At 44.5% G+C, this 72,089-nt stretch overlaps 1 protein-coding gene across 2 annotated transcripts; it reads right to left on the bottom strand.

Moving 5' to 3' along the window:
- Nucleotides 1-14,155: 14,155 nt before the first annotated feature.
- Nucleotides 14,156-58,291, bottom strand: Etnk1 (ethanolamine kinase 1). 2 transcript variants are annotated; one of them, NM_001107894.2, is made up of 8 exons: nt 57,909-58,291; nt 44,322-44,581; nt 37,963-38,103; nt 36,108-36,250; nt 26,960-27,043; nt 24,838-24,998; nt 19,522-19,595; nt 14,156-19,299 (listed from the first exon to the last, which is right to left on the bottom strand). In NM_001107894.2, exons 1-8 carry the CDS (start codon nt 58,062-58,064, stop codon nt 19,227-19,229), a joined length of 1,092 nt encoding a protein of 363 aa, NP_001101364.1. In that variant the 5' UTR covers nt 58,065-58,291; the 3' UTR covers nt 14,156-19,226. The 2 variants fall into 2 exon arrangements, with proteins under 2 accessions (NP_001101364.1, XP_087513908.1); XM_087657782.1 differs by lacking the exons at nt 14,156-19,299; nt 19,522-19,595; nt 24,838-24,998; nt 26,960-27,043 and adding an exon at nt 29,338-29,438 and having other exon boundaries at nt 57,909-58,288.
- Between the last annotated feature and the right edge of the window lie 13,798 nt (nt 58,292-72,089).

The following is a 72,089-nucleotide window of genomic DNA, read 5'->3' as shown; positions in this document are numbered from 1 at the left end:
TGCTTCCGTTTTCTCTCAGTGGATGGAAGCCTTGCAGCCAGGTCAGGCCCTCTTTGGATAATCTGCCTTTAGATGAACACAAATCAACTGACCCAGGGCCTTCGTGACAGCCAGAAATCCTGTGATCCAACATGTTTGAGGCACACAGTCGACAGGTGATACTGAGTGGGAGAGGGCTGGGGAGATAAGGCCCTGTCATGGGACTCAAGACTTGTAGAATGTAGCCTTTATCCCATCATCAGAAGCCGTCGAAGGATCGAAAGATTCTTTGGGTTTTTTTGTTTGTTTGTTTTGTTTTTTTTTAAGGAAAATGTTGGACTCAAATGTACTGAGCCTGCATTTTTGAAACGTACGGCATACACATGGGACTTCTCTCTTCCTGGATTCGTTTTGTTTCTGTTGAGACACGAGGGTCTCACGTAGCTCAAGCTGGCTCTGAACTCACTAGGTAGCCAAAGATGATCCTGAACCCCTAATTCCCCCTGACTCTGCCTCCTGAATGGTGGGGTCACCGGCGTGTGCTCTGACACCCAGCTACACACAGGCAAAATAGTTACGACACGGCAGTAATCAAAATGCAAAACAGGCTAAACTTCAGGGGAAACCCACACCATGCCTTCAAACTGCGGCTTCCCATTAAGACCTGGGCTTCCTTCCTCTAAAATCCACGTGATGGGGTTTACTTGTGTCTAAGGGATTGTTATTCAAGAGAACTAGGGTTCCTGCCAGTGAGACTGAGAGACACTTTACCATGGATTCCCCGTGTTCTCTGAAGCAGAACCAGGGAGATTAGAACTCTGAGTCTTCGCACGCTGCTGCCTTTGCCCATAAAAGTTCCTGGATCAAAGCTGGGAGAGATCAATTTCCCTCTAGCTGGGACACCTGACTACTGATCGCTGCTCATTCAGTTTGTCAAAGGGCTTCGGGGCGACTAGAGCAGCCCACGAGTATAATAAATTACTACCTTCATCTCGTGACTGACTTGTAAATCTTCAACTTTTCCTGGGACTAACCACTTGCTAAATTCATTTATCAAAATTAAAGCTAGGTTTTCAGAATACTGCCTTACAAATCCCTTGGAACTCTAGAAGATTAACCTTTCGAAGATCCTGCTAGGCCAAACACCAGTGGGTGACAGCAACTGCCGTGATTAATGGCCGGTGCCTGAGGTCTGGGGAGGACGCTGTCAGACGCTTCCCCTGCATGGTGGCATAAGTCAGCCACTGATCAAAGTAAGAGAATGCACCCCACCCCTCACCCCCCTGTGCTCTCTGTACAGAAGGAACATCCCCAGTGAACACTGAGGGCATCCCATAGGGATTTTTTTTCCCCAGGGAAGTGTGTCAGAGCTCTTCTGTGGTGAGGCAGAACTCACAGGCTTGGCTCTTTGTTTGGGTATGTGTGGTCCATGTACGTGTAACCACGCATGTTGCAAGTGCATTCCTGCAGAGCCCATCGACTGAGAGTCTTCCTTTATTTTTTTTTTTTCTTGTTAGAGTCTTTCACTTAACCTGCAGCTCACTGACTGATAGGTCGCCTGGTGAGCAAGCTCCAGCGATCTGCCCGTCCCTGCCTCCGCAGACCTGGGGTCGCATGCACACACTGCCGTGCTCTGCCTTCTACATGGGTGCCTGGGATTCGAACTCGGGTCCTGACGCTTGTAAAGCACGTGCTTTACAGTGCTGAGCCGTCTTCCTCATCCCGCTCCACATTTTTTAAAGGCATTTATTTCTAAGGGGAAATCTGTGGCGGCCACAGAATAAGACCTGAAATCCGGAATAAATCGGTCGTAGCTTTTCCGTGACGCTGCTCTGGGGAAGAGAAGGACTTCGGTTAGCATTTTCATCCCGAGCCCCCTGTACTGTTTTCATTGCACCGCGTCTAGACACCCATCAGCAAGGCTGTTCTGCCTCCTCTCTCCCTTCTCTATTTATAGCCTCTGGTGCTATCTTAGGGCCTCCGAGGCATTTCATCCAAATAGCCACTTTCACACAGAATGTTCCAGAACCTCCCCAGTACAACCCTTGACATTTCCCCTTCCCTTCCTGGGAGATGCATGCTGTGAACCTGCTTCTCCGTGCGTCGGAAACAGCAGCTGGGTGAGCTAATGGTCCCCTTGGATCTTCTGCCCCACCACCACCTCCACCAAAACAAATTGTTCCTGGGCTCGGAGCGGGTGCAGTGACACGCTCAGCAAACTACCTTGACTCACTACCCACTCAAAGGCACAGGTTCGACCCAGACGGAGGAATAAGACAGTGTGTGCCCTATCGCGGTGCTCCAGATTCCCCTTAATTACTCGGTGAAATCGTCCCTTCGAGTTCTTCAAACTGATGGAGAAACAGCCCTATCTATTGGGGTCTACTAGCTTATGTTGTAACCACTAAATGGGGGTCACACCTGCGGGCCGCACGGATCCTGGTAATTTTGTCAGCCTCTAGGAAAGCTTGTGTCTTTACCTGATTACTATGTGAAGTGATTAACCCCCCTATTTCTCCTCAATATTGACAACTGGGAGATGCACCCAGTTACTGGTATTCATTGATTGAAACCTGAAAAACTGAGACACTGCAAAGGCAACTTGCCCCAGACCAGCGAGTAACAAGGTCGTCCGCACACTCTGGTCTCCCACAGGCTGGGCTGGGCGCCTTCAGGGACCGCCCTCTCCTTCACCACCAATGAAGCCTCGGATGAGCCCCAGGGGCAGGTGACGTCATTCCACGGTACCTTCCCTTCTAGCCACGTCTGGGCTTCCGTTCCAAGTCAGAAATACTGAAAGGCCTTGCAAGGCTAGCAGCTGAGCGCTGGGCCTACATGGAAGTTGTGAAGCTAAGTGCGCGAGCGGATTGAAGAAAGTGTCACTGGACTAGGGACACCAAGTAGAGAGGACGCTCAGGCCATGTCCTGAAATGCAGTGGGCAGGGGGGCATGAAATGTGGGAAGTCAAAGCAAACAGCCGGGAGGCGGCTCAATAACCAAACCAAATCACTTGCTGCCCAAGCCCGGGGAGCCGAGTTCAAATCCCCAGTCCCCCTGAGAAGCCAGGTGTAGTGGTGCTTCCGGTAATGGGAGGTGCCGGCCGAGAATATCCTGAAGCTCGCAGGCCAGCAGGCCTGATGCGGGCTGCTGTGAACATGAGCGTGCCCACCTCAAGTTAGGTGGGCAGCAACGACTAATCAGTCCTCAAGGTGGTCTGCCCTCTGAACTCCTGTTCTTTGGAACACATGTACCAGCACAACACACGTTGTACACATACACAGAACGAACGAGCGGATGAGTCAAGGAGGAGACAGAGGAGGGCATGAGGGAGAAAGACCAGGAATTTGGCATGCTAGCAGCCAGGCTGAGAGGGAACAGGAGGGGAGGGGAGGGGAGGGAAGGGGAGGGGAGGGGACGGGACGGGACCGGAGGGAAGCGGGGAGAGGAGGGGAGGGGAGAGCAAGGAGGCAGAAAAGGTTAAAGGCTCAGAAGTCTAGGCATTGTTGTTGATGTAAGGGAGCCATTACTTTTGCACTGTACTGTTAAAGCTGGTTTTGGGAGGGGCGGTTGGGGTGGAGGTAGGGGGTTGTGAGGGGCTTTAAGAATACTAGCCAAGTGAAAGTGTGAGCGACAGACTAGATGGGCAGAACACAGCAGAAGTACCTGCTTGGAGGCCAGAAGAAGAGGGACAGTTTACACGGAGACCCCAGTCTGAGCCAACAACTGGGACGGGAGGTGGGGGGGAGGGGGCGGGGCGGGGAGGGTAACGCAAAGCCAACATGATAAACAGCAAATGTTCCCCCTAAGTCCTTCGTATTAGCTTTGGCGCTGCAGCCCATGTTCCTGAGAGAAAAACCTCCACAGCCTCAAGCCTCAGGTGGGGCTGCCATGCAGGATTCTAGCAGCTTCGGCAACCTTAGCAGCTCACTTCCTGGACAGGAAGCAGAGACCAAGGGGAACCGGAAACAGGGCCAGCCCTCAGTGACGCACTTCCTCTTAAGGACCAGGCCCCAAAAAACTGAAAGATGGTTCAGTGGTTAAGAGCACTGACTGCTCTTCCAGAGGTCCTGAGTTCAAATCTCAGCAACCACATGGTGGCTCACAACCATCTGTAATGAGATCTAGTGTGTCTGAGGACAGCTGCAGTGTGCTCATATATAATAAGTAAATAAATCTTTAAAAAAGAAAAAGAAAGGAAGCATTCAACAAAGAGCCTACAGGGACATTGCATATTCAAACCTTAGTGACAATTACTTTGTAATTTATTTACCGTCACCACAACAGAAGCTCCTTGAGGGTATGGTTTTGTTTGTTTTTATTTTCTGAGACAGCATCTTGTGGCATAGCCAGGCTGGCTTGGACCACTTGGGCTTCCTGTAACATCCCCTAGTGTGACCAAGCACCGATGTGTGCACTGCCTCGCCCGGGCTTCTGCTGAATACCCAGTTCCCAGGACACTGCCCCACAGAACACATGGAGCAAACCTAAGAGAGCAGAGAGGGGGCCGCCTGAAAGAACAGCTAATATGTCTAACTTAGCTCAGGTGTACAAGGCAAAAGGGTTCTGAAGTTTTGGCTGGATTCTAGAGAGACCGGCATGAGATCCGGGCTTAAGGAGCAGGGGGCGCATTGGAAACAAGGAAAAATAAGATGTGTTAGAACGTCTGAAGTTCTGATCTGCAGTGCCGGCCGACTTCACACGGAGCCTGATGTGACTGGCGGTAAAAGGTATCGGATTTTTTTTTTCCTGGAATGTTCAGAAGCCCAGCAACAGGAACAAAGAAAAGCAAGTGCTTAGTTTCATGTTAAACTTTATTTAGAAAATTACCAAATGTTTCACTACCCATTTTAAGAGTTGACAGCAATCAGGAAAAAAAAAAATCTAGACTATGGAAAACTACAGAAAAATAACTTAGTTCTCTCAACAAATAAACCGCAAACAGAAAGACAGACAGACGGACAGAGGGAGGGAAGAAGAGAGGCAGAGGAGTTATGGGAGCTCTACTGAGGCAAGTCCCAGCACAGCAGGGAGGCAGTGGGCGGTCGAGAAGTTCCACCCCTAGCCAAGGAGCTATTCGATAGTTTGAGGGCTTTAGCCTTGTTTAAGTGTGTGTTCCCTGGCAGACTCCTCACTCCAGTGGGTGACTAAACACCCAAGAGTGTGTGGTCAGTAGCAATTGTACTCAGTGCATTAAAAGAAAAAATAAGGATGCAAAACTGGGGATGGGGGATCTAGGAGGGATCGGGGAGGGAAGTGAGCGAAGTACAAAGTATGAAATTCTAAGAGCATTATTAAATAAATATAAATAAAGCCTAAAAATAATTTTTAAAAAGGAGTTGGTGTGATCATAGTACACATTTGTAACCCCAGTCCTCAGGAAGCTGAGGCAGGAGGATCATTATGACTTCGAGGCCATCTGGGCTATGTAGTGAAACCTCATCTCACAAATATAATAATAATAATAATAATAATAATAATAATAATAATAATAAATAATAATAATAATAAAAAAATAATAATAGAGAAAATTGTCCAACCACAATATATAGGCTTTATTTAGATGCTAATTTCAAAGATCAAATTACAAATTTTTTTTTTAACTTATGAGCCACTGGAACATTGGACGTTGAGTTTGTAATATTACGGAACTGACAATATTTTAGGAATAATGCTGGCATTGTAGTTGTGCTGAAGCATCTTCATGAATAAGAGATGCTTCCAACATGGTACTGAGGAGTGCGAGGGCAGGGACGCAGAGCTGCCTGGAGCTGGGGACTCTGAGGCTGAGTGGTGGGCTTCCAAAGGTTCTTTTTGCTAATCTCTGCGCTTTCATACAGGTCTCCATACTCTGTAATAAATTCTACTGGATTTAAAATTTTAATGAATTCCTATTTAGTGAGTAGTGTAAAAAAAATCGTGATAGTTTTAATAGACAGCTAAAGAGAAATTTAAAAGGAGAAAACATTTTAAAAGGCACCAAAAAAATTTTTTTAAGGACTACCGAGTCAGAAAGACTCAGAGGACGCATCCAGAATGAAGCCCGAGATTCCAAGACAGTTTTGTGACATTATACCACCACCTTGTGGTCTGTTCGTGTATTGCCCCTGAGTACTCGGGGAAGATTTTACCTATAGCTGGCTGGGCCTGTGTGTGTCCTGGACACCTGGATCTGGAGCACCGCTGAGCTTCAGTCTCGCGGGGAAAGGGGGTGGGGGGTCTAATCTGTGTCATAAAAATCTCTTGACTCTCCCAATCAGACTTCATCTCTGCATATTGTCGTGAGTGTCAATGTTTATGAATCTTTTTGATCCCAAGTTCCAACTTTATTAGTTCCTAACTTGACATTTCGGGATTCCGTGAACAAACCCTTGCTCGCTTTGTATGAACTTTGATGACACTTGGTTGTGTCAGGTCCTTTTGTCACTACAAGCCTGAATAGCCGTCAGCTCCTTTCCCTCCTTGAGAATTCCTCTATACTGAAATTCTAAGAAGAAAAATAGCTGCATCAAGCCCTACAAGGCAAGGATTAGAACTTCTGTGGTTGGAAATACACACACTCTCACACAATCTCACACACACACTCACACTCACATATACACACACACACTCACACTCACATATACACACACACACTCACACTCACACATACATACACTCACACACTCATATATACACACACTCTCACACACACTCTCACACATACATACACACACACTCACATATACACACACTACACACACACACACACACACACACACACACACACACAAAAAAAATATGCCATATCTGTGCTTAATGAAAACTTGAAATTCACGTATATGGTATTTGCATTGGGCTACAATTTAACCTTTGATTTCTCTATAGTCTTATTTTCTGTGGTGAACATATAAATACGTTATTAAGAAAGGAGGTTGGGTCCTAGAGCCATTAAAGAGAATTCAAGAAGCCTGCCTGGGTTTTAAAAGTGCAGCCTCTTAACAGAAAGGCCTGTGGGGCTGTGCAAAGGTCAAACCAATCGCTCAGAAGTGCCTGAGCGTTGTGCTCTCGGATCAATGTGTATTTGAGGTCAATGTCCGCGAATGGAAATGGCTCAGAGAAGAGAGAGGTGGGAGGGAAAGATGCTATATGTACACATCTTGGGTGAGGCTATTCACATAACCTTTGTCCCTGCCCAGGACACCTGACTGCAGTAACCTGGAGAATCCTGAAAGACACCCATGCAAAAAGCACAGGGAATCCTTGTTGCGGGTCCCCTCCGGTCCGCACTTCCTGCCTGGAACATGAGCTTAGATTTCAGCAAACGGTTCTACCATGGGTTACAAGGAAAATTCCTAAGTAAAAAGAATGTCTGGGGGTTGAGGTGATGGTGTCATCAGCAAATTGCTTCCTGGGAACTCCAACTGGGAGCCGGTTTGCCACCTTTCCTGGCCCCTTACGAGGAAAGCATGTCCTGAAAGGATCTTCCTGGCAATAAACCTATGTGTTTCCGAGCGCAGACACTCTTTACTTCGTTTTCATTTCCTTTCTACTTGTCTGAAACAGGATACTAATTAGTTATCTGATACAGGATCTCGGGTACCTCAGGCCGACTTACCGTGCAATCAAGAATAAAGGTTTCATTTTATTTCTATTTTAAATTATTTATTTAGCACAGAGGGGGGAGGGGACACATGCCATGATGCCCATGTGTCCATCAAAGGGCAACTCGAGGAGGCCAGTTCTTTCCCTCTACCTTGTGGGTTCCAGGGATTGAACTCGGATCCTCAGGCTTGGCCACAAGCGCCTTGCACCTGCTGGACCATCTTACAGCCCAACCTTGAAGTCCTGGCTCAACGAACTCGACTTTGTTATTAGCCTCCTGGCTTCACACAAGAGGTGCTAGGATTGCAGACATGTGCCACAATGCCACAATGTCCAATATATATTCAGCGTTAGGAACTGAATCCGGGGCTTGGTACATGCTAGACAAGCATTCTACCAGCTGAGCTACATATATAGTACTATACAAATCAATCTTTAAAATATCATGCTTAGAGGCCGGGGGCGGGGAGAGAGAGAGAGAGAGAGAGAGAGAGAGAGAGAGAGAGAGAGAGAGAGAGAGAGAGAGAGAGAGAGAGAGAGAGAGAGAGAGAGAGAGAGAGAGATATGAATATGTCAGGCAAACTAAAAAGAGAGCGAGGGGACAGAGAGAGAGAGGGCTCAACTGTTGAAAAGCTGCTGCAGAGGACCTGGGTCAGGAACATCTGTAACTCCAGTTCTGGCCTCAAGGGGCGCTGCATGTCCACGGTGCGTACGTGGTACACAGGCACGCATGCAGGCGAAACCCCTACACGCATTGTTTTTGTCAGTGTTCTATTGCTGAGCAGAGAGACTGTGATCAAGTCAGCTCTCACAAGAGAGATCATTTAACTGGGTGCTTGCTTACAGTTTCAGAGGTTTGGTCCATCATGGTCATGGTGGGGAACTTGACAGCGCGCACGCAGGCAGACCTGTGGCTGAGGAAGTAGCTGAGAGCTCTCTACGTTCAGATACGTAGACAGAAGGAAGAGAGACACTGAGTCTGGCTCAGGGTTTTGAAACCTCAAAGCACACCTACCCAGTGACACACTTCCTCCAACAAGGCTACACCTACTCCAAGACCACACCTCCTAACAGAGCCACTCCCTGATGACCAAGCATTCAAATATATAAGCATATGGGGGCCAGCCTTATCCAAAACACCATATTTCCATCTCCTGTAATAGGCTTATAGTCATATTATAATGCAAAATGTATTAGGTCCAATTTCAGAAATCTCCATGGTCAGTCAGTCTCAACACTGTTTAAAAGTCCAAAACCTGAGATGTAACTGTAAACCCCTATAGAATCAAAATCAAAAAGCAGATCACACTGGGTGGTGGTGGCGCACACCTTTACACACTTTACACACTTGGGAGGTAGAGGCAGATCTCTGTAACTTTGAAGCCAGCCTGTTCTACAGAGCTAGTTCCTAGGCAGCCAAAGCTATACAAAGAAACACTGAGTCCGGTTTTGGGGGCTTGGGGGGGAGCAGATCACATACAGTGGTACAGGATATACAAGACCATTCCAAAAGGGAGGAAAGGCTGGACCAAAGCAAGAGCTAAAACCAGCAGAGCAAACTCCAAACTCCATGCCGTATGCATGTCTCTTTGCTTTGCAGCTCCTTTCAGTTTGTTGACTGCAACATACTTCTCTCTCTTGGGGTGATTCCACACCCCCTTAAGCTCTCTCTCATCAGCATGTATCTGTTGAGGCTCCAACATCTTGAAGTCTCCAATATAATCCAAGCTTCACCTTCTCGGCTTCCTGCTTGCAATGGCCTCTCTTGGCCTCCATGAAGGGGCACTGAAGGAACTGGTATTTGACACAAGACACCCTAAGACCAAGTTCTCAGGGAAAAAAAGTTGTATTTATCCCAGCAGTACAAAAGGCAAGGAACAAGATACAAAGCAGGAGACCATGAGCTATAAAGAATGGGAAGGGTACAGGGAGAGCACGGAATAGGGTTATCTGTCCAAGATAGGAGGGCCTCTGGCTAGAGAGGAGACAGACGTGGCCTATAGGCAAACCGCAGCTTATAAAGGTAGAAGGGGAAATCCCACATTAGGATGAGGTGTTTAATTTAAATCAAGCATGTTAACAAGGCAAGCTAAAGGAGGCTTTTCATTGCTGGACTTTGATACTTTGTAGCTGGCTGGACCTTAGTAGTCATCCTCCGGTGGGAAGGAAGTGGCCAGATAAGGGAATGGAACTTGATGGCTGGCTTTAGGAATGCAGTCTATGGTTCAGCAAGGCAGAGGGGGATGAAAGGCATACCAGAGCCATATTTACCGTGCTCGAGCCAGCTTGAACCCCTTCAGACACCCCTGACACACGCCTGGCCTCAGTGGTTTTCCTTAGCCACAGAGGGGAGGAGATTCCACAAACCCTTTCTTGCATCCCTGACTCTAAAGCCCAGAACCATGTAGCTGAAGCCACCAAGTTCTGCTTGCTGGGGCTGGAACATGGCTCCCTCGTTCAAATACATTCTCATCAGCTTTCTGTCTCCATGGTTCCCTTCACTCCTTAAGCTTTTCTGACTGGTCATGAGTTGGAAGTTAAGCTGATGGGGGTTTGCCCTGAGGTCACCACTCCCTTTAATCCCATTTAGCATCAGCAATATTCAATATCTTTAAATATTTTATCTCCTAGAGCACAGAATTTTGCTCTTCCTGGTGCTCCTTTCCTCCTCAAGCCATACATTTTGTGTTTTTCCTTGCCCAGTTACTCCTTTAATTATAGAGCTGCAGAAGACTGGCCACACCTACTTCAACAAAAGCCACACCTCCTAATCCTTCTCAAGAAGTGCCACTCCCTAGTGATGAATCTATGTGGGCCATTCTTATTCAAACTCATAAATCTTTGAGGGAAAGAATAAATTACCACATTCCCTAGCTACTCATCTGTAAGTACATACCTTTCATGCATAAGACCTTTTTGGTTTTGCATTTATAAAACCACACTAAACACTGTAAAATGGTTGCTCATGAGGAATGGTAAAAAGAGGAGATGGGTGAAAAAAGAATGAGTTGGCCGGGATAAAGCTTGGTGGTAGAGCATTTGCATAGCATGTACATGCTACTATTTTTGACCCCCAGCACTGTGTCAATAGATAATAGCCAATCATGATGGTGTAGGCTTTTAATCCCAACACTTGGAAGGCAGAGGCAGATTTCTGTGAGTTTGAAGCCAGCCTAGACAGGTCTACATAGAGAGCTCCAGGATAGTCAAAACTACATAATGAGACTCTTGTCTCCAAGAAAGAAGGAAAGGCAGGGAGGGAGGGAAGGAGGGAGGGAGGGAAGGAGGGAGGGAGGGAAAAAACATGTCATTAGCAGGTCAGCTGCCCTCAGACACTGGGTACAACCAAAACCTGTTTTCTAGATGGTGGTGAGAAAAACATTGGTGAGAGGTCACTTGTTACAGATGCTGGCAGGAGAGCCCCAGGTGACACATGGGCGTCCAGGATTCCTACTGAAGGTCAGAGGCAAGAAACAGAAGCAAAGGGGTCTCCAGTCAGGAGATCTTAGAGTCCTTAGTGAGGTGGGAGGGCCGCTACGGCCAGAGCTTGATAAACCCGGATGTGTAGGCAGATTGCCATAGCAATGGCTTCAGACTTTGGAGATTTGCCCAACACCCTGCCCTAACGTTTCATTTTTATTCTGAAAGATAAATGAAATAGTGCCTTCAACACTTGGGACAACTGAAGACAACAGGATTCTGTTCTGATAAGGAAGTGAGCGCCCACAAACACTGTCAAGTCCTTAGCATTTTCCTTCTTCTTCAGTTCCGACAGATTTCAAAGTTGGAATTCACAAGTCTTTGAGTGGGACAGCTTTTGGCTTTTGTTAGGGACATCAGCAAGACAGCCTTTTTCAAGGCACCTACACAGCCTTCTGCCGCCATGCAAGAAGAAACATGCAAGAAGCACAATAACATTTCAAATCCTCTCCTCGTGTTACAGAATGAGGAAAAGAGAGCAGTTTGAATTAGCATCTTCAGCGTGGTGTGAAGACCGAAATAGTAGTCATCAACCAACTACTAAATATAGTATTTTTGTAAAAAGGATTAATTTTTCAGCCATTAAGATTCACTGTACAAATAGTTGCGAAAACCAACTACAGAGATCTTAGTGGAGACGGGTGCGTGATACTGATTCATAGCCTTATGCAAAATTTAAATTATTCAAGAAACATACCCACTGTGTCAAAAGCAATTGTAGGCTGTAAGTTAACCCCAATGTCAACTCGGTGAGATCTGGAATCACCTGTGGGTCTATCTATGGGGCGTTATCTCCATTAGGTTACGTTGGGAAGACTCAATCGCTATGGATGGCACCATGCCCTAGGGTGGAATCCTGGGTACGAAGAGGAAATGAGTCGATTGCTTCTAGACAATGGGTGCCGTGCTACCAGCTGCCTTAGCTGCTTCCACTTTGGTGGCATTGCCATCAACCGTACCCTCCAACCGTACTAAGAAATACACCCTTTCTTAAGTTGCTCTTGTCAGAGTACTTTATCAGAGTACTCCAGTGCAAGTGCCAAGTCTTTGGAAAAGATTCTAGCCTACCCAGGCATTACTAACAGCTACCATCATCGTTCACACAGGGTTCTAGAGTAAGTCAGTAATACCCGCTTGGGTTCTCCTGAGTCCTATAAACTATTACAAGAAAACTAATTGCAGATTTCAGCTGCAACTCCTCTCGAGAAGGTGGAGAAGGTGGAAAAGATCACCTGCTGCTTCTTTCTCTGTTACACACACACCTTTAAATCCAGTGTTTGGGGGGCAGAGACAGTGGAGCTCTGTGAGTTGAATGCCAGGTCTACATGAGTGTGTAGGACAGCCAGGGCTCCACAGAGACCTTCCCAGAGCTGGGATGGTTAGGGCGGCCGTTACTGTGGAGGTCTAGTGGCCTTGATCTGTACAGTTCATTGCTGGGATGAAGCGCCCTGACCAGACAACTTTATTCGGAAAAAATTTATTCGGGTGCCAGCAGGAAAGGAGGCGTGGCTTCTGAAGCAGAAATCCAAGGAGTTGACATCTCGAACTAAGAACAAAAGAGCATAGAGTAAGCACGGAGGATAATGTGCTTACTCAAACATCAAAGCCCACTTCCAGTGACACACTTCATCCAGCAAGGCCACAGCTCCTAAACATACCCAAACAATACCACAAGCAAGGACCGATTATTCAAGCATCCAAAGGGTGGGACATTCTCATTTAAATATACTATGTAAAGAACTCACTCTACACAACTGTCTCCTACACACACACACACACACACACACACACACACACACACACACACACACACACACACACACCAGAATCTAAGAATACTGAATTCTGGTCACCTCTGAGAAATTAACCGCAGTTAAAAAATACATTTCTCTCAATTGAGGCTTAAACAGTAGCAAAGCAAATCAAGACGGGAGAGCAGAGCATGGTCGACTTGGATTAATGTCACCTTTAGGTTTCCTCCTTGTAGGCAGCACACTGACTCAGACAAGTTAACCTCAACATTATTGCCCAAGGGTTTAGCTCCCCTGAAATAAAAACATCCTACCTTCCTAGTGTTTTCTTGGAAAGGGTTTCTCTGCTTTCTGACACGTGTGTGGGAAATGGGAGTTCATCGTAGTACTACAGTGTTGTGAGACTGGAGAGATAACTGTTGCCTTGCTAGGGAGCATGGGCACACAAGGAGACAGACTTTAGGGGTGTCCATGGGGCAGAGTGGTGAGGTGAGGGAAAGGCCACGGAGGCACAGCTGGCTAAGCAGAAAGACTTTCCTGAAGAGTTTGGGAATTAGCCTGATAGGGGTGCTGAGAAGCCTGAGAAGCAGAGATCTAGAGTCTCGGAGGTGTGGCTCAGTCGGTAGAACAGAGATTTTCAAAATGTTTCTACAGCATACTGCAAAAACAGATGAATGTGGCAGTTTGAATGAGCTGTGTTCCCCGACAGGCTCATGTATCTGAACACTATGATCCACCGACGGCTATCTGGAGAGGTTTAAGAGGGTTTGACCTTGCTGGAAGCATGTCATCACGTGAACTTTGAAAATGTATAGAGCCTTACCTCACTTCCTGTGCTCTCTGTGGTTGAAATGCGATCAGCCTACTGGGATAGAGGATGTCTTTAATCCTAGCACTCAGGGGGCAGAGGCAGGTGGATCCCTTATTCAAGGCCAGCCTGATCTAGAAATGAAGTTCCAGGATAGGCAAGGCTGGCCCAATCCATCAATAACATCATAAACATGTGGATACACAGGAGCAAGACAGGTTTGGTGTCCTACATGCTCCAACCTGGGCTGGTACTCTCTTGGTTGGGCTGAGAGCCAGTGAGCACCGATGATAATCTGTTGGGGTTACGGGTTGGGGCAAGGAAGGTGGGGGCCGGCTCACTATGTGGATGCCGGGATACAAATTTCAGTCCTCATGATTCCTCATTACTAACTCTGGAAAATCTTTGTTTCTTCTCGTGTTTTAGGGAACAAACCTAAGACACTGACTGCCCTTGCTAGGCAAACAGTCTGTAACTCAGCTCCAACCCTTTCAAGTCCTGTATTTCCATATTCTACAAGAGACAGTCTTCACTGAGTATGAACAACATGGACACATTAGTTAGAACTCAACTTTATTGTTACAACCAATGTTTATTTACAGAATATAAATCTCTTCAAAAAGATACATTCCTTCATTTAATCAATGGTAGAAAGCCTTATTAAACAGAAATAAAGCCTAAGCCGCACTTTATCTCAGAAGAAGATTGCGGCTTCATTGCAAGTTCATGAACACAGAACACAAATGTACTTCACTCAGCAGCTACGTCAATGAGGCTGTTGATTCTCACTGGCAATGCCATTTTATACATGGAACAAATCTTACTTAAATTAACAGTAGTAAAAATTAAACTTCAAACATAAAAATATGTAACAACGAAGGAAAGAGCAGGAAGTACGTCTGCTAGCAAACAGGATACGCAAGTTCTCCGCACTCAGACACTCGGTGAGGCGTAGGGAAACCTAGGACAGAGGCTGCGCTCGTTCACTCGTTCATCTGCGAGGTATCGGTGCATATTCAGTGCTGAGACTATCCCTAGCACATACAGTCTACACAGAGCAGCATCAGACTACAATTCACATTTGAGAAACACAAATTTGAGACCCTGTGCCATCACTTCCCAATTCAACAGACAGCTAACGCAATGACAGTTCCTCATTTCAGCTTTTTCCCTTGCATATGGGTAATACCATGTCTTCTTTCGATCAGGACACGTGACCTTGCTGTACAAAAGCTCCTAAATGTGGAAAAGTTCTTTCAGGTTCCATTAGTTTACAGCTACTTCAGTACATGTAAACACAGAGGGTGACTTGGGATTACTAACGAGGACACTCAGAATGTCACTCCCTACAAGCAGCCGGAGCCACAGTGCAGGATGGAGAAGAGGTGCTCTGCACCCTCACAGCTCGCTCTGCAGGTGTCACTGGGTTTCAACCTAGCTCTGAGTCTCTGGCCAGGAAGCCTGTAGTTCCAATCGGATGGGCTTTCCTGCTCCACTTTCACAAACGGCTCAAGAGACAATGTGGTGTTTTCAGTTCTATAACTACCTAGTGTTTTATTAAAACTTACTGAAGGGATCTAAAGGACCTCCATGGGTAAGACAACCAAAAGATAAAATTATAACTATTTTAAAGGGTATTTTTGCAAGTACATACGCCATATAATGCACAACGGACAAAGATGTGTTGGTGGTACCATCATGCACAGTCCAGGAGAGAAGCTGCCGCCAGCACAGGAGTTTAAAGTGCTCTTCAGCCAAGCACCGTTATTTGTTTCTAATCCAAACACTTTGGGGTTTCTTCCCATAGCAAACTGAGTCAAAAATGAAAATTTCCAGCATAAAAACTGTTACAAACCAATCTAATTCATTTTGTAAAGTGCCACTGAATTTAGCCTTCAAGAATTCAAAGTAATACAAAACTTCCAATATTTTTGTTTACAGAAATATGAAATTCCAAAAATGGGATTGTTTTGTCTAGAGCAGCTGATAGCATTTGTCAAAGCCAAGACCGCACACTGCTGCCACTGTGGGTAAGGCAGGCTGCTCAGCACCGTCCACGCTGCTTCTCAGAACAGGCCCAGGCCGGGGGCACAGCTCAGCTTCACGGTAAAGGCCAGCCTATGATCTGACAGGAAAACCAACTGCGACTGAAGCAAAGACACTCAAGAGGCTCTCCACCTGATGCACCTTCCCTGTGAGGTAGCACACGCTGCTGCCACTAGGACAGAGCGCTGTGACTGGGTGACAGATTAACAGGGGAACACTTGAGTCCACAGCACTCTGGAATGCAGTATAAGACGCTTCAAAGCAAGTTAGAGAGGAAAAAAGTAAAACTCCACCTGACACCACCCTTTACACGCCAGCCAGTGAGCTCAGCGAGAGATCCAGGGGCTTCTGCGGAACCCGGAACACAGCTGAGTACTTTTCAACCACACTAACTTTTCTTTCGAGTGTTTGGAGGAATTCTTCTTGTAAGTCTATTTAATGTTAGCAACACAAAGTTAAAATAAACATTTGGGGGTCAAGTCAGGGAAGGAGAACTTGTTGGCCCATACTGAACCCCTGCAGAGAAGGTCCTGACAGACTTAAGACACGTCGTTTGTCCTGTGTCTCTCGTATGGATGAGATTTACATTCACATTGAATTTCAAGTTTTTATAGAAAGTTGTCACAAACTCTGAAAATAGAAAAGGGGACCACACTTCAGTTTACAAACAAATTACATGTTTAGTTTCCTTAGCTTCAAATTGTGAGTCAAAGATGAGCTCTATAAGTGTACTGCTTCCCAGAATCTAACCTACAAGAAAATTAACAGCCAAGTAAAAAATGGAGAAAAGTCTTATTAGGCACTGAGAGGCTAAATAAATAAATCCTAACATTAACTAAACCATTAAACCTTCGTTCCAGTTCGTGCTATCTCACTGCACTGTTCCCAGCCTAATGCCAACAGGCTGGATCATTTAGTGACAGAAAAACCTGTACAAAGGAAAAGGCAAAGCTCGTGCTCTACACAAGGCAGCACTCGCACTCAGCACAGTGGCTTTATTTACAGACGCCATCCTATTTACACCGCAGCAGAGCAGCTGACGGGGCTTGTGCTCATGGGACCTCAGGCAGATCACGTCAACAGCAAAACACGGCCACCACATCTCAGTCCCAGACATGGTGGTAGCACAGGGGAGAGGGAGGGCATCAAATATCACTGGTCAGGTTCAAGATCACACAGTGTGCCGGGGACACAGGATGGGGTGGAGGGCAGAAATGCAGAATTTTGCTTGTTAAAGCATCCAGGCCACTACGGTCTATTGATTACATTGAACATCCATGAATGCCACTTCTAACATCCACTTTCACATTTACAAAACGAGCTTACTACCAGTTGAGTGATTGGGTAAGGCATTCAAGTTCCTCAGCTGAACAAAAGAAGGCAACTGATATCTAGCAAGCCACAGGACACGTTTTAGAGGGATGTTCTTCAGAACAGTCCCAATATACCCTCTTCAGAATCCCTTCCATGGTCGATACAAAGAAAGACATTTTGAATCCTGTTGATAGTCTACACTATGATCCCCAAAAGCTGTATGAGAAGCAGGTGCAGCAGAGCACCCAAATCTGGCCAAGGAATGGGGGCAAGAGCTTCCACATGCTAGTGTCTTTCCAACATCTCTTACTTGCTAGCAGAGTGAACAAGGAAGCCTCATTGTCATGGCACTCACTGCCACGGCAGTCTGTCACATTTCAGCGGGCTGCTTGCAGTCCACCAGCACCAGCGCAGCAGCAGCAGCAGCAGCAGCACAGTGAGCCTCCATTGAAAGCACTCTCAAAACAGGAACAGACTAGCAAACACTGTCTTCTTCTCCAGGGCTTGCACAGGACACACACTCTTGGATGGACGTTCAGGAGGTAAGCAGTCAGGAGGCCTGCACCTGTCTCATCGCATAACAATGCTCTCACCAAGAGCGGATCCCACTAAGCCAGGCTTTGGCCTGTTTGCGTTGTAAAGAGCTTGTCGTTCTTTTCCATTCAAGGAAGTCGGCAGAATTGTGATGATCTTACAGTAATGTGGTTCATGAAAACAGACGTGAACATTACAGCATTGGGGAGGTAGAAACCGAATCCAGGTCTAACACTGTTAGAGACACGTATTGAAGAGTCTATGCATGTGGCTAGAATTTACCATCTCAAATGGCCTGTCTACTTAGTAGGTTTGAACACCTTGAGGCAACCCAAGTATTTTAAAGCACTTGGCTGAGACCTAAGTCATGTGAACATCGGACAAACCTAGAACAGATCTGCACTGCATATTTAACTACGCAGATCCACGGAGCCAACTTTGTACAGAAGCACTTATGTGACCAAAGTGCAGAGCCTGTGTGACTAACCCAAGTAAAGTTACCCCGACTGCTCAAGCCCACAGAGCAGTCTTCAAGATTAAAGCCTTGTCTACCTCAAAGACCTAACCTCCTTCCATGAAGTAGGTGCCTCCCTCTTCACCTACACAAAATAAAAACCAGACTGATAAAACCAAGAGAAACCAAAACAAGTCCTCCTACCACAACTACTGTGTAATTCACATTTCCTTATTTGTTAGACTTTAAGTATTCAAAGCTCAATGACCTAGCGAATGTTCCTTACTGATTCTGTAACTGCACCAACAACACTATTCTGGAGTTACATGTATGATTAATATCTGCTGACTGTACAGACACAAAACCAACTTAAGGAATGAATTGGAATAGAAAGCATCTAAATGACATTCCTTGCTTCCAAGTATGATGAACTCTGTATGTTTGTTTCAAATACTAACAATGCCAACTATCATTTAATAAACAAAAACAGAGTATCTCAAGTAAAACAAAACTTCTGGTTAGAAACAAGTGGATAGGTAAATTCTAAAAATTGAGACTATTACCTTAAATGACCATATCTAGTATTTGAAAACATGACTTAATAACAGTTTTTAACATTAAATTGTTATATTCCAGGCTTATACAGTAAATATATTTTATATTGTCAGGCTATGTAAAGAGACAATTTAATTCTAAGTTGTACTCCCCAAAAAGAAATGATTTCCAATTTCCAATTGAAAAAAGTATTATACCCCAGGAGACAGTACCTGCCTCGCCCCCTCCTCAATGAGCACTTCTCTAAAATACCCTAGCTTACTACTGAGGGACTGACTGCCAAAGGTTGAGAGTAAATGATTCAGTTTACAAAGGTTACACTCAACAACAAGAATGTTTTTCTCAAATCAAATCTATCGAAAGAACCATTTAAAGATGTCCACAATATTCTCATTACATACACTGAACCAGCAAATGAAAGATCTAAGTAGTCAGTCATGTCAATCTGTAATAAATAATTCACACGTAGCATGGGCTGCACTGCCACAGGCTAAAGCCTGACTCTACTCTCTCTGCTGATGGTCACATCTTCAGCCCACCACAGACTGACAGCAGTAAGCATACTCTTAACATCATTCTATTTAAAAATAGGTTGGTTGTTTAGAGGCATAATTTTTAAAGCAAGATAACCAAATTAAATGACTTTTAACAAATATTGGCTTTTGGAATTTCTCAGAAACATCCACAAGCGTCGCTCAGCTCCTGGAGAACAGCGACCTCTTCTTTACTCTGGCATTTTTAGTGCTGTGACCTCAGGCTTCATTTTAAAGTACTGGTTAAAACGGACAATCGCATACCTAGTGGGAAAGAACAGGGCAGAGTCAGAGCTGACCTCAGTCCCACCGCTGCTTCCTCCTGCCCTACACTGACTGCTCAAAGGTTCACACTGCCGAAGAGCAGCTTGGCGTTGCCACTGACTCTCCCCACACTGCGCAGTGGGCGGATGAGGCCTTCAGTGACTGATGATGCCCTTGTCATGTCTACACTACTTCAACCTCGAACAGACAGCACCATCTTACCCCAGGAAGTCGAACTCGATCGTGGAGTACTTAGCTTGTATCAAAGCCCAGAGTCCCCAGAAGAAGTGAGAAGCCTTAAAGAGAAGAAAAATCAAAAATTACAGAGACATATTTTTGTATATGATACAAAATTGCTCATTCTATACTTTTCATCAACTACATGTATGGTACTTCCCCTTCTCTCTACGCTCGTGGTAAAGACTGCACCTGGATCTCCTGAGTCACAGTCTCTAGGCCCCAAAGTGTTTTTGTTCTTCTGTTCATTTTTACACAACATGGCCATACCAAAGCATATGAGTAATTACAGTGTCAGCACTGATGACTCTGTCTACACTGACAAGTGACAAAGTCGAAGTGACTCGGAAACTGGTCTAGTAGTTTCTGTAACCTGTGTCCAAAGCAGAATTCAGCATTCCACATAACACACAGACACAAGACCTGGTTCACACCCTCCATCTATTCTAACAGCTCCATTATACACACTAATTACAACAGTGATGAACAGTGTATCAGTGAAAACTGCATCCTAGAACTTAAAATTCACATGATTTATTTTACATTGTTTGAATTATCTCTATCTATGTGTATCTATCACACGCATGCCCATGCCCAGAGTCCAGCAGAGTGTTCTGTATCATCCGGAATTGGAGCTGTAAAGTACTGTGTGCCACAGAATTCCAGATCCCTCTCTGAACGCTCTTAACCAAGAAGCCATCTCTCTAGACCCCATTTCCTTTTTGAATTACATTTATTTATATGGAGAGAGGGATGGAGGAAGGGAGGGAGAGAGGGAGAGGGAGAGACAGAGACAGAGCCAGAGAGAAAGACAGAGAGACAGAGACTGACTGTAAGCACATTTGAAAGAAAGAGGACTTAGTTTCTCCTTCCCCATACAAATGTCCAGAATTTCACTCTGGCCACTAAGCCATTTCACTGGCCCACAATTAGTTTTTACTTAGACACGTTATTTTAAGATTTAGCTAACACAGGTCAGTAGCAAGACAGTTCAACGAAGAAAAGAGCTCTGAGTTTGACCCCAGGAACTGGAAAGAAGAACATACTCTCAAAAGTTGTCCTGACTTCTGATACACATATGCACGTATGTGTACACACACATACTAACGATAAATCAAAATTTTAAGTACTTTTTTTCCTAAGTGCTGGTAACATGGGTCTGCTCTTCCAGAGGACTCAGATACGATTCCCAGAACCTATGTGGGACCCTCTGTAACTCAGTCCCAGGAGACCTGACCACTTCACCTGCCTCTGTGGGCACCAGGCATACAAGCAAACACACATTCAGGCAAAACATTCATACACATAATTTTTTAATGCTGGTATCAAAATTAGAATTCTACTTCTCCAGAAATACACTACTTTTACTAGAGACGCTTTAGACAAAGAATTAATGTTAAAAACACAGTTTTATTTCTGGTATATCCAAGGCAAAAGCAATACAAGTGCCAGTGGGATTGCTCAGAGCATAACTGAAGTGGCTTCCACCAATCGAGCCTGATAACCCTTGAATGTGCAGAGCCCACATGGCAGAAGAAGAGAAATGATTCTAGTAGGCCATCCTCTGACTCCACAAATCCTGTGGCATGAGCATGCTCACACCCACACAGTAAATACATGTAAAAGTTGGTTCAGTGGGGTGTTGGCAAGGCATGGTGCAATGTCAATGAAGGTCTCTCCTCAAATTTCAGTGCCTGTCCCATCAACAGCCACAGAGAAATGCAAATAAACACAAGAGAGACTCCCAGCAGTGTGAGGATGCGATTATCAAGACACAATGTCAGCAAATGCTGAGAGAGTGCAGACGGATGGAATCCCTCCCACGCTACTGATGGACTGCAAACTCACCATCTACCATAATATGCCATGTCCCATACAACAAGGACATTTACTGCTTACTGCTGTACGACTCAGAGCAGTCAAGGAAAACAAGCCAGCTGTCCAACAAGAGGAATGGACAAGTATCAGTGGATCTCTGCGGCCATAAAGGATGGCGTCACGTCCGCCATCAGAGAACTGATTCAGTAAAGATCATCAAGGTAAGTGCATTCATTAAGCCAATCTCACAAAGACAAACAACTGTGTCTGCCTCATCTGTCGACTCCTAGGTTTCTACATACACAGGGCAAAGAGCAACACTGTTACAGAACAAAGGGACTGATGGGAGGATGGTGGAGACAGCAGGAGCATGGGGTAAACTCTAGGGACACTGCACACACATGGATGGCCTTAGGGAACCCCACACAGTAACAACATCGTCTTAATTGGGGCTAGGAAAATGGTTTGATGTTAAGAAAATTTGTTATGGCTGAGGTGCATCTCTGAGTTCAAGGCCACCTGGTCTACAGAGCAAGTCGAAGGACAGTCAGAGGTACAGAGAGACTCTGCCTAGAAAAACAAAACAAAAACCAACAAAACCCTCAAACTACTAGTTGTTCTTGCACAGGACAAGTTCAGTTCCACGCACCCACAGGGTAGCTTACATTATAGTTCCAGGTGTTCTGATGTCCTCTTCTGGAGGGCAAGACACACACGCATGTTTGCAGGCGAAATACACATGCACATAAAATAAATAAATCTAAACTAAAGAAAACTAAATTCAAATGAAAACTTAAGAGGTTGAGGCAAGAGGACTCCTACAAAGTCCAACTGAGCCTGGACAAACAGGACAGCTGAGTCACAGGCTTCAGACTCTGTCTAGAACGCAAGCAAAGCAAAGTAAGGAGAGGTCCTATGGCCCTGCATGAAGTGCTGGTGTGGATCTCCACTTCCCTCATCCTTGGGATAAAAAATCTTATACTCTCCAGCTGAATTACTAACTTTAAGTACAGTACTTCAAATACATATAAAATCCTAAGAAGGCTGTCTGCAGTCTGATCTGAAAGTCAGCCATATTCTTGTGTGTGGCCACTGTGGTGGCTTGAATAGGCTTGGCTCCCACAGACTCATGTGTCTGAATGTCTATCCCACAGGGAGTGGCACTATTAGGAAGTGTGGCCTTGACAAAAATGCTGGGCAAAGAAAGACCTTAATATAAAAAGAATGGGGGAGTTACACATCCATTCAAACACCCCAGTGGTCCGCAGGAGGAAATCAGTGTTGCTAGAAGCAGAGCAAACTAGTTAGACTGCAGCTAGCAGAAGAGTCTTAAAGTGAAGTGGAGCACGGAGCTGCACACGCCTGTGCACACCTGTGTAAACATCCTACCACACTCTGCATTCTCAAGCCCCCACGCAACAAGACATTTCCAGAAAGGAAATGGACAGAAGTCACATAATAGAGGTCAGCAGAATAAGACAAGAGAAATTCAACAACTAACGAGTTTTAATTTATGAATGACCACAACTTGGTATCAGACCAGGATTTAGTGATTTACTATATACTCGAAAACCACAAATAAACTTATAGAGAATGCTAAAGGACTGATATTAATAGGAAAGTTCTTGAGCTAGCAAGATGGCTCAGTGAATAAAGGTTTTGCCATGAGGCCTAAGGACAGAGGTTCAATGCTTGATCCTCACAGGGTGATGAGAAAACGCACACCTGCAAGTTGTTCTCTGAATTCCACACATACTTGTGCATGCGTGCGTGCGTGTGTGTGTGCGCGCGTGTGTGCACACACACACACTTGCTTAGTTTGCTGTCCTTTGATCTTTTTCTATCAGATATCAGAGCACATAAATGAAGCAGGGCAGTGTGCAGCTGTGTGCACATCAAACACGATCACTTTCACCTCCCATGTTTGCATGTGTGTCCATGTGAATGCATATGTGTGGGGACATGTATTCAAGGTTCGTGTGTATGGAAGCCTCTGTCTCTGGGTAGCTTCTGTGAGCTCCTTCCTTCTATCTTATACATTGAGGCAGGGTCTCTCTCTTGAAGCCAGACAGCAGGACAGCTCCGGGATCCCGGTACTGAAATGAGAGGAGGCTAGCATACCTACCCAGGTCTGATACTCTACACTGGGGGCTGGGGATCCAACTCTGGACATGATGCTTACACAGCTAGCACTTTACCTGCTGAGCCACTTCTTGACACAGGAGCTGACCAACTCAATGGTCTGGGTGACCAAAAGACAACAAAGATTCATCTGTCCACCCATCTCCCTAGCACTGGAACTACAGGTGTGCGTCATGCCCACACCTCTACATGGATGCTGGGGACCTAACACAGGTCCTCGTGCTTGCCATACAAGCAGTTTGCTTGCTGGGCCATCTCTGCTGTTCTCATGTAAGTGACATCTGTGACATCTGCTAGAGCCAGCACGGCCACCTGCACCTCTAACCCCAGCATCAGGGGCCTGGACAAGGCTAGATGACACACGGGTCCAAGTAATACATTTAAGGTACCGTACACGTGTTTTTAGTTTAAGCTTGGTTTGGTTTCTTTAAATAAGGTCTCATATAGTGCAGGCTGGACTTCCTTGCTGTGTGGCCAGACAGACTGATGTTAAACTCCAGATCCTGCTGTGTCTGCTTCCCAACAGCTAGTGCTAAGGCACTGCCACACCATGATGGTGTCCCCTGAGATCACACTTAAGTTTATTTCCAATTATATTTCACTAAAAATTCTAAAGATGGGTATTAAGTTTTACAAAAAAAAAAAAAAAGCATCTTATTCTAAATTATAAGCATTTTGAAGAATTTCCCTCCAACACTCCTAACCTAGAGTGGCGGTAAGTCCCTAGCGTCTGAGGATGGACTGTCTGTCTGAGGATGGACTGTGCTCACACACAGCCCTAGTATCTGAGGCACGTGAGCATGGACCGGCGTCTGTGGGGTCCACTTGTCTTCTGGGAGTGAGTGCTGTGCCCAGCAGCTCGACCACAGGACACCAGACAACGGCTGTCACATCTACACAGCCCCTCTCTAGCGCTGTGCTGCAGGGTCTCTAGAGAATCAGTGCCTGCACCTAAGAGCAGAAACAGTCTAGCTGTGGCCATCACTGCCATCTATTTGAAAAGACAAGATGGCCAATTCCATAAAATCATATTCAAAAATTAAGAAGTAGCTGAGAGAACCAATCTAATATTCAGTAATGTCTTAACACATCAGCTGCAAGCTGTGCTAATGGACTACAATTATCTCAGAAGATAATGAAATATTTCAAACTGAACTCAGGTAAAGATACGTAAGTGGGTAAAGCAACAAATTGTGTCCTTAAAGCAAGGTAATTAATGAGGCAAACTGTAAGCAAGCACATTTTTAATTATTTTAAGCAAATCCACAAGACTCAAACTCGGTTTATGTGATGAACCTTAGTTATTCCCCTCACCATGTCTCACTGAGCTATTTCACTTACCAGTGCAAACTGATTGACTTGAATGAAGAGTGTCTCTACTTCCTTTTCAGTGACATCACTGCCAAAGCCCTTATACTCCTTGTAGGCTTCAAGGTAAGAGCGCAGCCACTGGCCCTGGAGTTCTCTGTCTGGGTAGAGACTATAGTCTACATCGCTGACACCTGAGGAGAAGCAGACCACTGAGAAACACCCCTCACCATGCCTCTGCACTGCAACCAAGTTTCTAACGGAAAAGTGATGCAGACTCTCCCTTCTGCTGGCAATCCCTCCTACTACACAATGGACTCACACTCTGAATCCTAGCGTAGCTCTGAGGCGCAGAGCTGCTGCTCGTCTTACGAGGCTGATGACGTCACTGCTCGCACTGAGCATACTTCAGCAAAGGCCCAGTTTACACCAGAGTAAGCGCCTGAGGATTTTTAAGCAGTAAAGGGAGAGCAGGCTCAAGCCCCACTTCCTAACAGTTTTTGATAATACTCAGGGTAAACATTTTTCCTCCCAATATATTTTTATTGACTATTTGGCAATTTCACACAGTGCACCCCATCGCTCTCAATTCCCAGTCCTCCTAGGTCCACCACCAACCCTTGTGCCCTCCTCACCCCAACCCACAAAGGAAAAAAACCCAAGTCCAATTTGTATTGCCCGTATACTCCAGCTCAGCTATTTTTTATTTCTATCTTTTCCAAAGGGGGGAAGGACAGATGAAGAAAAGAAGAAAGAAAGGTGGGTCATGACCATAGTCTGATGGCAACCCTAAATGTTTCTGCTGTTCTTGCCTGGCACTTGGGGTTCTTCACAAATATTCCAAACCTGGCTCTCTGATGTGCTGACTTCTGCTTCTCCATCCAGAGACTTCTATCCACAGACAGCAATCTCATCTTAATGCTTCCTTCTTCCTTTCTATTCCTACGTTCAGGTGTCTACAGACAGCAATCTCATCTGAATGCTTCCAGAGACTTCTACCTACAGACAGCAGTCGCATCTGAATGCTTCCTTCCTCCTTTCTATTCCAACGTTCAGGTGGTAATTCCGCTTTTCCCACAGAAGGTCAAAGACTACTGTGGCATGTAGCTAGAGGATGACCTTATTCTACACAGACTCGTTCCTGCCTGTGGGAGACCATATGAGAGCATGTGCAGCACATGCATAGGGTTGTTGGCTATGTATGTGTGTGTTTATGTTTGTAACTGTAGTGGGTATGTATATGTATGTGTGAGAGTGTGTGCGTGTTTATAGCGCACACATGGGACTATGGTGTATACGGAGAGAGAGAGAGAGAGAGAGAGAGAGTGTGTGTGAGCAACACACGTATGGGGCTGTGGTGTGTATGTATAAAGTGTGTGTGTGTGTGTATGTGTGTGTGTTGTGTGTGTGCAGCAGCACACTCATGGGGTTATGGTGTGTGTATACATATACGCACACACACACGTGCGCACACACACGTGCGCACACACACGTGTATGGTAAATTTGGTAGAACTAAGAAACTATAAACAAAACTTTTCATTTATTAGCCTAGACCCAAATTGTATAAATATAAAAAGATAGGAATCTGCTACAAGTCTAAGTTCAGTGATGTAATATCCTCACTAGGAATAAAACACCCAAAGTGTAAGTATTTTCTAATCTTTACTTTTAGGAAAATCCTAAATATAGTGTTAATTATATATTCCACTTTTATAAAAAAAAAATCTGAAGTTTTAAAAGTAATTGTAAAATAAAATTCAAGAGGTTAAAATACTCAACCTTTTAACACCTGGGTGTTAGGTAGTATTTGGATGTGCAAATGGAACAGAAAGGAGGGGTGCAGCGTTGCGATGATTTTGGAGCAATCAACAGAGAGCATTCAGGAATCACGTCACCTTGTGTGCTGGAGATGGAAGCCAAGATCTTGCACATGTGAGGGGCACGTGGAGGAAAGGCCTGCACATGATCAAAACCTGGGCCGTGAACGCCATGACTCTCCCACTCAGTGCAGTATTTTCTCTTCTCCAGGAACAAGTAAACAATGCCAGAGGGTCAAGTGATGGGCAGGACACACTGCTCCTGCCCAGGGTCTCATCCTTGGAGCAACTAGGTCACTAGGGTAGATGACCCCAACAGTGAAGCATGGGTCTTACCTGCAAATTCATTGAAATGATTTCCAATATCATATGCCAGGTAGTTGTATCCAGAATACTCATAATCAATGAACTGTACGTCACCTATGTGAGACACAAAAACAAAGCAAATAAGGAATCATATACATGATCAGAAAACCCCTATGCTACTGTAACTCAATTTTCCTTATACTTTGTCTCAATGGGTGTGCTTGGTTACATGCACTTCTGAGACAACACAGGGTGAGGCTGTGAATTTTATGGCCATGAGCTTTACAAAATTCAAATTACGTCCCTTCATCAACAGCATTTCAGAAACATTATTATCCACTTTTGTTAAAATGAAAATATAGTCCTTTCCAAGTTCTAACAGAAGAAGATATGTTTCTCACCACATGGGGGCATCAGTAACTTAAAAACTCATGTTTAATTAGAAAGAATAGCCTATTGTAACAAAACATCACTATGACAAACTGTATACTGGAAAGCTTATCTAACATAAGAAGCGAACTCTGAAAACCTGAATTCTGTGGCTCTGACAGCGTATGTGGTGACCAATCTGATGTTATCACCAGTGTAAGAAGTAAGCTGCTATCAAATTCTTAAGTTTGTATAAACTCACAGCTGAGCTTTCCATGTCTTAAGGGCACTACATGAGTTAAATTAAAATTTCATTCAAATGTACATGTGCCTCTGTCTCCGTGCCTCTGAATATGTGTCTGTGTGTCTGTGTGTGTCTGTGTGAAAAGACAATCGTGTCCACCATTTACAAGTGATTACTATTACTTAGAAAGTTTTCATTTTTAAATGCTCATTACAGTGGGATTACATGTAAATACACAGAAGTGATACTAATTTTAAAAAGACTAATGCTTGCCACTGTCCACACAAAGATCGTGTATCCATCCCATGCCACTGCAGCTACAGTGGAAACAGAGTAGCCATGGCTGTGAGGGTGCGGGTCCTTTCCAGGGTGCTCAGGCTGAGAAACTGTGAAACACTGTGGCCGTCCCATCCTGTGAGAGGTGTGCTGCAGTGACCAAGCAGACACGGGGGCATTTCTCAAAGAGAGCAGCATCTTAATATTAATGTCTTATAAGATTTGGATCCTTAATCCAGAAGTATTATGAGCATGGTTATAGTTAAATAAACCAAGACAGAAACCTCTGACCGAGAGCTCAGAAGCAAATGTAAAGCTCTTCAGAAAGCAACTGGATTGGTTTCATTCTAAGACAGCTTCAGAACGGCCAGGGTGGAGTAGCCTGTGGTGGGTGCTTGTGCCTAGCAGGCACCAGGCCTGGGGCTCATCCTCAACACTATACTGGGAAAAGTGGCAAGGACCAAAGTGTTTGCAACACTGGACACATCTGGGTACAACAGGTTTCTTAGATGTCCATGGGAATAAGTCACTGCAGTTGAGCCGCAGGCGTGACCTGCCGCAAGCCCAGGCTGAGCAGGTGCCTGGTGTCAAGTACATGCACCACTCCCATCATTCAAGGACTTCACCGAGTGACAGAAGGGCACCCAGACAAGGCTGGCAGTGAGAAGCTGCAGACGAAGTATCATGGCAAGTCCTTGACTGAGACAAAGCACTCAACAGCTTTCACAATCCGGAGTCTAAAATATAAAGTTAGGAAAATGAATACCGAATCAGCTACTACACTGTGATGCTAGATATTAAAATGCTAAGAAGGGAGAGCACAGTGAATAGAGGGCAGAGATGAACTGAAATAAAACCAGGGCAAACGTTCAGCTCCTTATTACAGGGCTGACTAGTGGCTTTCCCTTTAACTTTTCTTTGTTTTTAAACTTCATTACAATGAGTGTTTCTGAAGAAAAAAAATGTTATTTTTTTAAAAAAGAATATTATGGATATTCTATAGGAAACTATCAACCAGTAAAAGTAAACAGAATGACCTAGAAAATACCTATCCCTTCATGAGTCTTCACAGAACAGAATACAACGTTTACCACGGTCCATAGTGAACCAACTGAACAGGTGACCCTTACATGCAGTTGTTGATGACTTTGGCTCTTTGAGCACAACTTCTTGTAGAGCTCGTTTTAATAGTTACGTGCCAATAAAATACACAGCCCAGTCCTGAAGCTTACTTTTGCCACATAAATAAAAGCTTCAATTTTCAAAATTATATTTAGAATTTGGCAGATACAGTTAAAATGGCAGGTAAAAACAGACCCGCTTATATACATAATTTAATTAAAACATAAATCATTTTAAGAAAAGTTAAAATCTGTTTCATCATGGAAAGTTTTAGCAGTGACTTTTGTAGTAGCGTTAACTCATTAACACTGGCCTTTATGTTTAATGCTATGTTGAGTTTACAATGAAATCTAAAGATAAGAAAATGAAGCTAACAAAGTACAGATGGGGCTGTTACCAGGCTCCGTGCATGTGAACAAGTGAGGCGACAAAGCTCCAGTCAGTGCGTTTAAGAAGCACGGTGCGCCGCCACATGGCAGCAGCAACGGCATACCTAATCTGTAGCAGATGAAGAAAATTTGGCAAACTCACATTGTACAAGACACAAAGCTTTAAAGGAAAGAAATTTCTTAAAATCTGCATTAACTATTCTTTTTCAAGTTATTACAAAGTGGAACTCAACCTTAAATTTAAGATTCTGCAACAATGTAAACTTAAAGAGGCCTTATTATCTTTAGGGTGCCAGAAAAATCAAATTACGGCACTGGAAAATATTCTAGCAACAAAAATATTATTTCCTTTTCCAGTGAGTTTAATTTTTTGTTTCTAACATTTCCCAATATTAATAATGTTCATTACTATTAATAATTCCTTAAGACAGAATTTCTCCTTGAGGTCTCCGGGGTGAAGAGACAGTGAAAACACCCTAGGACCTTCCCGTGCACTCACTTCCCAGGAGGGCTTCCCGGCCACCCAGACCCTCAGGGTATCCTTAACCTTCAGAGCACGACTAGCCTAAAAACTCACACTGATTCTTATTTTCTTGAAATGACTGCACCAGCGACACAACACAAAGCAAATAATGGATGAATTTGAAGTTTCAAAAATATTTTTGATTTTTACTACTACTTGAAGCCCTTCACCACTATAGGAAAAAATCCAGTTAAACTGTTCAAATCTCAATACAAGAAAACTAGTCTTCTATTTATAAAAGCACTTTAAAGCCAAAAACAAATTAAACAAGGTTATATAATTATAACAAGACATGGGTCTTGAAATTATCTTATTAAAAATGAAAAGTAAAGTCACCTACATGGAAAGCCTGACCCTTTGACCTGCTCAGCTGTTAGACACAGACAAACAGCCATGAGAAAAGACATCACAGGAATTCTGCAGAAACTGCTGCCATCTCACACAGCAGGCAGGAGGATATGAGGTAGGAGACGCCCAGTCCTGCTTTCCATCACCTCTGACTCAGCACTCATCACTCTCAACTCGATGGCTATGTGACATAGAGCCCGAGGGGCTGGGGGAAAGGACAGAAGAGCCCTCCTGGCACTTGGGAGAGTAGACACTAGGAGAGAAGGAGAGGAGCTACGTCCCAGAACACAGACACAGTAACATGTGAGGAAGGGCCGCAAAAGGGCATTTACACAACAGCGCTAACCTGGGTTCCTAACATCTCATCCAAGTGCGACCCAAATACAGCGGGCCTAACAATGCACAGGCTTTAAAAGGCTCATGCAAACAAGTCTAATTAAGTCGAGTGGGCCACACACAGGAAGGGCCGCAGAAAAGAGGAGGGAGGGAGGGATGCTGGGAAGAAGGGGTTTGGCAGGAATGGGGAAAGAACGAGAGGATAATGGAGAGGGAAAGGAGTGACATACATCAGAAACGTGTGAAACGGTCACAGTAAAAGTAAATGCTGAAAACAAACATCCAGTAATATCTTAGTCTTCCTTAGTAACTAAGGAACGGAGGGAGGGCGCCGACTGTTGGTTTTAAAACAGGCTCTTGCTACAGGTAGGCCTCTAGCTCCCAGTCTTCATGCCCCGTCTCCTCAGAGCTAGGATTACAGACATGAACCACTGTATGTGCTAGAGCTCTGCTTTGTGCTGCCTGTCTTCGGGATGCTTGACTCTCCTGCACAGTAGTCTAGAATAAATCAATTCAGGAGCAGGATTATTCTTCACGAGAACATGACACTCTCTCCAGGACGGTAGAAATGTTCTGTACTTAAGGATGCTCAGGTTATAGGGGTACAGGTTATAGGGGCACAGGCACCTGTCAAATTCACCAAGTAGCATGCATTAAACTTGTTTTTAAAGGCAGGTTTCCACTGTGTTGCCTAGGTTACCTTGAACGTCTCATGCCACAGATACCCTAACACTTCAGTTTCCTAAATGGCGGCAGTTCCACATCACCACTCCCAGATTGATATGTGAAGACAGGCACAGCACACTTGAGTGAACACTGAGCTCTACACACACTATGCTCTAGACACACTATGCTCTAGACACACTATGCTGCTGAAGAGCTTGGGACGGAAGCCACTCAGGTCTGTAACTCAGTGAAAAGAAAGGAAGATGGATGGACTGACGGATGAGCAGGTGACATGGATGACGAAGCACAAACTTGTCAATTCTAGAGTCTAGGTACCAGGTATATGGTTAGAAAGAGTTAGGTCTGTATCTAGATGTGTAGACATTCTATATCCATGGCTTTATTTTAAGATATTGTGGTACTCCAGCAGGTAAGCAGAAGGGGTATGTGTGTGAATAGATGGGTTTTATATGCACTGTTTATATGACTGATTATGTAGTTATCTCTATTTGTTACCTTGCAAAGACAAGGTTTTGTTTGTTTCTGTTATTTCTTTAATAGGGACCGGGATAGGGGAGCCTAAAACCTATCCAAGGATGACTTGAATTTCCTGCCCTCTTTGCTTCTACCTTCCAAATAAATACTGGATCCCGGTGCTGCCACACCTATTTACCTGTGCTGAGGATGGCAGCCGAGCACTGCACATCCGAGGCCATCAGTGCACTGACTGAGCGACATCTGCAGGACCACAAGGACAGCTTTACTGAGGCCACACCCCTCTGCCAAGCATGAAGGGACTAAGACATCTCTATAAACCTCCTAACAAGTCATATCTGCATTAGATTTTAAAATAAAATCAATGGAAAAATATCTTCTACGCCATTAGAATAACAAGCTTTGTATTAGCAAAAGTAGAATGGCTGACTACAGTGTACAAAACTAAAACCATCCCAATAAAAAGCCTCCATTTCCTTCTACTTCTTTGGTTTGCCTAAATGCCAACCAGTCAACTTGCTGCATTTTACTGAGTAGAAAAATGGACAATGATTAACAGCCCTTAAATTTAAAGTTATAGTAAGACTTATATGTGGGCTCTTAAGAAATTGGGGAAGGGGTAAAAAATTAAAGTTATTGTCAAAGCAAAGAACCTTCTAACAGAAGTAGAGACAAAAGCACAATCTCAAAGTTAATCAATGGCTTCTGACATGTCAGCGACTGAAGAAATCAGCTATGAGCCACATACTACACTGGAAGTCACTCAAGTTCCCTACGGTAAGCCTGGTGAGACTGACAAACTGACAGACAACTGCACGCTGCTGTCTTACTCTGAAGGAGGAATGGCTGCTTCCCAGAGTATTTATTTATTACAGATTCCATCCCATCACTGTGCACTGGCCCCTCTTTAAGGACAGCTGTCCCTTCATTAAAGCCAGGAATGGGCCATCAGCTAACAAACACCTATATTCTTATGCTAATTCTTCTTGTTGTTTTAAGGAGTGTTTCTTGCTTGTTTGTGCTTTGTTTTGTTTTGTTTGTTCCTCCAAGTAGCTCTCTATGTCCTGGAACTCACTGAGATCTGCCTGCCTCTGCTCTGCCTCTGCCTCTCTGCCTCTCTACCTCTGCCTCTCTGCCTCTCTGCCTCTCTACCTCTGCCTCTCTGCCTCTCTACCTCTGCCTCTCTGCCTCTCTACCTCTGCCTCTCTACCTCTGCTCTGCCTCTCTACCTCTGCTCTGCCTCTCTACCTCTGCTCTGCCTCTCTACCTCTGCTCTGCCTCTGCCTCTCTGCCTCTCTGCGCCTCTGCCTCTGCCTCCCAGATAGGCTAACTTTTTAAATTCTGATAGCATTTTATAGAATGTATACTATAAACATAATAATGTTGGACAAACTATGTACGTATATTAATTCTAACACCAGTTCATTACATTACTGTAAAACGTATGCAGTCACTGCAAGGTGATACTGCACAAACATATTGAATGAGCTTCAAATTTACACTTCTGAGAAATTAAAAGAATAAAGACAGCTTGATGATATCGGGCTAGCACACTCACTCCATCCACTATTTTTATCTACTTGTATCTCATAAGATAAGCAGAAAATAGGAAGATCCTGTACTCAAGTCACAAGGATGACTTTAGGGCCACAGATCAAATGCATATGTGAATAAAATGCAAATTTAATCTACTATAAGTGCAAGTTACCTTCCCTTAAAAGGCTAAGCTTTCAGTGCCACAGTAAAGAGCCTAGCCCTTAAAGGCTGAGCCCCCTCTCCAGCCCCCTCTTATGGTTTCCTCAACCCCCACTCAACATGGGGGTCTCCATGTGTAGTTGTAGCTGTCCTGGAACCAAGTGGACGAGGTGGCCTGCCTCTGCCTCTGCCTCTGCCTCCTACATGCTGGGAGACAAGATGCACCCACACACCGGGCTCCCATTACTGCCTTTCCTAAGATCACCTCTGCAGTGTCAAAGCAATCTCCCAGACCCAATGCAGTAAGCGCACTGATTTGTTGGACTAAAGCGTGTATCTTGTACTTGTAAGTATAGACTCAGATCACACAAGCCTTCACTATCTCAAAGCTACTGGCTCCTCACCTATGGTCACAGCAAAGGATGGCAGCAGCACAGCTTCCAGTCAGTGCTCTTCAACTGTGGGTTTTACCTCAGCCTCCTAAGTAGGCATCTCAGAGCCCATGGATCAACTGCTAACTAAGTAGGCATCTCAGAGCCCATGGATCAACTACTAACTAAGTAGGCATCTCAGAGCCCATGGATCAACTACTAACTAAGTAGGCATCTCAGAGCTCATGGATCAACTACTAAGTAGGCATTCAGAGCCCATGGATCAACTACTAAGTAGGCATCTCAGAGCCCATGGATCAACTGCTAACTAAGTAGGCATCTCAGAGCCCATGGATCAACTACTAACTAAGTAGGCATCTCAGAGCCCATGGATCAACTACTAACTAAGTAGGCATCTCAGAGCTCATGGATCAACTACTAACTAAGTAGGCATCTCAGAGCTCATGGATCAACTACTAAGTAGGCATCTTAGAGCTCATGGATCAACTACTAACACAGAAATTTTGTTCCAAGATCCAATTAGCCTTTCTAGTAAACATAAAACCACTGATTGATAAAGAGAAAACATAGACACAGCCTTTCCTTACTGACAACACTCAAAATGCCCAAAAGACAGAGAGCAAGCAGTACAGTATGAAGGAAAGGACAGAGAGCCATGGAGAGGGATTCTGACCTCTGACACCAAATTAAAGCCTAACTGTTCTCTTTGATACTATCAAGAGCTGAGAATGACAGATGCTTAATGAAAAATAAAGTGCCTAGGACAAAGTAATCTGATTTTTTTGGTCCCTTATTTTTAATTTTGTAAACAAGTTTGTTTTATGAAATGGATATGCAAAAAATAAAAATATAAATGGCAATTAAACTTATATTCCAAAGGAAGTAACGAATTCCCTTTAACGTGCAGTTAAAATTAAAGCTGAGTGTCCACTTCAAATGTACGATGAAGTCCCTTACGTGAAACTCCATTACACACGTGTTACCAGGTCTTGCACTGAACTTAACACTAGCACGCCCGTGAGACACAGCTAATGCTGTCTCATACGGCATTGAGATTTGGTCACCACGCATTCTCTGGACAACCGTGATAATCAATGTGCAGTAACTCTCCTTAAAGAACACTGTCAAAGACTTAACGTTCCAGTTACACCCAAGTGGAAAATGAAGGATTCCACACAGGAACTAATACGATTCAAAACAGCCTTTAGAACAGTGCTTTTGTTTAAGTAATCTCCCATCCACATTAAAATATCAAATATAAAAAAATGAACGCCTTAAGGCCATCGTCCTTGACAGTGTCTCTTTAATTAAGCTTCAGGTTAAAGTCAGCTATAATTACTAACAATTATTTTATTAGAATAGTCCCAACTTTGGATATGAGGTCACTAGTAGCAAATGTAATACATTTATGACCACAATAATAGTAATTTCTTGGTTTTAGCATATACATAAAAACTTTTTTATTTTCAATACGGTCTTCACAAAGTAACTATTCACAAAGATGGGCCTTCTCCGAAAGCAGTGGCCCCAGTGTCAGTCACTTCTCAATTAACTTTTTAAAACAAACGGCACTTTTAGATTTCATTTTGGTATTGAAGGTGTTTACTATTTAGCAACCAAACCTCAAAGCACTTTACCCAGTGACCTAATAATGCAACCAGTGGCTCTGAGATATGCACACAAAGCATCAGATATGAAGTCACACAAATTACACCAAAGTATCAGCTGTTACTTCAGAATATTCTGTCTATTTATCAAAGCTATTTTTATTACTACTTCATTTGCTATAAATATGACAAAGACAGTAACCTACATCTGAGTCTCTCCCTAGAGTATCAGCATACACACAGGAATTAGGAAGCCTGGTGATAATAACTGCTGTCAGCCCACAGCACTGAGAGGTTCCCAGAGATCCAGTAGTGCAGTAGCAACCTGTTCAATTCCCACACTCCCCATGACAGCAGGCATGCTTTCAAAGTCACAAACAGCCAAACAGCTTTTAGAAATATATATTTATATGTGTATATTTGTAAATATATATGTATATGCACATATATATATACAAACACAATTATCATTGTACAGTTAAAAAGCCAAGAACAAACTACTTCTAATTATACAATTTTAAAGAAATTTTATCCATATAAAGTGTGTGTGTATATATATATATATATATATATATTCCTAACAGCAATTACCCTGATTTGTATAACCTCAAGTGAAAATCTTTGTGTTACTCCTAGATTACTGATACAAAGACAAGGGACCACTGAGAAGAGCATATGAGCAATCAAAGTACTTACTGCTGAGGTCAAACACCTACCTTGTTTCTCGTTGTAGATTATATTCTTACACAACAGGTCATTATGGCAGAGTACCACAGGGGAGCCCAGGCTGGAAAGAATCTCCTTCATCCAAGTCATCTCCTCCTGAAGAAGCTGAGGGCTGGGGATCTCACTTAGGAACCTTTCCATTTTAAAAGAAGAGTCAGACCTTATTTATTTGATTGAAATGTCTTTCAAATTTAAAGTTAAAATTCTACCTCAAAGACTTTCCAGTGAATAAGAACATATTCCTGAATTCAACAATAAATCAACGTGTTCCAAAGCCTGAACAAAAATCCTTTATAATCAACTTCAACATAAGAGAGCTAAACAACTGTAAAGCAGAAACTGAAACCTGATGCTTCAAAACTGAGAGGGACAGAATAAGCAGTTACCGGCTGTGGTGTGCCACTGAGAACACCTGACTGACGTCTACTGCCACTTTATACAGGCAATGGGCTGAGACACAATGAACTCATTCATTCACAGGTTAAAATGTATTATTTAAAGTTACAGACTGAAAATATTTACTTTAAGCAAGGAAAGATGAAAATGAGTTGTTTTCAGAAAACCCTCGAGCACTGTCTGAGGCACATTACCTACTTCGTCTCAACAACAGAGCTATGGCACCAACTGAGGAGACTCTTCCATAAGGAAACATTACCAACACAGAGTTTAAGCACGAGGATTAATAGAAGGGCACCTGGGAAAAGGGGGGAACCCAAAAATATGGATGTAGGTTACCCATCTGCATAAAATACAACAGCAAATAGAACGATGCAGAGCGGACGCCCTCCTCCAGCTTGTCACGTGTAGTCCAGGCAGACTGCCACTCACGTACTCCTTCCCAAAGAGCTGCCTGGACTCTTGCTCCTCATCCAACGTCATCAAAGTGCTCTTCACCCTCGACACAAACATCTACATGGGGGACCACCAAACCCAGCTACTAACCTACACTTGTCCCTTACACAGATGACAAAATGGAGCCGAGCACTTGCCGCGGAGACATGACAGAAGAATGACCTCGTTACTCAGCCAGGCTGGCCCCAGTCTGCTGCTTCCCAGTCCACTTACATTATTTTCTGTGCATGTGCATGTGCATGTGATGTGCATGTGATGTGCATGTGCATGTGATGTGCATGTGATGTGCATGTGAGCACACACTATGAACTTAAGAGACTGTGTGCGCATGCATACATGTGGGTAAGCACCCTGTCGACACTTCTAAATAATGCTTCTGTTGTTCTGGAAATAGAACTTCTATACAGAGGTACACAAAGTTACAGCCTTAACACACTTTATGTAGAAACCTAATAAAATTTTCCATGTTTATACTAGTAATAATGACAATGTCCTAAATTTAGATTCTAAGGACTAATCTATTAAAAATCCCACTTACAAAGTCAATCATCACATTTGGACTTGGTAGCCAACTCAAGAGCTAAGGTCTCAGAAGGTAAATTTTCACCCTAATAATCTGGCATTTAAATAAACAGGAAATTAAAATGACCTAAATTCTTACAGTCCCATCTATACCCACAAAGACACATCCCTAAATGTTCACCATAATTGGCACCACTGCACCCTTTCCTGGTCTTCTTTATCATTACGGCTAAATAAATACTCTTTTATTTTATTTGTAGCACTCCATCCCCCTTTATTGTGGAAACTTTTCTTCAGGGTCAGGGATGGGAAGGGGAGGGGGCTTCAAAAGAATAAGGAGACTTATCTGAGAGCCACGGTCAATAATTTTGTTCACTTTAATGCAGAGAGGAATGCAAACCAGATTTTATACAAGCGTTATCTTCCAGGACCTACAAAGGGCAAAGCAATGCAAATGCCAGTGTAACTTACCTTTTATTAATGTCTTCATCAGCAAATCCTGTGGGAATGAGAGAGAAGTATTTTCCCATCTTTAGCCATAGGTTAGACTTGGGGATCCAGCCATTGTGTGCATGAATAGCATGGATTTTAGCAAGCTGACGAGCTATGAGCCTGTTTAGAAACAAAACAGCACAAAATTTTAAATGAAGAATAACTGTCTATTTAGAAAAGATTCTCACTCCATCAGCATTAGTCAGGTTCCTCAACTGCCTTCCATGCCTTTCTGAGATGTTTCCTTCTAAGTGTCATTTTAACAGTAACTCTGCCAGGTTAAGTTAGGCTGCTTCCTGCACACCTTTCCGGATTCCTCCACCTCACAGCTCCTTGCTATGGCCACAACATCCTTGACTCCTGATGCAACCCCACAGGGACTTGTGACCCATTAACACCACAGCCTGGCCACCACAGCTTATCCCTACTCTAACTATGATCCCCAGAAGAAAAGGCTATCCCCATCAGTGGTATTGCTAAAAGAAATTCACTGTCCCCCCAAATTCTGATTTAATGGGCTTGGTTAGGATCTAGCTAATGAATGAGATTATTTAAAAGCTTCCCTGAGGACCTTAACACACAAAAATACTTGAGAACAAACTAAGACACAGAATCAAGTGTCATAAGATTGATTCTAAACTAAGACTAAATAAACACGTTTAAGTTTCTACTACAATTATTATCTGATTTTTTTTAAGATGCAAGTATCATATACTCTAGGCTAGCCTTGGACTATGTAGCAGAGGATGACTCTGAATTTCTGATCATTATGTCTGTCACCTCTTGAGATTACAGGCTCGTGCTACCATTCCCTATTTAAGAATGCTACCAGGACTTCACTCATGTTAAGCAAGTACTTTACCATCTGAGTTACATCCCCAGCCCTCCCTACCATGAACATTCTGGCTCTTATTATGTTGGCTGCCTGACAGAAGCTCAAGGAACCAACCTCAGTCCCTCTGTAAAAGACAAGCTCCTATCCAACTGCGTCATTTCTAGCCCCAGTCAGCTTTAAAAAGATAAAAATAAAATTATTTGTGTTTTGCTGATGTCCTCAATGTGTCATATACATGCATGGATGCATTTGAGGTAGGATGAGAGGTACAGACAGGCCTGGAACTTTCTATGTAACTGAGGATGACCCTGAACTCCTGATCTCCTGGCTCTGCCTCTGAAGCACAGGTGAGCTCCAAGCCAGGACTGGCTTGTTCCTACAGGATTATTCTTCTCTTGTTGGCTGAGGAAGGAAGGTTACCTCACTTCCTACTATTTGTTCTGTCCCACTGGGTATGGGGATTTAGCCTGCTCTTTATTTCTTTTAAGATCCAGTAAAGAGGGGCTGGGGATTTAGCTCAGTGGTAGAGCGCTTACCTAGGAAGCGCAAGGCCCGGGGTTCGGTCCCCAGCTCCGAAAAAAAGAACCAAAAAAAAAAAAAAAAAAGATCCAGTAAAGATGAGCAGAAAGCTTCCTACCCAGATTCCCTTCACAACAATGTATAGTTCAGACTATTGCCCTTCTCCCCGTTTCCTGCAGTTTCTGCTTTCTAGTGGTTAACAGAACTTGCTAAGTGTTTTAAATGCCATAAGAGAGCTACAACATGACCTGAAATAAACTGAATAGCAAAACAAACAGCAAATGTCCTCCTTAAAACACCAACTAACTTGATTCCTATCAGTTTCTTCTTTAGGTTTTTTTTAGCCTCCTTTTCAAAAACATAATGAATCAATTTATCACAATGCAAACCAGATGGTCACACAATATACTTGAAAGAGTCCATGTCTGGTTTCTAACAGTAAATATTATATCTACATAGTTAATATATGACATTAGTATCTTCTTATGTATTCTAAATGAGTAGATTAACTAAAAGTACAAGTAACACTATTTTAGTCGACCGTGATTGTAAATGCTAAAATCAGCTTTAGCTGACCTTAACTGACTAAAATCTGCAGTCAGTCCCACATGTCTCTGGGTCATATATCTATGGATTCAACCAAGCACAACTGAAGTGACTGAGAAAAATATATATCTCACAAAAGTTATACCTCATTGCACTGAGTACTGCATAATTTCTATATAACTAATACTATTTGGAGTTACAGTGAAGGAGCCTAGCCTTCCAAATCCTCCCTCTCTCCACCCCTACTGTCTGCCTGTGTCACTGTCATATACCGTGTGCTCCTCCTATCTTCAACAGCTCATCTGTACTGAACAGTAAACCCTAACGGCTCTGGAGAGCACTCGACTCGCACTGCATGTGGGACTAAGCGACACAGAGACAACCGGCGATGGGAGGCACATACGCTCCACACAAATACGTCACACAAGGGACTCAACTGAGCACCCACAGATTAGGTCTCAGTGGAGAGAAGGAATCTTAGAATCAGCCACTCAAGTACATCAAGAAACAACTATGTGACATTCTACTCTTTCCACTTGAGGTTACTCAGAAAGATTATAGTTCCCTTAATAAAAAATTCTCCAGCACACCAAGTGTTATGTAATAATAAATACTAAGAGAACAACAGAATTTCTATGTCTATTGTCTCTGTTCACCTTTACGTCTAACAATGCCGTGTTTTCTAAGTAGCACAGGAAAGCCTGACTCTGCTACTGTAAGGCATAGGGACTTAGTCAGCTGTCATGTCTTTCAGCATCTATTTGTGTTGGCCATGTGGACAAAGGTCAATGACTGAAATGTCTTTATCTTAGTTCTCTCATCTCTCATTATGCAGGTTTATTAGCATCTATTCCCTAGAGTTATTTTGCATCAACTTTATTAAATCAGATTTAGACACTACAGAGTTCCTGCTAAGTGCTCCATCAGTATTAGCAATCCCAATCATTTGATCATGTCCCCAACTTTAATGAGTGAATTCTGACATTTTTAGAATTGTAATATACCTATTACGAATGTTATACTATAATTAAAATTTAAATAACTTAAAATCAGTAGTAGCCTCTGTGAAGTTTTATTTTTAATTAAAAAAACCAAGAACAGGCATAGCTGGGCACAGTGACTCCAAGTGTGGTCCTGCACCTGGGTGCTCAGAGGCTGGGCTGGAGAACCACTGGGCACTGAAAGCCTGAGCTGCTGTGAGCCTATTCACCCTGCACCCAAAGGAGGAAAAAGAGAAGAGAAGAAAAAAAAAAAGAAAGAAAGAAACTGGTCTCTGGTGTCCCCATGCCTCAGACATGGAAGTCTTATATATGGGATTTCCCAGTTAAAAATTAAGGCGGTCAGGCAGGAGGTGGTGGCACACACCTTGGATTCCAGCCCAGCATTCCTGAGGCAGAGGCAGGGGATCCGAGTTCCAGGCCAGTACATCTAGGGCTACGCAGAAAAACCCTGTCAAAGCCTTGCACCACCAAAAGGGGGGGGGGGGGGGGACCAAAACAACTAATAAGCATGCATGTGTGAGAAAGATCCCCTTTCCGGGAGCTGCCCCCCAAGGGGCTGGTAACATCATTTTGAGCTCACATGTCCCCAAAGGAGTGGCTTTGCCAGCTTGGTTTCTAGCTGATTGTGCCACCTGAGGTGCTGGAACCTTTTGGAGGTCGAGCCTAGGACCCAGACCTCTTCATATGCCTCTGCTTCCTTGCCATTATGCGGTGAGCAACCCTGGTCTGAGCTTGTGTGATCCCAGTTGCCACTGCTCTTCTCCCCACAGCACCCTAACCCTGAAAGACCCAAATGACCACAGAGTCTAAACTCTTCAAACAGTACTGAACCTGAAACTGAACCTTTTCTATTCTAAGTTAGATTTGTCAAGACCTTTGTTAAGAGGTGGACACCTGGCTCCCGGTCGGGAAGCAGAGCTCACCTAGTTATGACAGCACTGACTGTCCTAAACAGGAAGGGATTCGTGCCCAGTGTCTGCCCAGCCACATTCACATGCAGCTTCCATACACTTCCTAAAAGCCAAAGCCCCGAAATGGAACCTCGTTATTTTTCAGCTGTCAAGCCTCAAATTCCCAGTCTCAAGTAATACCTCTCCCTCCGCCATCTGAGTGGCTGGGATTACACAGCTTGGTAGGACACCTAGTTTGGTGTGAATTTTAATTTTGTAAATTGGGGAGGGGTCATGTGTATGGTCATGTGCCTGCCATGAGCGGGGAGGCCAGAAGGTAACAACAGGGAGGTCTTCCTTGATGACGTTTGTTTCTGAAACAGTCTTCTACTGACCCTGCTCAGCTGGCCCAGGGATCCGTCTCCACCCTCCGCCCCCAGGCATGGGGTTACGAGTGTGCAGCATCCTGGACTTGAGTGGTTCTGGGAATGCAGACTCCAGTTCTCAGCACATGCAGCAGCACGCTGCCCACTGAGCCTCCTCCCAGCTACTCTACAAGGAACAAAAGCTCACATAGCCAAGGTTAGCCTCCTGCCTTCCACCTCCCACAGTACAAGTACACATGCGTACCACACTCAGCTAAACTTAGAAGCGCATCCTTCCAACAGCACAGAGGAAGGAGTGGAGCGCTTGGCACTGTCCATGGCAACCTGCCAACAGTGTTGATAGTTCTCAGTATCCAGGTTCTTAGAACTGCAGTTTGGCTAACATGTAAGGAAACATAAGAAAACTATTAAGTTAACACACATTACCTAACACTGTTCTAAACTTCCTACACATACAAGTTGAGCATCCTTAGCAAAAGGACACAGCTGACTTTGTGTGGTAGCTTAGTCAGATCCGACACCCTGAGAACCTTGTATACAAATGCACAAGGGTGTGCTGTAGGTACACAGCCCAACATACTTGGATTCTTGTTTAAACCTGGCCTCGTCCCAAAGACGAGTATTATGAATGCAATACTCCTCGGACAAAAATACCTAGGCAGCGTTTCCAGCCCCAGGCATCTCAGATGACAGAAATTCAGCCGGCTTCTGTATTTATAAACTTAAGCTCTTTGATAAAATGGAATTAGGTAATATTATTCCTATTTTTTAGATGAGGAAAACGAGGCAGCAAATTCCCATGCCTCAGTGAAGGTGAGGTGGCCTGGCTCCATGCCCAAGGTCCACAGTTCAGAAAGGTGACAGGATGGCTTTCAATGTGGCCCTTCATTCCACAACATCCTGCCAGAATCAGCAAAGTAAAAAACATAAAACTCCCTATGTCCCGTCTCAGCTGTTATGTCTGGAAAGTAAAAGTCTCCTGAATGTGAGTCCTGACTGATGTATGTCACCAAGTTCCAGTGTGAAGGACTGAAGACAACCCAACAGTCCTGCAGAATAAAGGAGGCGTGGGATGTGCACAGGGAGTGAGGACATCAACAAGGATGAAGAAGTGTGGCAGGAGCTGTGCTCACAGACACTTAAACTACCCTGGTCTACCCGGCCAGGTCCACACCAGCCAGGACTGTGTTGAGACCCTGTCTCAAAAACAAACAAAGAGCGTGGTAGCACACACCTGCATCCCAGCACCTAAAGATGAAGGCAGAAAAACCAGTCCCAGGGCATCCTCGGTTACACAAAGCTTGAGGTCAGCCTGGGCTCCACAGGACCCTCTCTCATTACAAGAACAATGCATACAGCGTTTGACATAATCTCGGCACAAGCAAAGGTGGCACATCTCATTGCTAGGTAGTGCTCACTCAAATGTGGGTAGAGGCCAGGACCGCTCTCACCGACGTTCCACAGTAAAGCTCTCCGTGGACCATTACTTCACACGCCCACTCACATTCTCTCAGGTTGAGTCGTGGCTGCTCACGTCACCACACTGACTACAGCAGTCTCTATATTCTTAAATGCTTCACCTCTGAACATAGGAGGTACTGCTGAACAGGGACCAAACAATACATCTGCTGGGTGTTCAAATGCTTGCCTTCTTGGGAGGGACACAGGGTCTCCTGTAGTCCAGGCTGGCTTCCAACTCTTAGGTAACTGAGGATGGCCTTTACCAGATCCTGCTGGGATCTCAGATGTAAACTACCACGCTCAGCTGTTAAGTGTCTAAGAAGCCAGCTAATGCTACAGCAGGTAAACGTACTTGCTATGCAACTCTGATGGCCTCAATTTGATTCCCGAAGTCCTCAGGGAAAGAAGTTTTCTGCTGACCACTAAAAAAATGTGCTGTGGCAAAAACACCCAAACTCAGACACCTTTCTCTCCATTCTCAAGTGCGCGCCTCCCTCCCTCCCTCCCTCTCCTGTCTGTAAGTCTGTCTCTGTCTCTCTCTACACACACATCCTTGCCCTCACATACACATACCTATCTGCCCTCCTCCCTCCTCTTCCCCCGCTCCACATACACAAAAACTAAAGGTAATTTTAAATTTTTTAATATTTTTTTAGTGCACATAACATTCTTTTTCAAAAGAAGAAACTTACAAAATTACCTGAAAATGGCCGGGTTGCAGACATGCTGTGGGTCCAAAGCTTCACCCTGGATAAACTCATAGCACAGTCCATTGTTAAAGGTGCAGTAGAGCTGAGGTGCACAGCCATGAGCCTGCAGCACACGGAAACTTTTCACTTCTTCATCTCGGTCAACTAACAGTTCAGTCTTGTTGCCATAAATCCTCACCAGAACCACATCGTCCATGGTGTCGCCCACGTAGCAGGCAATGAGTTTGTTTGTGATCCCATCTGTGAACAGCTGCCGGAAAAGGAAGAGATGCTAAGAGCCTTTCCGAAGGCCAGGATGAAAGGTGAATGTGAGTAAATGGGACTGGAGACACCACGAGTTTGGGTACAGCTCAGCAGACATGGGTAGCACACACCAGACCCTGGCCTCCACCTCCAAAACTCAGGAAAAACACCTACTTTTGAACATCAAGGACCCTTTTGGAGAACCCTCAGTAGTGTGCTTTCCCTGGGGAAGGCACCTGAGTGAGAGAGTCCACTTGGGGAAGACAGACTAACCTGATAGGAATGTGTGGCAAGAAGACAAAGGAGGGAGAAGAGGGCACAGGGCTTAGAAGTGTTTTAAAAAGGTGGCTCTATTCACCAAGACAGCAGAGGGTGGAAGCACTCAGCAGCACGCCTGACATGGACTTCAAGCCCAGGAGGAGCCAGCAGAGAAAGGAGAGCATTCACTCACCTCTGCTGACATCACAGCATGTCCATGGCCACAAATACACACAAGAGATGGAACATCGAGGTCTGAGAAAGGTCAGACGTCATGACTCACACTGTACCAACAGCACTCAAGAGGAGGCTGAGTCCAAGCTTAGCCTGCATCACAGAGTGAGCTCCAAGACTGTCTCAAGCTCTATCTATCACCTGCCCTACAACACCCTGCAAAACAATCTATGTAATTAGATTAAATGCAGAAGAATATAAAAATCTAATTAAAACCCTGCTTACGAGGGAAACTAGTATTTGCTATGTCGACAGAAAGCTGGTGCTACCAGCCACCTAGAAAGGGAGCACAACTATATAAAACATTACTAAGACTGGTCATAATGACCTTAGTCCAAGACTCAGCACCTAAATCTATAGATACCACTACCTTATATGTAGCACTGCCAGAAAGAACACCCTAAGAACTGTAGAGATGGAGCACACCACTCATGTCCTCATTTTTAACGAGAACAATGATTGCATGTAGGCAATCAACACCACAAACAAAACACACGCCAATCCAGCCGGACACACAGAACACACACCAATCCAGCTGGACACACAGAACACACACCAATCCAGCCGGACACGCCTCCTCCTCCTCCTCCCCAAAGCTCAAGAGCTTACCGACCGGTCAGCTCAATTATAAATTAAGGTCTCTAATGCCACAAGCTTAACAACCAAGAACACGTTCTTAATCAGAGTGAAGCCACACGACAACAAAATACACACATACACCTCCAGTCCTGTGACTTGCAGTGAAAGTGAACTGTTATTTTTATTACAATGTTTACTGCTTTAGAAATGACAAAATCACTTAGAAATGAATCAAATGCATGTCTAAATTGTCTGAGAGGTAGACATAAGCTGAATGGAAATTAAGAAATGTAGCCAGTCAGCCGTGGTGGCAGCCAGCCTTGACTACAAACCTTGTCTTGGAAAAGAAATAAACCCCCCACCCCGCCCCGAGATCAAGTGGCCTGTGTCCTTCACTGTCAGCAGTGCTGTGAAACTTAGTCCTCTGTAACATGGGACTGGTATCACCACAACAAGCACAAGGAGCAATGGGCACCGAGTGGAACAATACTTAGTTCACAGAGCAGACAGAGCAACTGGAGCATCCACAATGGCCGTCGGCCTTCATGCTGAGTAGGTACCGCTTAGCACTAGACAGACAGTGGAGTGGCTCAACAGAAAGACCTGTCACCTCCCAACCCAACAGAAGACAGACTTAGTAGGGTGTTGTATCTGTCCCCCTCCAAGTTGGAAGGGGACATATAACATACATGCTTAAACAAAACAAAGGAGCGGAGACTGACTCTGAAATGGTAATTACCAACCACACCTAGTAAAGTTCAGCACAGGCTAAGCGATCTCTGTAAGCATGTCAGGTCCATGGCCATGTCTCATGAGAAAGGGCAAGGAGATGCACAAGAGAGTCTTTGTCAATACAGAGTAAAGGATATGTGAGTGAAATTAACTGTCATTCATTAAAAAGGGACAGGTAACTACAGGTGAGGCATGTGGGTTAGTGGTATACTATATGTCTAACATGCAGATAGAGCCTAGATTCAACACTCCACAGTAACACACAGTGATTAGCCTTCCTACTCAACAAGCTAGAAAGGAAGCTAAGCATGGCAGTTGTGGTGGTACCTGTGAATGTAAGCATACCAGGGCTAAGCAGGAGAGTTCCACGCTCAAGAACAGCCCAGGCTGTATGATGAATGAAAAAAAGACAGAGAGAGAAAAGCCCAGAAGCTAAGAAAAAGAAAGACATGAGAAAGAAAAAGAGCCAAGGACAGTGACTCACACAGGTCTCATACTTCCTAATAGAAAAAACAAAAAAAACAAAACAAAACAAAACAAAAAAAAAACCACCTTCCAGGCTGGCCCTAAAGCTCAGCGAGACTTACAAAGGGGAAACAACATGACAAGGTCTCTTATGCACACAGTCATAAGGCGGGTGTGGCAGTCCAAGACTCTAATCCCCACGGTCAGAAGGCTGAAGCAAATGGACCCAAGAAGGAGCTGGAGACCGACCTGTGCTTACCTTGTCTCGTACAAAACACAAAAGTAAAAATCTTAAATTATAGATAATCAATATAGAGATATGAAAATACGGTATCTCAACTAAATTTTAATTTCTCTAGGAATTCAAAGGTGTTTAAGTTTTCAAATTCAATGCATATACCTCCATAACAAATACACTGAATGTACTAAGTCTGTCTGTTCAGGAGGGATATAGCATGGATGACCTTGAACTCAATCATGCCTCGTCCACATCCTCAGCACTGAGATACAGACAACGCCATCATGCCCAGCTCACTCTGGCTCTCTTGTTAGCTTTCAGATGAGTGTTCTGTGTACATATGTGTCTATGCACCATGCGTGTGCCTAGTGCCCGTAGAGGACACCAGATGACCTGGAACTACACTTACAGACAGTTGTGAGCTGCCTTATGGGTACTGGGAATGGAACCCAGGTTCTCTGGAAGAGCAGCCAGACCTCCTAATCACTCAACCATCTCTCCTGCTACAGTCGCTACGTTAAAGAAGAAGAATACATGCGTACACGACATATGTACTTGTTTTACATACAGAGAAAGAGCCGTCTGCATCTACAGGTTACGTATCTGTGGCCTCAAACAACCCTGGATCAAAAATATCTAAGGAAAAGAAAGCACCGCCTGCATGCTGTACTAACCGTGGTTAATAACCTAGGTTACCTAAATGGTAGGAGATGTCCACAGGCTAGTTATATGCAAGGCCTTTAACCTACAAGGAACCTGCAACATCCCAGAGGAACCAGGGTGCTTCACTCCTGAGCAGCAGAGAAAGAACTGTTACTATTTCAACAGTCTGTGGTTCTGGGCTCAACCTTGGAAATTATAAATTTTCAGGAAGAGAAAACCCTGTCACTGGTAAAGCTGTCATATTTAGCTAAAGCCACAGAGTAATAGAATCCACTTAACACCGGATGCTATGTCTCAAATTTTTAGGTCAGCAACCCAAGCCTAAGTCATTCGTTACCTGTCAAAATACTGAGGCAGACAGTGCCGATTCCCTGAGCGCTGAGGGCTGTCTGTCAGAACACTGCCTACTGCTAGCCGGCTATCAAGGTGAGCAGAGTCCGGCAGTGACAGGACCAACTCCAGAAGAGCTGGGCCACTATATCTACAACAGTGTGCTAAACACAGAAAGCGCTTGACTCCCCGGCAGTGAAGCACATTACCACAAAAGAAAGACAGTGGTGAGCAGGAAGTAAGAATGGAGGCAGACTGAGCCAAACAAAACCTAGGGCTGCTAATCTCACCAAACCTGCACGTGGGTGACAGCTCCCTGCTTACCACCACTACAACTCAGGGCAGGCAGGAAGTCAGCACACCAGGGACCAGGCAACCAAAGGGAGAGGAGTTGCCTCTTTTCTAAATCAGTTAAGACAATGAGGTGACTAGAGTCTGAGGCCAGCCTAAGCTACATAACAGGGTATAGACTAGCTTGGACTACAAACTAAGACTATAGGTAAGATAATATTTGTGTGTGTGTATACATACACACATATGTCTGTCTGTCTGTCTGTATGTATGTATGTATGTATGTATGTATGTAGTAACTTATTTTGTGGGTTATTTTGAGGGCAAATTTAGGACATTTTCATACAAGTCAGTTATGGCTGGGATACTGGGGAACCAGAACTCACTCTGAAGAGTCCTTGATAACTGTGAAATGCCAGTATGCTGCAATCTCGGTCCGAGGACTAGCAGGCAGATGGTAAAGTGAGCAGAATTGGCTCCTATGCACTCAAAACGAACACCCTAAGTGAGATGGCTAAGATGTGTACACAGGTATCAGCCTGACATCGTAAGGACCAAAAGCTCAGCTGTTTTTAAGTACCACTGTGAGAACCACTTCGCTCGTGGTGAGAACGCATACTAGCTGTCTTACAATTTTATATAACCCGGGGGATCTCATTAATTAGATGGGAAGGGTCATAAAAAAAAAAAAAAAAAAGCCTTCCTGAGGAAACTCTGCTTCGAGCTGCACTACGAAACCACAGCTGAGTCTCATGGCATCATCTTAGGATGAACACACCCACAGCAGTCGTATAAACAGCGTCTTTCCAGAGAGCCCTGACAGTTTATCATCTATTCCAATAAGCACCTACCCTCTGAAGACATGCAAGTCACTCAAACATATACAAGTGGTCTGCTCTAACGGTCTAACTATCAAAACTGAAACAGCCTCAACAGTGTTAGGAAAAGTAAGTCAATGAAGGACAGACTATGAGCTGACACTTGCAATCAGATTGAGTACTTAGGTGACAGGCAAGGGGCCTTATGCTCAAGGTCACGAGAAAACAAAATGACACAGCTGCAGGTTTTTGAGACAGTTCTCTTTACATAACCCTGGCTGTCCTGGAACCCACTATAGACCATGCTTTCCTCAACAAAAGGCTAATCTGTAACAACTCATTTTGTGAAAGGGAGGAGGGAGAGTCGCTGCTACTGTGGTCACCACTAGGGGGCGGGCAAGGTTAAGCCCAGAAGGTAGATAAAAGTCAAATTCTGGCATTCTTTCTTGTCCAGGGTCTGGGGCTACACAACTAGGAGTTTCATGAATTTCTCTCCCACTTATTCTTGAGAAGGAATCTTGCTGGGTTGCCCTAGGCAGGCCTTGGCCTCCTGAACTTAATAAGCACACTCTCAACTTCCTGAGGAGCTAACCCCACACCACAAGTGAGTACCACCCATGTGTAAGCTTACTTTTAACCACATGTAGAATCTAAAGTTTCAGATGTATTTTTTTGGCATGTGTGGCACATACATGTGAGTATCCACATGTACTCAGGAACACACAAAGAGGCCCAAGATCAATAGGCCTCCTCAACCACTCTTCCTTCTTACCTAACATCTCTCAGCTGACCCCAGCTGGCTGGGCCTGCCCCAGGAATGCATCTCTAACCTTCTGAGTGCTGGGATTACAACCAGGCCTACATATACACTCAACATCCCTACAGTACTGGGAAGTCAACACTCGTCTTCACACATACACACCAAGCTTTATGAGTTTCATCTGCTGAGGCACCTCCCCAGCCCTGATTTATTTTATGCTATTCTTAATTTCTAAAAACTCCATGCATATGTACAAGTGTTTGTTTGTGTGTCGGTACACATGTGTGCCTCACACCAGACAGCTTTTGGGGTGCAATGTGGATGCTGGGAACCAAACATAGGACCCCTGAAAAATCAAGTGCTCCTAACAGCTGAGCCATCTATCTAACCCCTTATCCTATATTATTCTAAGTCATCTTCTCAAAACACATTTTAAAAATTATCTCTGTGTGTGCACGCGCTCATATGTGAAGGTCACAGAGCAGTTTGCAGGAGCCGGTCCTCTCCTAGCACATAGGTTCCAGGACTCAAAGTCAGTGAGCGAGGCTTGGCAGCGAGTCTTTACCAGTTGAGTCATCTCGCCAGACATCTCCCAGTTAAGATCCGTTCTTCCAGAGAGCAGGAGTTTGATTCCCAGAACCCACATCACTACAGGGTACCCAACACCACTTCGGTCCTTCATGGGTATACGCACACATACACAACACTAAACCTGTCTCAGCCCAGAGGATCTACTTGACATCCTTCTACTGTGGCTATTACAGGGCTCAAAATTCATCCAAGGTGATCATTTATTCCCCAACTCACATTTATCCTAAAAGCCCAGTGTGTAGGAGGCATGGAGGTCCTTGTGCTCACAGGTAAGCACTAGGGAACCTGGAATGTTAGCACACAGTTGTTCCTTCAAAGGCAGAGGTGCACAACCTGTTATGCTGGGGGCTGACATGGTTAACTGCCTGGTGAACTTGGCTCTATCTGTATGGCCAGAGGCCAGATCCTCCCCAGACCCTTAGAGTAACCTCGTTTTTCTCAGTCACTCTTGAGAACCTGTTTTTATGGAACGTGTCACCTGCACTTCAGAGTCTCCACATGATCCCATCTGATCTTTGCTTAGCTGACTTTGTGACTTATTGTACAGATGGGATTGAGTTAATAATCACCAGGAAATTTTTCTCCTAAATGTGCTGTGCTTAAATATGCCTAAAATAAACGATTCAGGGTCAGATTCCAGAGTTTGACAACTCTTAGACACAGTCCAACCATAGTGCCCTGAAGCCTCTAATAGTGCAGCATGTGATCTGAGGAGGGGCACCTACACCAGGACAGAGAAAGATGTGATCTGAGGAGAGGTGCCTGCAACCAGGACAGAGAAAGATGATACCAGCTTCTCAAAGAACTAAGAAGGGAAAGCCTATCAACAACTCGAATAGTTTCCTATTCAGATAACATTCTCAAGGGTTGGGCAGAGTAACTTCCTTGTCTGATAAACACTTCACATGTGCATACAGAAGTGTATGAACGAGGGATACAGGTGTGACACAGGGGCACACTCCAATCTGGCATTTTGCTCTGTTTTTTTCCCCCACACTGGGTTATCTCTGTGTAGCTCTCGATGGCCTGGAACTCCCTTTGTAGACCAACCTTGATATCACAGAGATCTGCCTGCTCTGCCACTAAGTGCCGTGAGTAAAGGTGAGCCACTCCGCCCAGTGCCAGCAGTGTGCGGCACTGCAGCCAACTGGTTCTCTAACACCACAAAAACTTCTCTCAGTCAATGGTCTCTGCATTACATGACACTTCCTGTGATAATAGAAAAACTTTCACCTGCTTGCAAGCATCCACTGGCTTCCTGCTCCGTCTTTAATAAAAACTACCTACGAACTCCCTACTGATGGAGATCCTCAATGCCCAACACTCTCACTCCTACTACTCTATCCAAACTGCTTAGGGCCTGGCTTAGCTGTCTCTGTGAAATGCTTCTTCCTTGCTCAGACTTGCTCACCTCCCTGCGAGAGAAGAGGGGAGGGGCTGAGGTACACGATACTATGACTCAGTCTCCAGCGCTTGACCACCCAGGCCCACAGACACAAACCCCACAAAGGTTTACATCAGGTCCCCTCCTCTATGATGCATCTTCCCAATTCTCCTGGGGCTGCCTCCTGCTCCAGTTCACAGCACAAAGGTACCCAGCTAAAAATTAACATTATCCCTAGTTTAAAAATACGTGGTGGCACACGCCTTTAATCCTAACCCTCAGAGGAAGAGGCAGGTGGATTTCTGAGTTTGAGGCTAGCCCAGTCTACAGATCTAGTTCAGGACAGTAAGGGCTTTCAAAAAAAAAAAAAAAAAAAAAACCCAAAAAGTCTTTCTCAAACACACACACACACACACACACACACACAAAAAGCCTTTCTCAAAAAAAAAAAAAAAAGAAAAGAAAAGAAATGAAACCTTATCAACTACTGAATATTAGAAACTGAGGCCTTTAATCCTTCTGTGGCACTGGGGGCTGCCCCCTGGGCCGCACACACTAGGCAAGTACTATACTACTGAGCTACCTAGTCATTCCTGAAGCACCTGAAACATGGTGATTCCTTCTGTTCAACCTCCACTTACCAATGGAGGCCGTGGGAGATGATAAAACCACGCACACGTCAGTTCACTTAGGAATGCTGGATTCACTTCCTTCCTAAGGCTCACAGCACTGCCTATGTTGTGTCTGTTGGGGGGTAGGGATGTCTTACTCTGTAACCTAACAGGCATGGAAGTCAAAATCCTACCACCTAGAACTCCTGTATGCTGGGATTACAAGCGATCTTGCAATCCTGTATGGCTTCTCCTAACATTTTGTTTTTATGGAGATTGAAATACTCAACAACCACCAGGGGTGGCCACACACCTTAACCCCAGCAGAGGTGGTTGGCTCTCTGTGAGTAGCCAAATACTTTCTGCTGCCTTGTTTTAAAATTCCTTCCACCCCATATTTTCCAACTGTCTTATGAGAGAGACAGGCAAGAACTGCGAATGGGTGCTACAGTTGGTAAAACCGAGCCTGTGTGTGACAGATCTGGGAAGGACTACTTAGGATTACTGTTCTTTGACCTAGAAAGGCTGTGTGTGTGTTAGGATTGAGGCAGGGAAGCCAGGCCTGCGCAAGGCTCTTTGCTTAAAGAACAGGTGTTGATATCTGAAAAGTCACTAGCAATTTGAGTCTCCAACCACAGTTAAATCACTAAATCACAATAGAATCCATGGACAGTTTTTTCAAAATCCAATAACAACATTTGAAAGCTATCAAACCTGCTCCTTTTGGCAGGAGTCAACATCACATAGTCTCTCCCATCCTTGTGAATTATTTTTCTAAGACATCTAAGACAGGAACAGGAAAGAGACACGTAGACTTAACTGACAGCAAAAGAACTAATGAAGGTGAAGAATAGTGTGTAAGGGGAACCCACAAAGAAGCCGTCTTTGTACGGTGGGATTATGAACCTAGCTTATGCTTAAAAAGCAGGGAGATTCTAAAAACATTCTGAAATGTGGATGAGCGCGGCTGGGGATGGGACTTGGTGTAAGGGCACTGCCTAGTGCCAGGCGAGCTCACCAGCACTGACTGGGGAAACACAAAGATCTGTCTTACAGGAGTAGAACATTGCTAAAGTCATTCCTTCTATCTTTGCGTGTGAAAAAGAAATCTCAACAGTCATTCAAAAAACATTCCATATTCTGATTTGTCTCAGGTTGGGAATTTCAAGAGCAGATGTTTTTGATTCAGACCCTGTACAGCCTGTGCTCAGCTCAGCGCGTAATTGTCATGGGCTAGCTTTACCCTCATGAGCCTCAGGGTAAAGAACTGTTATTGGATCCACTTTAGAGCTACAGATAATGAAACTCAGAGAAGCTAAGAAATTTGACCAGAGCTGGGCAGTGGTGACACATGCCTTTAATCCAGCAATGGAAGGCAGAGGCAAGTGGATCTCTGTAAATTCAAGGCTAGCCTGGTCTACAGAGTTCATTCTAGGGCAGCCTAGGCTATACAAAGAAACCCTGTCTTAAGAAAGAAAAGAAAGGAAGGAAGGAAGACAGACAGAAATTTGAAGCATATTCTGTAGCTCATACATGTCATACCAACATTTGGAAGGCCAAAGTAGGACTGCCTATAAGCTCCAACCTAGTCTGGAATACAGTGAGTGAAGACTGTCTCAAAAAGAAAAATAACAAAACTTGAGCAGTAAGACGAAGCTAATGAAGTGGAGGGCACAAACCCAACCCCCATAGTTTCCACCTTTCTTAAGGTAGCTACTGAATACGAATGGACACAAGGTACCCAAGTCCAAGCAAGCTTCTGAGGAGCCAATAGCACGGACGCTGGAGAGTGCGGTTGGGGTTTAATGGGAAGACGGTGCACAAAATTACATCCTTCCGTGTGAGGGTACACATGTGCAGGCAGAAGACAAGAGTGTATGGAAACCCAGAGCTAACATCAGGGTTTTCCCTCAAGCTCCACCATATAGATTAAAGCAGGATCTCTCACTGGATGAGTCCTCTTGCTCAAGGAATTCCTGTTTTCTGCCTCAAGGTGCTGAAGAGATGTTAATTTTACATCATCTGTATCAAAAAAATGGTCTTCCCAGCCTATCAAATGTTGCCATTATATCATTATCTACTGTGGACCCCAAGCTAAGGAAGTATTTACAGAGTGACATGCTAATGACCATTTTGCTCAGTGACGTACAGTGGAAGTCCTAAAGTGACCACTAAAATATTCAAGAAACTGAGTCAGCTTTTTCAAAGGAAAAAGGATTTTGTCTAGGCATTGGACTTTAAATGTGTAATGGCACTGCTGGAGAGGCTGAGGCAGGAAAATCTAAGAAAATGACAATAGGAAGGAGAAACAATTACGTCTCTTTGATCCTTATAATATCCCAAACCTGTAGATACATCAAAACCCACTTTCAGATGAAGTAAGTGCTGGACAGCAAAAGGCGTCTGTCATTTTCTGAAAGTGACACTGGTGGAGAGAGATGCAAGCGTGTTCCCGAGAGCTCAAAGCTGTTTTTTCTGAGCCACAGCAGTTCTTTAAGTGAGGAGCCTTGCGCAGGCCTGGCCTCCCTGCCTCAATCCTAACACACACAGCCTTTCTAGGTCAAAGAACAGTAATCCCTAAGTAGTCCTTCCCAGATCTGTCACTTACACACAGGCTCAGTTTTACCAACTGCAACACTCATTCTTGCCTGTCTCTCTCATACAGAGAGTATGGGGTGGAAGGGATTTTTAAAACAAGGCAGCATGAAACAGAAAGCATTTAGCTAGTCCTGTCTCAGAACTACTGTACCTACGTAGAAACCCCTCCTTCTAGTGTGTTTTCACTTGATAGGCTCACTCTATTTTATACGCCGGTAAGTTGTAAGGAAAGACTCACTCTCTGGGGAACTATCAAGGCTCTCTGTTTGGGGCCTGTTTCTATTTTTTTCACATTCCACATGTTGGTATTTCAGGGATAACTATCAGAAAAGATAAGGGTTGTCACAAAAGCTTCTGAAATATATTACATAAAAATATATTTTAATTTATTTTTTCTTTTGGGGTCTGGAGGGCAGAGATAGGGTTCTCAAGTAGCTCATGCTGGCCTGGAACTCCTTACGTAAAGCCAGCAACAACCTTCAACTCCTGATCTTCCTGTCTCCACTACATACAGCCAAGAAAAATGTTAGTTTGGGGGAGAAAAGACAGGACAGTTTGGGGTAGAAAGCTTGTGTGGCTTGCCCAGTGCTGAAGCTTCCATTCCCAGAACCTCATACAAAGGGGGAGGGGAGAGAATACCAAAAAAGGGCCAGTGTTGACCCAGCTGACCTGAAATGACGTTTATCTTCTGGGCTATAGGATCCATGCTTCCCTTTCAGAAACAGGGTAGGAACATTACCATTACAGCTCAAGAGATGACATTTGAAAAGGAACTATAACCATTAAGAAGTACTAAACAAGCAGGCCACAGGGACAAAAGTCTTTAAGCCCAAGGCTCAAGAGGCAAGTTCCAGGCCAGCTTGGTCTACAGAGCCAGCTCCCAACCAGATGGGGCCACAGTGAGACCTTTGTCTCAAAAAATAACTATAACAGCAGAAACAGAATTATTAAACAAAGCCCCAAGGCATCATTCGTTCCCAATGCCCTAGGATGTGTAAGTCCCTCAACTGAGCTGGGGACAATAAATGACCCTAACCTTGGCTTACTGATGGCTCAGCTTCTGATCCAAGACTTCTGCTTGCAGGAGGGAATGAATTTCTAATGATCAATTCTAGAAGTGAGTGATATCTCTGTCAAATACACAAAGTGTAAGTTCAGATTATGAACCCAAAGGTTAAAGCTCAGAGTCAGAACACCTATAAGCCCACCACAATGGAGCCTGAAATAGGGAAAAAAAAAAAAAAAAGAAATAGTTTTAAGTCTTGTTTTTACATATACCCTGGTTTCCCTCACTAAATTTCACAAGAGGTTGAGAGAGCACACCTATATAACATTTCCTAGGCAACAATGCCTTGGAAAGAGCTCAGCCCAATGCAGCACACAGTGCTCCATTCAACAGCTATTAACACTTCTCTACTCACAAATAAATGGAAGGAAATTCCAAGCTTCAAACTTTAAAAGTCGCTGCTTTAAAAAAAAAAAAAAAAAAAAAAAAAAAAATGCGGGTTGCCAGCACTGCAGTTTACCAGGAAGCAACACTGCCTTTAATTAGTAAGATATTTTCCAGAAATAGATTTTATTAAATTTTAAAACCCTCTCAAACAAGTAAGTGAATACATACTATAGGAACAGTCTAACATGAGGGCGACATACAGCAGTACAGCACTTGCCTAGGACTCAGAACAGCCTTTCCTAGCACTGCCCAAAAAAAAAAAAAAAAAAAAAGCTTGTCCTTGAAAGAGATGCAGTCATTGTCCAAGCTATCCATAAAAATCATTTTGAATCCACTATATCCTATATACTTACCCACCAGGCACGCCTTAAATTTCAAAGTCTTTTGTCTAACAAGTTTCTTCCCCAAAACATATGGGTCCCTTTCAGTTGCTCAGAACCCTTCTAACAAGAACCGAAACTAAAACTCAAAAGCCCCTTAGTGTCAGAAACTGCTCTGAGGCCAGATACTATTCATGCTTTAATTATACTAAAAAAATAATAATTTTAGAAAAAAAACGAAATCAATAAGTTCTGTACAAACCCCACAATGTATTGGAGTCATCAAAATGGGGCAGACGACTCCGATAATCCAGGTAAATGTTCCCCCCATTACTGCTCAAATCTAAAACAAGTCCCAGCCGTTAAAATTGTACTAATTTGGCTTGTTTGTTTGCAAGAAAATCCACCTTAGTAATTCCTAAAGCTGTGCACTGAAAATACTAAGACCAATCACGCCAAATAAATTCTGGGTATGGGGGCAGGGAGGGGGGAACATAACTTGCAAGTGCCTTTTTTTCTTAAATCCTAGATTTTCGGGGGGCTTTCTCTCTCCTGAGAATTTTTGTCTTTAAAAATCACTGATTCACGAAAAATATTCCCAGGTCATCGCTCACTCCAACCCAGAGCATTAATTCTTCTAAGACTTTACAAATTTAGAAACACCAACTCAAGCCTTCCAGTAACGCACGGAATAGCGTTCCCTAGCATCCTGGCGTGGGCAGCATCAGGTTCACGGTCATTCCGCTTTGGAACGGAGTTCTCCCGCGGCTCGAAGGATGTAGGAAGATCCCAGGCTGGATAAGGCAGGGATGGGAGGGAAGCGCAGGGGAGGGAGGGCAGCGGAGAGGACCGCGGAAGGCGATGGGCTGCGGGGTCTGGGAGGAGAGGAAGAAGCCCTGGAGCATGACGAGGGCCGCGGCAGCCATCCCCGGGAGCTTCTCCCGGGCTCGGGCAGGCGTCGCTGAGGCAGCGGCTTCGGGAAGGAAACCTGGTGCCCGCCCAGCCTCACCTGCAGGGTCACCTCCCGGGGGTCCCAGTGCGGCCGCAGGTGCTGCAGCAGGCTCAGGGCGCCGTCGCGGCAGCGCTGCTCCTCCTGGTCCTGCACCGTCACGTCGAGCTTCGGCACCTCGGGCGAGCCGGGCGGGACGTGGATGTAATTGGCCATGGCCCAGGCGACGGCGGACACGACCACGACGACCACGGCGACGGCGACCACGAGCGCGGCGGGCGCCGGCAGGCTGCTGGACCCTTCCGTCCCGGGGCGCCCTCGGCGGAGGGCTGCGGCCGCTCGGACGCACGGGCGGGCGGCGGGGGCGACGAGGCGGCCGGACGGGGTGCGCAGTGCAGAGACGCGGAGGGACGGTCGCTCTCGGGAAGATACCTTAGTGCGCTAGACCGCGGGCAGCCGCGAAGCATGCCGGGACTGGCCTGACGCTAGCGTCACGCCGAGGGCGGAGCCTCGGCTGCGTCAGGCGGCCGGCGGGGTGGCGAACCCCGCGGCACAATGGGCGGGCCTCGGGGCTCTGGGGTATTGGGGTCTCGGGGAGCGCGCACCGCCAGGCACTCCGCTACTGTGGGGTTGGCTGGGCTCCTGCACCCGAAGGAGTCCGATCGCTGCCGAGCCCTGCCGGAGCGCTTACGAGCCTTGACGGACCGTGCCGAGCACGGTCGAGCTTTGCCGAACCCTGCCGGGGCTCTAACGAGCTTTGCCCGAGCCCTACCGGAGTCCTACCGATTTCTGCCGAGCCCAGCCGGAGCACTGTCGAGCTTTGCCGAGCCCTTTCGAACTCTTCCGATGCGCTGTGGCGTGCTACCCAAGCCCTGTCCGGCGTAATGAAGCGTCACCTTGCTAGATCACTAGGGTCGTGAGCTCTGCTTACTTAGGGCTGACGTTCTTACGGGACGCAGAAGGCACGTCCTGAAATAACTCTAAATTTAAGCTGTGAGCTTGGCCACAATCCGGCCAAGCTGGATTAATTTGGTCGTCTTGTTCCTGAAGCTCTGTGCACAGAACCACACGCTTGCTTGGTTCAGCAACCAAATTCCCTTTGGCGGTACATAGAAATCACAGTATTTGGAACATTTGAGAGTAAACCGGTGAGTGGTGTGATGACATACTCCTGTTATCCTAGTCCTCAGGTGCCTAAAGCAGGATTGTCGTGAATTCAAAACCAGCCTGGGCTGCATAGTGAGTTCCAGGATTGCCAGGGCTACTTAGTTATCAGCCAATCGATAATAGGGTAAGACGACTGTAACACTCGTTTTAAGCGTCAGATACTTGACCTTGCTGAGAATTATTTAAAGTCAGTAAAATAAGGTAGCGACTAGGAGAGAATTGGAAAGAAAAATAGATTGCTGTCACAGCGCTCCCCGGGACTTGCACGGCAGCATAAAACCTCCAGTAGGAAACCAGATCACCTACAAGTATTTGATCTGCCCTTATGCTTTCCTTTTATGACGGAGACAATGGAGGTGTCCATTCACCTTGGCTTCTGGCTTCCCACGGGCTGAATACAAAGTGAACAATTTGTGAATGGTCAAGTGGTTTATTACCTAGTAGCACACATTTATGTTCTCATTGTTCTGAATGAGCCTACAAACCACTGTAAGTCACAAAACGTAAGTCTGGAATAATGATAAACTTCCTACGCTACAGAGAGGGAAGTCCACTCCTGCATTTTTGCAACATTGTAAGTTGAACAGTTGAACATTTTCCAGACTTGGGTATGTGTTTTTAAAAATCTCTATGGAAGACCCTACTTCCAGTACCCTGCATAAACAAGCAAGCAAGCAAGCAAGCAAGCATGTACACACACCACACACACACACACACACACACACACACCACCCCACTGGGAGGAGGATGTATTACCGGAAACACTAAATTATGTATTCTATCTAATTGAGACTGAAATGACACACTAATATTTCCATGTTCTAAGTGGTATCTCCTTATTAAATCATTACATTCTAAGAGTTATATGGAATATTTCATAACTAAAACAACTAACACCAAATTAAATTTAAATCAAAAGTAAAACTTTAAGAAATCATACAAAAAGCCAGGCACAGTGGCAGACACCTGTAATCCTAGCACTAGGGAGGCACTGCAGATGGATCCAGAACTCAAAGTAAGGAATTCAAAGTAAATATGAGAGCGAGCCTACTTCAAAAACAAACATATAAATTCTTTTTTCCTTTTTTAAAGAATAAGGATCTTTTTAGGCGTCCCATGACTGACCTGAAACTTGCCTTGAACTCAGAGATCTGCCTGCCTCTGCACTCCTAAATGCTGACATTAAAACCATGTGATACCACTCCAGAAAAAAAAAAATCATTCTTAGAATATTAAGAGGAGCCTAGCACTTCCCAAGAAGATACTCAGCCAGCAAGCAAGCATCTATGGAGAACATAGTCCTGGGTCTATAAGGACTGTAACTTTAAACAACAATGAGAGTCAGCTAAAATGGAAAAGACTAAAACCATCAAATGCTGGTGTCCGTCCACAGTGGGGTGCCACCAGTTACGTCCTTTGATACTGATCTAAATGAGTCAGAAAGTTGGAGGATGCAGGTGAAGGCAGGTACAAGATAGAATGAGGCCTGTCATTGGACGAGAAGGAAGGATGGGTGGGAGAAAAGTTTTAGAGAGGAGGAGGAGACTGGAGGAGAGAGAGAGCAGCTGAGAGAACATGGAGGCGGATGTTAAGATTCCTCTCTGCACATTTACAGGTTGCTATGAATATTCTTAAGGGATGGATGTGTACAGGGCTTTGTATGTCTAGGTGGGCAATTATATCTTATCAATTGCATCAGAGGTTATTGTGTTGTGTGTTCTTTTGTGTGGCAATTTAGGTTCAAGAGAGTGCGTGGTGGCTGGACACGATAGCCCACCACGAAAACTGGGATGTGTATGTCTGGCATGGTGGCAGCCTGCCTTGGGAACTAGACGGGTAGAGAGATTGTTGCCAAGCTCAGAGAGTAGCCATCAGCAATGTGACATGGGATGGAGCTAAGCAGGTGAGATATTTTGCTGACTGAGATTAAGATACCTACCAGATATCTTGGGGCACTGTGGTGCCAGATCTAGTGTGGGATAAAAGACAGCCTTTTATTTTAATTTTATAGCAACAGAAAGTTATGTGCCTATAACCCGTTTATGAATGTTTATAGAACCTATATGCATACATCGAAGAGCAACCAAGATGTCTTTCGATAAATTAATTTTAAAAATTGTGCTACAACCATGAAATAAAGCTGTCAGCTGGCAAACTGTTCCTACCTCTACCTTTTGTTTCCAGTCAGCTTGGTTTGGGTTTTGGTTTTTCCTTCGTGGTCCTGCCTACTGGTTTGTTGGTTGTGCCTTGCCTTCTCAGCCTCTTGGAAGGTTTTACACAAAATGTGTTACCAGAAGCTGCTCCCACTGCTTCCACAGTTCAGAAACCCATGGGGTTGGTTTATCCTGTTTGTTTGAGGCAGAGTCTCAGTAAGCAGCTGATGGGGCTGATCTTACACTTGCAGCTAGCTATCCTCCTGCCTCCGCCTCCCATCAGACTCCATTTGTTTTGGCCTTTCATTCTCTGTAGGACTGAACACATTGTTAATGATTACAGAGTGTGTTTACCTCTTCTGGGTTCATCTTTTGTACTAGAAAGTTGGCCCCGGGAGGAAAGGGTCCAGCCTGTCTTATCCACTGCCACTTTTCCGGGGCTTAAAATAGTAGCCGGGACATAAATGATGCTTATCAACTGTAAGCCAAGCTAGTAAGTTCTTGACACTCTGCCAGCTCACTGGAAGAGCAACCTCCGCCAAAGATTGTATTATCAAATCCACACAGATTACAGCGAATGCTTTCGATGGCTAGCACTTCTGTTATCTTGGGGCTAGCCTTGGTTCCAGTGTGTAGGTTGATGTCTGTATGTAGGTGAGGGCTGGCACAAGTTAATGCGAGGCCTGTAATTGGACAGTAAAAAGTAAGGCAGAGGAGGAGGAGGGGACCAAGACGGAGGCAGAGAAGGACGACCCAGATCTGTGTGGCCTTTAATAGCCACAGGTCATTATGAATATTTCTTAAGGGATGGAATTTTATAGGTCAATTTATCTTATTTAGGTGGGCAGATATTGTGTGGCCATATTGCGGGCTAAGAATTTAACATATAAATCTGATTGCTAATTTCTAAGCTTTTTGAGTCTTGATTTTAACGGGTTGCTGGGAGTTTATACTAGAACTATTAGGGGGCGGAGGCTGGGAATGTAAACAGAGCAGCAGTAGAGAGCTACAAGAAGGTAGCCTCTGCTGGGACCAGGTTTGCTGGGAGTGTAGGCAGAGTCCATGACAGGGAGCCGAGATAAGGGAGCTGCTACTGGGATCTCTAGAGTCCTGATTTTCCGGGAGTTCCTGCTAGCAGAAAGACAGCCCGGGAGAGGGCAGTTAGCAATGGGGGCGGAGAGACCGCCTAGGCCAGAGAGTAGCTGGGGTAGCATGGCATGGTGTCCTAGAACCTGCCGCCGCTGAGATGAATATACCCGCTAATGCCATGCAGCCCTACGGAGCCGGCACTAGCGTGGTATAAAAGTTTCAATTATTTAGCAACTACTACAACACCAGTGGGTCAATAAAACTGTAGCACCTTGCGACAAACACCTAAAGGATGTAAGGCAGTTGTCAAGACGAACGTTCTCATGAAGCATCTGGTTTGTGCCTGTTGCTTCCTGTATGTGACATGGTCTTCCCATTCTTTGAATCACCTGCCTCCTCGTCTGTTCCTGGAAAGCCCACTCACTTTCTCACTTCAAGGACGGATGGCCCAGCAATGGCCATCATGGGGCTTATCCTGGTTCTCCTGTGGTGCACACTTCTCCCTTTTATTATCTTTCCTGATTAGTGGTGATGGTGGTGGTGTCATGGTAGTGATAATGGTGGTGTCATGGTGGTGATGGGGGTGGGTGGTGATGGGGATGTCGTGGTGGTAGTGGTAGTGGTGGTGGTGGTGGTAGTGGTGGTGATGGTGGTGGTAATGATGGTGGTGCTGGTGGTGGTGGTGGTGGTAGTGGTGGTGGTGGTAGTGATGGTGGTGGTAGTGATGGTGGTGCTGGTGGTGGTGATGGTGGTTTGGTGATGGTGGTGGTGTGGTGGTGTAGTGTGGTGATGGTGTCGGGGCAAACTCAAGTGCAGCCCAGGCATCTTGGCCTCATTTCTTGCACTGAACTTTATTTTTCCTTTTTTTCTACATTATTTTACATTTTGCAGTTTTAATACATTGTATTTCTCTTCAGAGGGGAAGTGTCAGAAGCAGAGGACAACTTATAGAAGTCTGCCCTCTCCTCCAGCGCTGATCCTAGGGATCGAACTCCCTTCATCAAGCCTGGTGCGCCCGTAACTGCAGAACCACATTGCTGGCCCCCACTTCTTTCTTTTACACACGATAAAACATCTTTAAAAACCTGCTCTATGACACCCACATTGTGCTGTTAAGTAGTAACAGTTACGCCATGCATAAAAGATGGAAGAGAATATTTATAACGTGTGATGTAATGAGCATTGTGTGCGAGGGAGCCATTGGTTGACCGGGTTCAAACCCAGAGGCTCAAGTGATAAATATTTTAATTATGGTGTAGTTCAATTTCATTCCCAGAGTAACAGAATAAAGCATCTACCGGAGAAAATAATTCTGTGCAATCAAATTATACAAGCATGTCTAACAGCTGGATCATCCACCCAATTGAAAACATGTTTAATTGGTTATTACCCAGAGGACTCTGAATCAACATACCACAGAGGTGCTCACGCGTTCCTGTTTGTCGCTGAGCTAGTCTTAGAACTGAGAAAGGAACCAGACTAGTTGGCCACCAAAAGACTAATGTAGGCTCTCTGTGAGTTCACCTGTCTATGCAGTGAGTTCCATGAGGCCCTGTCTATAAATAAATAAATAAATAAATAAATAAATAAATAAATAAATAAGCAAGCCAAGAAAATGTGGTGACATACACAACCCATTTTACTTAGCTTTAATGGAAAAGAGAAATTGTAATATTTGTAGGAAAACAGAAGTAGAAATCATTCTATTTATTAACCCAAACAAGCCAGAAAAGGGAAAAACATACTCTGTGTTCTCTCTCTCTCTCTCTCTCTCTCCTCTCTCTCTCTCTCTCTCTCTCTCTCTCTCTCTCTCTCTCTCGTGTCTGTGCGCACGTGTGTGTGTGTGTGTGTGTGTGTGTGTGTGTGTGTGCAAGTTTAAACTAAAAAAGAGATCAAAGAGACAGAGGAAAGATAAAGGGAGGAAAAACAGAGGGAATGGAACTCATCTGACATCAAAGCAAGAGAAGCATTGGAGGAAGAATCAGAGGGAGGTGTGTGGGATGGAGAGTGGGGGAGGGGAGCGAGCTAAAACACCATGAAGTAACACATGTGCGTGAAGATTCTGGAGTGATACCCATTTCTTTATATGCAAACCCCAAAATTTAATTTTACTCCCATACACCTAACAGAAAATTAAAGTTTGTCAGTGTAACCTATCTGAAAACTCGGGAATTCAAAACGTCTGCAATACCAAGCGTTCAATGTGAAGCCAAAAAACAAAAGGAGGGAAGAAGCCTTAGCTGAACCAGGCTGCACCTGCTCTGCTGAACAACGGGAAGATCGCCGAGACAGCTGGCTGTCCAAGCGCCCGACCTCTGAGACAGACCCTGGGACTGACTGACTGCCCGGCACAGTCATAAGAGCTAATAACGCTGCGCTGTGGGGCAGGGCTGGCTGTGCAGGTCCTGTCTTGTCTTTCTTGCATTCACGGCATCAGAGGATAAATCTACTTCTATCAGATCGCCCTCTAAAAGCAGGGTCTCTACCGTTTTCTGCTATCCCCTTCACGACCCTAAGCAGTGGCTGCGTATTACAGTTGGGGATTTGACAGAACAGAGCAGAATAAACTGTCTCCAACTTTATTACATAATACGTGAGCATATATCTGTCTGCGATCTCAGCACTAGAGAAGGGGCAGCAAGAGAAAGCTTTGGCCACATTAGATCGGGTCTCAACAAACAAAACAAAATAACAACAAATTAAATATACAGAGGGGGGAGGGGGAAGAAACTTTCTGTTTTGTGCTTAAGGTTACTCATTTCTAGTTTATATATATAAGCATTTTTGCCTATGCATATATCTGTGTACCGTGTGTGCCTGATACCCACAAAGGTGAGAAGTAGGGCATGGGATCTGGAACTGAAGTTACAGTTGGTTGTGAACTGCTCCGTGGATGCTGAGAACCTACAGGTCCCCAGAAAGAGCAGCAAATGCTCTTAACCTCTGAACCCTCTCTCCGACGCCTTGTTTTTGTCATTTGTAGTCATATCACATATCTCAGAGGTTCTTGTGTAGGAACTGAAGCTGGGGCTCTTCCCATGCTAGAACCATGCTTTGAACATGCTAGAACCATGCTTTGTACATGCTAGAACCATGCTTTGAACATGCCAGGATCATGCTTTGAACATGCTAGAATCATGCTTTCCACATGCTAGGATCATGCTTTGCACATGCTAGGATCATGCTTTGAACAAGCTAGGATCTTGTTTTACTACTGAGTTATACAACAATGGGGGGGGACTTAGAAATATCTTGTATTTTTTCCCTCTCTTCTCTTTTCCATTTCTTAACCAGCACACCCCACACAGATTAGGTAAGTGCTCTACTGCTGAACTACATCCCCAGCCCTAAGATAATTACACGAATAAAGAAAAGAGCCACCTTATCAAATTTAGAAGTCACAAGCTGTAAGGCTGCTGCAGGAAGACACAAACTTGATATTTTTGTTTTGTTTTTAAACAAACAGTCCCAGTACACGCAGGTATTTTCACTGGTACAATGGTAATGTTTTTGTTGGTCTTTTGTTGGCTGGCTTGGGGCTGACTCTGTGTCCCCAGGCTGATCTCCAACTTAACTCTCCTCTTTTCTTAGCCTTCTAATAACTGGGCAATAGAGATCTTTGTACTTGGCTCAATGAAGATACTATGTCTTTATTATTAATTAAATTATAATTATCAGGGGGAATATTTATCATGGGAAGGTTATGTGTTATTCAAGAATAGTGTTTGTGAATTGTTTTGCAGAGAGTTCGGTAAATTTAGTTTGGCAGTCTTTACTGTTGCCATTTAAATGACAGAGATGATCTTGTCGTGATGACACAGACCCTGTAATCCCAGAACTTGGGGGTCGGGAGTTTGAAAACATTCTCAGCAACATAGTGAACTCAAGATTGGGTTATGGAAGACCATGTCTCAGGAAAAAGAAAATATTTAAAAGTTTAACCAATAACAAAAGAGTTGAATGAAATGTGGGTCAATTCCCATCTTAGTTCCGTATACAACAGCAGCAACATTATCACTTCAAACTCAACAATAAATGGCACTATTTATGTACCTTCCTGATTCTTCAAAACAAGTGTTTGGATAACTTTTTGATATTTTGAAAAAACAATTTCAGAGGAACTGTGTGTATGTACCTGTTTCTGGGGTGAATGGGCGCTACCTGCGTGCCCACCAGCACGCTGAGCACACAAATGGGGCTGCTGTCTCAAGTCCCAGACCCTGCCCTGCCTTGATCTATAAGCCGCTGCTTTGCCCTCTAGCTCTTTGAGGAGCACTGTGCTGCCATCGAAGTGAGCGCACTTCCTTTGTATGCCATGCTCCTGGTCAGCAGAGCAATGACAGTAAAGAGTTAAAACTTACGGGGCAATCTGGTGGTCACTCTGTGGAAAGATCCGGTTTATCATCAAAGCACACAGACCCACACGCTCCTACACACACACACACACACACACACACACACACACACACACACACACACAGAGTGCTTGACTGACAAATCTTGAGAATAATGGCCAGGCTAAACAACAGCCTCGGGGGTGGTTTTTGTAGGGATTTGGGTTGATTTGGGGTTTGCGGTTTTGTTGTTTTGAGGCAAAGTCTTGCTGTGTGGCCTTGGTACTTTCATTGCAGCCCAGACTGGTCTGAAATTTACTCTGCCTTAGCCTCGAGTACTGGGGTTACGGGCTTTAGCCACCACACTGGGCTGCATTTTGTTTGCTTTTAGACAAGGTCTTGTTTATCCCACATGAACATCAAAGATGGTATTGTGTAGCTGGGAATTTCTGATCCTTCACTTCTTGAGGACTGGGATTACAGGAGTGAGCTCTCACACATGGTTTACACGATGCTAAAAATTGAACCCTGGTTTTCAGCCATACTAGAAAAGCCAAGGGAGCCACACATCCCGCTCCCCCAGCATGTTTTAAGAACTAAGTTTTCGCCTGCAGGCAAATACTTTACAGCGGTTAGCCTTCGGTATTTGGCTGTGTAGTGTAGCAGGCAGTGGTAAAGACAGATTTCACTCGGCCCAATGGGGTCATTGCAATGTCTAAATCTTAGGTCAGGAAAGGGAGTCCAAGGCCAGATCTAAAGTCTACCTTCTATCAGATACACAGCGTGGTCAGCGTAGACGGCACTCCAGGTAGAAGGGAAAGGCAGTATCGAGGGCCTATTATTCCTGGCCCTTTGTAATAGACTAAATCTGCTCATGTTACTCTTCTTTTCTTCCCACTGTACTTTAAATTCACCGGTAACACGACCCAAAAGAGTACAACAGCGAAGAATGATAAGTGACAAGGCTGGAGGCTTATCAGAGTGCCTGCAAAGTCACTGGCAACCAGAGTAGGTGCGGAAGGATCCTTTGCGGAGTGAAGAGTCTACGGACGCACGGAAACGCTGGAGATTGCTGAAGAGTTAAGTAAAATCCAGGGGCCTCTGTTTTTTAATTACAGTGAGCAGAATGTGTCCCCTATTCCTTGTAGACTTGCACGAGAAACTGCCACCAAGTCTGGATAACTACTAAATGACAGACTGCCAAGCATCCTGATAAAACCTACTCAGAAGAGGTAAACAACGTTCGACTAGAAAAAGTCCTGGTGGCACAAGGCCTGCCATACTAATTAGTTAACTTTTGTGGTGCTGTTAGGCCATGAGCCATGATGAGGAAACACTGGATTCCATCTCTTCAGACTTCAGTAAGATGAGGTCCTTTCCTGTGTGATCTCACTAACTCCATTTGGCCTAAGAGCCGGTATCATCAATTAGAAGACCAGTTGCAGATCTTGTCCAAATGTAACAGATCACCGTGGATGGCACATAATCCAAGGGGTTTTTAATATATATGTCGTAAAGATGAGTTATTTTACAAGATCTGTGGATTTCTATCCATTCCTACAACTCTGGGACATTGCTTAGAAAGACTGTACATGTTCTTCACCCAAAACTATTCATATTGGAAACCAATACTTCAAAGGTGGACAATGTTCAGGTCTTCAGGAGGAAAAGTAAATAAATGAAAGGATCCAAGAGATAAGAGGGAGACACAGAAGGGCAAAAAAGGCTAAACAATGTAGCATCCTGATTTATTGTCAAAGAAAGGAAAAATGTGTGTCTCAAGACAGAGAAAAGCTAATTTTGTTTTGAGACATTGACTTTCAATCCCTGTTTCCCTGGAACTCGAGATTGCCTGGTCTTGGCCCGCAGGATGCTGGGATTGCAGGTGTGGGTAGGCATTCCTAGAAAGCAGCTGTGTCTGCAAAGGCTGATGGGCCAATCAGAGCCACAGTGCTGCGTGGAGGAGAGGTTGGAATGTTGCAGGTCCAGAGCCTGGTTACAATTTGTCTCCGGTGATCTTTCATCTGATAAGTAGCTTTTCCTTACTCCCTGTACTGGACCTAACATCCTGAACAGCATACTGATAAGTGGATACAAAACAAACAAACAAACAAACAAACAAACAAAAAAGCAAAACAGCCTTGGATTTTTGTGAGGTTTTGGATCATGTAAAAAGAGCCTAGTTTTCTACCAACCAAAGGGCTGAGTATTGTCTGATAACATCCAAAGCCAATAGTAAAATTGCCTCTGCCTTATCTAACCCTCTTATCTGATTATACCCGTCCATGTATTTGAAAAGTGCCTTGATTTATGGCTTTCTTTGTTCCGTTACTGTAAAAACAGTCCAGGAAGTAGCTTTTTCATTGAGACATGGTATGTGGGGTTACCTATGCTAGTGGGTCATCATTTTGGCTACAGAATAAGCCATGTCTTTTGTTCCTTTGAGGTGGGAGCTGTTTCTTTTTGTTGACACAGGCATGAGCCACCACGCTAGCCTGAATTTTACAAAGCTCTTTATATCTTAAGTAGACCAGAAAACCATAAATGGTTAAGAAAGGGGGTGGGATGGGGGAAGCGAGAGGGAGAATCCATTGGTCAAGTGTGGTAACAAATGCTTTTCATCCTGGCACTCAGGGGGCTGAGGCAGGCAAATCTTGAGAGTTCAAGGGAAGTACAAAACAAGTTTCAGACCAGTCAGGGCTACACAGTGAGACATCGTCTCAAAGCAGAAACAAGAAAACAACAAAAGACGCTATGGCCAAGCATGTAAATCTAAAGTGAGTACCCTGAGCTGAAAGTTGGAGCAAGTAAATGTTTATTCTTCTAAATAAAAATAATCAAAAAGATAAAAACATTAATAATCTTAGAAAATTGCTAGCATGAGACTAGGAATACAGCTGAACTGACGGAGTGTTTGTCTAGGGAACACAAAGTCTTGGGTTCATCACCATATAAGCCGTGTATGGCGGCTCACGCCTGAAATCCTTGCATACAGGAGCTGAAGACCAGAGGACCAGAAGTTCAAGGTCATCCTCACATACATCACAACTATCTCAAGTAGAAAATTGCTGGTATGAAAAAAAAAACACAAACAAAATGGAGTATTGCTAAACTGTACATTGCTTGCTATTTTTTTTTAACTTTAGGTGTAATAGGTTTTTTAAAAATATTTTATTTACTTGTGGGGAGATGTTGCCATGCCAGTTCTTTTGGGCCATTGCTTTATTTCTAAATTTCTTCTTTTTTAAAAAATGTTAGTGTCTATAGTTTGTGTGTGTGTGTGTGTGTGTGTGTGTGTGTGTTTGTGCGTCAGTTCTCTGCTTCTACTGTGGGTTCCTGGGATTTGAACTCAGGTTGTGAGCTGCCAGATGTGGGTGCTGAGACTTGAACTCAGGTCCCCTGAAAGGGCAGTGTGTGCTGAGCCATTCCTCCAGCCTGTTCCTTACAGCTGCATCGATCACAGAAAAACCATTGTTTATCCTTCCTTCTCACTCTGATCTCCATTTGTTCTTTTTCTAGTTCCTTTAAGTGTAACATTAGCTTGCTAATTCAACCCCTAGCTCGGACAGGAACCTGTTTAGACATTTGAGATCTTTTGTTTGATTGACAGAGGCACTCTGACCATGTATCCATCTGCTGTGTCCTGTGCAGATCAGTAGATTGTGTTTCCGTGTTTTATTACACTTTTGAATTCTTCTCTGGCTGTTTATCCTTAGCGTGTTAATTCTCACACATTTGTGAAATTTTGAGAGTCCTGCAGTTGCAGGCTGCGGTAATGAGGGGCTACCCGTCACGGTTTCAATCCTTTGAAAATCGCGAAGCTTTGTTTGCCACCGAGTATGAGATCTCTCTTGAAGGACATTCTCTGTGTGCACTGAAGAAAGCCAGCCTATCGCTGTCGGGATGCTGCGCATGTCTGTTAGGTTCTTTTGGCTGAAAGTGAAGCTTAAGCCTTTTCTAGTCACTGCTCCTTTTTCCGTGAGAAATGTTGACTCCGGGTTTATAGGACACACTGTGTAGCCGTGACTTTCTGAAACTCAACCTGCCACCTCCCCGGTGCTGGCATCAGGCCCAGCTTCTCTTAACATGAATTTGATTGACTACATGCACATCGAGGCTCCGAGTCCCCAGCTGGAGCTGGGACGTTCAGTGACGTTCTGAATCGGAACCGGCAAGGAGAGCTATGTTATGACCATTTACATGCCTGACTCCTTCGTCAGAGAAGCCCCTAAATTAAACAGACCATGTAACTCCCTTCTCAGGGTCTCAATAACCTGGTCCCTACTCTATACATGTTTGCTACTAGGTTGTTTTTCCATCAATAAAAAGAAAATAAGGTTTGTACTACCTAGTCATGTTATAACTTTAAACAATAGGGTCGGCGGGATGTAGCTGCTATCTGGAGTTGCAACTATGTAAAAGATTGCTTGAGACTGGAGCTAGGCTAGCTTCGGCAAAGGAGAGGTCCCCGCTCCAGAATTTAAACAGTAGCAAAGCCAAATGAAAGCTACATTTTTGATACATTTATGCATTTACCTATTTAGTATGTGTCCATTTGATTTATTTGTTTACCATGTGTGCACACGTGTGTGGCCACGGGGGCAAGCACCATGTGGCCATCAGAAGATAACTACAGACGTCGTTCTGCCAGTGAGTCCTGGAGACTGAACTCAGGTCGCCAGGTTTAATGTCAATGCCTCTGTTCTCTGAACCATCTCAAGAGCCCACAACTCATGGGTTTAATTAACCTCTACCACGTAATGTCTGACGCAGCCTGACAAATCCATAAATACCTCTTACTTCAGTACTTGTGTTCTGGATTGACTCCCGGACTTTGTGTGCTAAGTACACAGCCTGTCCTGAGCCACACCCTGGGCCCCTAAGCAGTCTTTAATGAATAATGTTAAAGGGCTAGAAACGACTGCAACTAGCTGCACACTGTGAAATGTTTACTCTGTGCACTCAGGAGGGACGCCATTGAGAGTTTGGCTGACAAAAGACAGATGACGAAATCTTAATGACTTCCTGAAGACTGGGGAAGAGCCCATGGTCAACACCATCAGATTCTCCTGTTCACCAAGATCTTTCAGTACTTTTCTGGCAAGATCTCTGGCCTGAAGGGAAGGAACCTTTTTCCTATTCCTTTGCAGTCTCTGGGGCCACAAGCTCTCTAACATCCTGTGGGGGAGGCGCACTCGTGCAGGCAGAGAAGTAGGTCAAACTAGGCTGAATTTTAAATAACTCGGTATGATTGGAAATCCATGAGATTTGCCTAAGACATTCTTAAAAAAATGACCGATGGGGATTAGGTAGAGCAGGATTTGAGTTAGGAAAAGACAATTTCTGTTTCTCTACTACTGAGCAAAGCCTGCTTAGGGAACCGGTTACGTGTGCTTTTCTGACAAAAATACTCTGAACCCTTTAATTTGTTTATTATTTTGATTATTATTTTCGTTTTTACAGTTTGCAGACTCAATAGCTACAGACCGCTATCCATC

This window comes from Rattus norvegicus, chromosome 4, assembly GCF_021556685.1.
Source record: "Rattus norvegicus strain SHRSP/BbbUtx chromosome 4, alternate assembly SHRSP_T2T, whole genome shotgun sequence".
Taxonomy (NCBI): domain Eukaryota; kingdom Metazoa; phylum Chordata; class Mammalia; order Rodentia; family Muridae; genus Rattus; species Rattus norvegicus.
Note: the sequence above shows the minus strand (reverse complement) of the source record. Positions and strands in the feature narration are given on the sequence as shown.

Bases quoted from the DNA above. Each gene is read 5' to 3' on its own strand.
- Etnk1 (NM_001107894.2), bottom strand. From the start codon at position 58,064: ATGGCCAATTACATCCACGTCCCGCCCGGCTCGCCCGAGGTGCCGAAG. The intron at 24,999-26,959 runs GTAAGACCCATG...GCTTCTCCTCAG, and splicing joins TCATTTCAATGAATTTGCAG to GTGTCAGCGATGTAGACTAT. The intron at 19,596-24,837 runs GTAAGTGAAATA...CTTCTCTTTAAG, and splicing joins AAGTCAATCAGTTTGCACTG to GCTTCTCACTTCTTCTGGGG.